This window comes from Balaenoptera borealis (assembly GCF_965194805.1).
Source record: "Balaenoptera borealis genome assembly, chromosome: 18".
In the NCBI taxonomy this organism is placed as follows: domain Eukaryota; kingdom Metazoa; phylum Chordata; class Mammalia; order Artiodactyla; family Balaenopteridae; genus Balaenoptera; species Balaenoptera borealis.
Window position 1 is genome coordinate 2,525,156 of NC_138877.1, and position 71,046 is coordinate 2,596,201.

Here is a 71,046-nt window from a genome sequence, read left to right on the forward strand (position 1 = left end):
GATGCCCTTACTTTCTTTGTTAATAATTTTCTCTTTACCCTTCTTTTCTTTTTCACTCATCCTTCACCACATTTGATACATGGCTTCTAGAAATTTAAGTCACACCTCTAATACTATTTTCTTCTTAATATAATCCATGCTTTTATAGTTTTTCTATTCTTCCTATGTCTTATATTTTTAGGTACTTGTTATAAAAATGGTAACTTGATAATTACCGGTTGAATCACGAAGAAGCACAGGACAGTGAGGCAGATAGATGTTCCATTAAGCCCAGCATCCTGTTAAAGAGCCAAGGTGGAAAAAATGGAGCAGAGAATATGGACAGATGACTCAGTGGGTTCCTGGTTACAAATTAAGCTTAAGGTGGGGACAAGTGGGAGTGGAGAAACCAGGGGGAAAATATAGTCTTGGGAAAGAATAAGGAGTTACAGGAAGTATTGGGAAAGATAAAGACTGATTATAATGAGAGTTCATAAAATTCCAGAGGACTTTGATTGTGTTTTTAAACACCACTCAGCATCTGTTATGTTTGAAAAGTGAAGTAACTGCACTGTGTTGTCCATTGTGTGGACCCTTTCGAGGGAATCATTATCAGTCACAATGGTTGTTCATCACACCTGGAATGACGCCCACCTCCTCAGCAAGGTTTCCCAGGTTCCATAGGATCTGGCCCATCTCTCCTTCTCCTGACACAACTCCAGCCTGCACTTACGCTGCTGCTGCCATTGACCTTCCGTCCCGCAGTCATTTCACTCTCATTCTTGCTGTGGACCCTGTACAGCTGGAATTCTCCTCACTCAGGTCTTAGCAAGGCCAGCGCCTTTTTGTCATTTTCTTAGAACGAAGAGCTTCCAGGCACCTCTGCAGGACTCTTATTTTCTGATAGCACACGATACTCTCTAGAATTACCTTCTTTACTTGTTTGTTGTCTGCTTCTCTGCATGGAATGTAAGCTTCACGACAGCAAGGGCCTTGTCTATTTTGTTGATTGTAAACATATTGGCCAGTAATAATTATTGTGACAAAAACTAATGATAGTGGGTGATAGAAGCGTTGTTTTAGGTAGAGTGACCAAGGAACTTCTCCCTAAGAGGATGGCAATTCCATGGAGACCTCCACAAAGCCACGGGGTGTTTGAGAAAGTGTTCCGAGCAGAGTGTCAGCCAGAAGATGGGAACGTAATCGGCATCTTAGGGAAACTCAAGGAGCCAGCTTTTGGGAAGCAGAGGGACCATGTGGGAAGCAGGAGATGAGGTCGGGAAAAAGTCGGGGCTCAGGCGCTCACAGGTGTTGCAGGTAATTAGGTGTAAGGGCGACGGGGGAGTGACAGGATCTGACGTGTTGATGTGGCCTGGATGACACGGTGAAGCAGAGGAACCAGAGGCGCAGGCGTTGTAGCACGTGGGGGAGATGCTGGTGTGAAGCCAAAGTGGCATCAGTGAAGACGGTGACAGGTGGCTGGGTTTGGGATGTGTCTTGAAAGTAGAACTGTTAGGGTTTGGATGAAGGGTGACTTGCATTTGGGGTCTGAGCAGCTGAGTGAATGCCGGTGCCTCGGACTGAGACAGGAGAGACCCGGGCGCCCGGATTTCCGGGGGAAGTGGTAGTGTTGGGTGTTGGAGGCCCCCTGGACAGTCAGGCGGAGGTGGCAGGGAGGGGGCTGGTTACACATTATTGTTTAGGGGAGAGGGGGGTCCAGAGAGGTAATTCGGGACGTCTCAGTTACTGGACTGTATTTAGAGATTTGGGAGGAGATGAAATCGTCTAGGAAGGGAGTATAGAGAACGGCTCGGGGACTGAGCCTCTGGACGCTCCAAGTGTATGCAAGCCGAGCGCGATTAGCTCTGTCAGGTCCCGCAGGGTCAGTGCCGAAGGCCGAGAGCCTCATTCATTTCAGGAGAATTTGGGTGGCACCAATGAGCCCAATGAGTAGTGATTGGCTACTTGTTTCTAACCATCCTTAGAGAATACTAGGAACGTTCCATCAACTATAAAGGAAGAAGCAAATATTGAAGAGGCCTTTAGAGAAAAAGGGAAGCTTTTTTTCACCTAATTGGTCAAATGGAAGAATCCCCAAGTTAGCTATTTAAAAGAACCCCCCCGCCCCAGTTTTAAGTTATTGTTAAATTTCACGAGATATTAAAGGAGAAGAAAACTCAAAATTTGGTGTTGTAAGGTCTATGTTAGAATCCTGCTCCCTCACTTAGCTGTGTGACTTCAGTCAGGTGTCTTAACCTCTCTGAGCCTCAGTTTCCTCCACCTTAACAGACAGATAATTATGTCTGAGTCACACTGTAATGAAGTTTAAATGAAATAATGTATGTGAAGTTCTTTCTGTAAATATATATCTCTATAAATATTAACTTTCTATAAATATATTTGATACATATTATTGTTTTGTTGTTGTTGTTACTGTTTGACCTCCATCTGTATTCTAAAAGTTAGGGAAATAGGCAAGAAAAGTTAAAATGGACTACACTGGAGTGACCAAAATGAAAGTGAAGAAAAATGGAGTTAAAGAGGCAAACAAGAAGGGGAGACCACATGAGGAAGCTGGCAGCTTGCTGGCCACAAGGATGCACTCGGAGTGGGAGGTGGGCAGCAAAGTGATGTCATGTTGGGACAACTGTAAGTGAAGAAAGTCCCGGGCTTTGTCAGCCACGTTTTGTGACAGGAGACATAGGGACAGGCAGGAAGGCAAGATGGGCAGGAAGAGAGCTGAGCATGGCTAAGGAAAGACAGGCACTGCAGTGGAGAGACAGCGAAGAGAAGCAACCCACAGAGCTGCCCTGGAGCCGGAGGAGTTAGACGTTGTCACGTTTTCAGAGATGTGTCAGTTCATGCTCCTGGGGTCGTGTGTGGGAACGTGGTCCCTAATCACAGCATCTTCTACGGTTTCTCCCAAGATCTTTGCATCAGGCACTGTGCTTCCACTCCTTTGAAGGAGGGAAATGTAATTATTAAAAAAATTAAACCAGGCTTATGCCTTTGTAAATAGATACTACATTCTTGTGGTTCAAAAAGGTAAGAAGTGTATATAGTGAGAATTCTCCCTCCTACCCCTTATCCCTCAGCTATACAATTTCTTTTCCTGGAGGCAACCAAAGAGATTGCATGTATTTATAGAGATATTAATTACATGTATAAATAGAAAAGCTTTCTTTTTAGGACACAAATGATGGCATAACATATATACTGTTCTGCACTGTAGTTTTTTCCTTAACAATATTCTTTGGAGATTAGTTCATATCAGTATACAAAAAGCTTCCCTTTTTTTTTTTTCCTTTAACAAACTGCTCAAGATTTTACTTTATGGATTTATTATAATTCATGTGACCAGTCATTCATGATGGACATTCTTGATGGGCTGTTTCCAATCTTTTGCTACCACGAATAGTGCTTCAGTGAGGAATCTTCTAGACACACGATTCTGCACATGTGCCCATAGATAGCTAAGATAAATTTCCAGAAGAGAGATTGTTGAGTCAAAGGACCTGGGTATTTGTAATTTTAGTCAATATTACTGAAGTGCCCTTCATAAACGCTGTCTCAATTTCATCTCCACAGTAATGTATGAAAGTGCCTGAATCCCCCAAACTCTAACACCAGTTCATATTATTTTTAATATTTGTCAAATTTATAGGTAAGAAATGGTATATCAGCACAGTTTTATTTTTTGTTCCTTTTTTGTTATGAATGGAGTTGAGCATATTTACTAATGTTTAAGAACCATTTGCATTTCTTTTTCTGTAAACTGACTATTTTATCCTGTTGTTAGTATTTTTTTTTCTTTCAACACTTTAAATATTTCATTCCACTCTTTCCTTGCTTGCATGGTTTCTGAAGACAAGTCCGATGTAATTCTTACCCTTGTTCCTCTATAGATAGGGTTTTTTACCCCTCTCTGGCCCTTTTCAAGATTTTCTCTTTGTCTTTGGTTGTCTACATTGTAGACATGGAATATGATATGTTGAATATGATATACAGCATAGATTTTTTGGTATTTTTCTTACTTAGTACCCCTGAGCTTCCTAGATCTGTGGCTTAGAGTCTGTCATCAATTTTGGAGATGTCTTAACTGTTATCAATTCAAATATTTCTTCTGTTTTTATTTTTTTTTCTTCTCTCTTTCTTCTCCTTCCAATCTTCCCATTATGTGTATGTTACACCTTTTGTAATTGTCCCCCAGTTATTGGCTATTCTGTTCCACTGTTCCTTTCTTTCTTTTAATCTTTGCATTTCAGATTGAGAAATTTCTATTAACATATGTTCACACTCACTGGTTCCTTACTTGGCTGTGTCCAGTCTACGGATGAGTCCATCAAAGGCATTCTTCATTCTGTTAGAGTGTTTTTGACGTCTAGTATTTCCTTTAGAGTCTTTCCTTCCTTTAGTCTTGATCTCTCTGCTTACATTACCCATCTATTCTTGCAGCTGTCCAGTTTTTCCAGTAGAGCCCTTAGCATATGGATCATGGTTATTTCAAATTCCTGGTGTGAAAATTCCAAAATCTCCGTCATATATGAGTCTGTCTAAGTCTGGTTCTGATGCTTGCTTGTCTCTTCATACTCTGGTTTATTTGTTTTTTTAAGCTTTTAGCATGCCTTGTAATTTTTTGTTGAAAGCTAGTTTGATGTATTGGATAAAAATTACTGAGGTAGATAGTCCTTTAGTGTGAGGTTTTATGTTTACCTGGCTAGGAGCTAGTCTGTTTTTACTGTTTGCAGTAGCTATGGTGTCAAGGGCTAAAATTTCTTCTGGTGTCCTTGTTTCTGTCTCCCCTGTTGTCTTTGGGTTTCCCTGGAGACTCCTTAAATAGGGTCTGCGTCTTGCAGTTCTTTTAGCTCTAATCCCTGTTATTACATGGAAGCCCTGTGGATGTGGTGGTGAGGTGGGGACACGGAAATGTTCTGTGGTCCTATGACTAGGTCTCCGTCTTTCAGTGAGCCTGGGTCTGGTGTTTTCCTTCCCCACATTGAAGGCTGGAGTGGGCTGGAGTTGGATATTCCCCTCCCCCCAGGTGGGTTGGGTCCTGGTAAAATAGCTCCCCTTGAAGGCAGGCTTTGTTAAAGAGAACAGAGAACTCCGGGCATGTTTCAATATGATTACTTCCTCCCTCTTCCTGAAGGAAGCAGGAGGGGATTTTTCTCAGAAATCCTCAGTGAGAACCTGATGGGGCTTCTGGAGGTAAATCTCAGGAGAGTGTGAGGACCGGTCTGAGACTGGGCCTCTTCTGGGCTTTTCAGCTTGTCCACACTGAGCTCCCAGCAATTCATCAGTTACACTTTAAAGTGTTCCTGCTGATACTGGTTCCAGCTGTGGGCTTCTGCTCCAGTAAGAATTCTCTGTATCTGTCTGTCTTATCTCTCCAGTTTCCAGACCAGCAGTTTATCCTGTGACCTCAATTCTTTGATGGATCTAAGAAGTGTTGTTGACTTTCAGTCTGTTCAACTTTTTTCTTTTTGTGAGGAGAGGGGACCTCCAAGTTCTGCATGTCAGACTGGAAACCAGAAGTCATATTTTTCTTACTGATTTGTAGGAGCTCTTAATATATTAGGGAAATTAGTCCTTTATCTTGATATGAGATGCCCATTTTTTTCTATTTTGTCATTTATCTCTTAAATTTGTGTTTTCCCCCACACAGTTAAACAAATGTTTTGTGTGTGGTTGAATTTATCATTACTCTCTTTTAGATGTTTTGATTATGTGATACAATTACTAAGGCCTTCACAACTCAGATTATAAAGGAATTCTTCCATTATTTCTTTTAGTACTTGTTATGGCTTTATTTTTTATATTTAAATATTTGTTCCATTTAGGTTTTACCCTCATGCAGAGTGTGAAGAATAGGTACTACTGCTTTTTTTCTAGTTGTCTATTCAGTTGTTTCAAAACCATTTACTCAATAGTTCATTTTCCCCCCCATTGATTATCATGTATTAAATTCCAATATGTGTTTGAGTCTATTTCTAAAATTCCTATTCTGTGTTATTGCTTTATCTCTTTATTCATATGCTAATATGAATAAGTCATAGGATAATACTACTCTGTTTTAATTAGTACAGCTTTAAAATACTTATAATATTGTATGGCTAGTTACCCTTTTATTTTTCTTGTCAATTTCAAACTTTTTTTCTCAATTTAAATTTAATTTTGTATATTAACTTTAGCAATCGGTTCTTCTAATAAAAAAACACTTATTGGTGTTTTTATTATGATGATGTTAAGTGTTTTTTAGATTAATTTAGGAATGGTTGCATATTTATGAAATTGAGTTTTTCTATCCAAGAATATTGTGTGGCTTTCCATTTGTTCATGTTTTCTTTTGTGTCCCTAGAGAGCTTTAAACACATTTATTCATATAAATCTTGCACATTTTTGTTAATTTTTTCCCTAGAAATCTTATCTTTCTTTTCCTACTGTGTGGTCTTTATTTCTTAATTATGCATTTTAACTGGTTGTTTATACATGTATATAAGCTGTTTATTCCTATATGTTTATTTTATGGAAACATGCTGTTTCTAAATGTTTAGAAGCATACGTGCAGTATAACAGAGGGCAGCTGGGGGTCTGCACCGTGGGGCGCTGAGGTCTATGGACTTGGCCCCGGGGCACTGTGCCTCCTACTCAACCTTTATAAGCCAGTTTCCTCATGTGTAAAATGGGACAATAGCAGTACCTACTTTGTAAGGTAGTTTTGAGGATTAAAAAGATGAAGCACGAAAGCACTTAGTTGAACCTCTGGAGCACAGTAAGCCATAGATTAATGTTGGCTACAGTGGTTCTGTCCTCTTAACCACTGAAGCTCAAACCCAGTCAGTCATGGGGGTCAGACATGGGGGTCAGACTGGGAACAGACTTGAACCTCCCAACCAGTGTTCCCACCCACCACTCCTCAGAGTTCCCACACCAAAGCCTGCCAGTAGATGAAAGGCTGTAGGGTGGGAGGATGGGGGGAGTGGACACAGAAGGACCCTCACCTGGTTGTTGCAGGAAAGGAAGGAAAGCATTCTGTGGTGGTCTGCATTTGGGGGGTCCAGGGAAGTCAAAGGAGGAGACACATGCTAATGACGTAGTGGAGGCGGACAGGACACTTTTCCCAAATGGTCACCTTGGATCTGTAGAGACTCGATAGCTTCCAGGCCGTTTTTACACAAATGCATCCTAGACCTGTCTTTGCGTCCGCTCAGCAGTTCCGTGAGGGGCGAACGGGAAATCACAGGGAGTGGGTGGGATGGGGAAAGCCGGGTCCAGACGTGCAGACCCCTAATCCAAGTGCGCATTCCCCTCCGGATCTCTCTTCACTTCCCTTGTTACTTCTCCTATTTGGGTCTCAGTCTCAAATTATCAGCAGGAAAGACAGGTGACAAACTGGAAAAAGGAGAAACAAGAGAGATTAATATGCTGGGAAGAGGTAGCCTAAGGGACCGTTGGGGTTCAAATCAATAATACCATTTGCTAAATACCCCATGGGCAGCAGAAATCCACGGAGCTATATTAGGAGTATTGTACTAATAGCTACCGTGTCTTAAGTGTCTATTGTGTGCTGCCTGTTTCATGGGCATTTTTTCTTTTATTCCTAACAACAGTCTTCCAAGGCGGTGTTATTAAGCCAATTACACCACCTGTCTCTAGGAAGCAAGGCCTCAGTCCTCTTGGAGCTTAGCGTCTGTGTACTAACTGAAGAGTATTTGTGAGCAGAGCTCTCGACCACGGCGGGGTTGGGCGAGATCTTGAGGGAGTCAGCCCTGGGCAGTGGGTGAGGTCCAGAGAAACGGGATGTGATCGGTGAAAGGAAGGATACCGTGCCTATTACTGGAAGAGGAAAGCTCGACCCAAGAGAAGCAGGGGGAGAAGCCTGATGGGCAAGTTCAAGGGGCGAGGGAGCAGCACAGGCTTCCTGCAGCTGGAGTTGGAGCCGCGAGGAAACGCGGGCTAGGCAACTGCAGTGGGCAAGAGGCGCCCGAGGAGGCGGCTTCCAGCCGGGAAAGTGCTCCATCAGCTCCCAGCCCGCTCGCCCACTGCTGCATCGCTTTTAAAGGGACAGTCACCGGGCTGCCGAGGCTTCGGAAGCGGAAATGGTCTCTGCTCACTGGCTGACGGTCTAAATTCAGACCGAAAGAATGTGCTTGGAGACAGCTGGTGGAAACTGTCCCAGGCCTGTCTTCAGTGGACATGTCCACGTGCTGCTCGTCTTGCCCTGTCAAGCGTCCCTCTCTCTCCATCGTTCCCTCTGTCCTCCTGCCTGTCTTTCTTCATTAGGTTTTACAAAAAAGTAGCCAACCCCGCGCCTTGTACCCAAGCGGTCCAGTAACGCCTGCGTGATGAATGCGAGCTACTCGGGTGCTTTATGAGAAGTGACACTTCCTCCCCAGCTTCTTGTATCTGCCACTGAGCAGTTAAGGTTAAAGCCCACCGCCGACGTGACTGCTGTAAATACCACGGGGCAGGGCTCTGGAGCTCACTAAACGCGTAAGCGAGACGCACGAGGCAGCCCCGGACGCCCCATGACCCGGGACTGCGGCAAAGGGTGTGGGAACGGAGAGGGAGGGCACTGCGCCCCCTCCTTCCTCCCGGCGGGCCAAGCACACCTTCCCGCCCGGGGGGCAGGGGCAGGTCGCTCCAGGTCGCCGGCACCTCCGGCGCCCGAGAAATCTGCAAATTCATTGCTCCCTTTCATCTTCCGGCGAAAGCCTTCCGTCCCGAGTAGGGCCAGCCCCGTCCTTCGCCGCCAGCCTCGAGCTGACCGCCGAGGCGGATCCGACTTCTCCCCATAAAAAGGCTCCGGTTCCCTTTCCCCGCGCAGGGGTCCTAGGCTGCTTTCGACTTTGCTTCTCACTCGCACGTCCCGCGGTCTGGAGCGGTGCTCAGTCTCGGCAACTTTCACCAGCTCGCCCCGAGAGTCGGGCCCTTTCTAAGACAATGTGAACAAAGAGGAGCAGGGGCGAGCGGGGCGCGCGGGCAGGCTGGGGGCGAGCGTCGGGGCGCCGCGCTCCAGCCGGCCCCGCGGGGATCGGGCGCAGAGAGCACCGGGCGGCTCCCGGGCGGCTCGGGCGGCGGGTTTCTTTGTCCCGGCCGCGGGCTGGGCGCGAAGGCCGCCGGCCGCGAGCAGAACCGCGACCCGGGCTCGGGGCTCAGGCTTCCACATGCGCCCCGCGGGGGCAGAGCAGGAAGCAGCGGCCGCGACCCCGGGCGCCCCCCGCGCCGGGCTCCCCCGGTTCGGCGGCGGCTTCGGGCCGTGGGGGACTCGGGTCCTCGCCTCTCGCGTCCCCGAGGGCGGGCCCTGCTGGCCCTCGGAGCGCGGTTCGGCGTAGGGAGCCCCCGGCGCGCGCTCCTGCACCCGGACTCTCCGCAGACGCGCGCCAGGCGAGCTCGGGGACAGAGGCGGTGCTCTGGCGCCCCCCAGCCGGCCGCACCGCGGGGCGGGACCTAAACGCAGCGCCGGCCCGAGATGCCCAGGAAGCCCCGAACCAGACCGGGAGCGCGGCCACAGCGGCCTGTGTGTGCGCGTGGGAGGGGGCTGGGCGCACACCCCCGTCTCACCTGCCGCACAGCTTGCGCCTGTGTGTCTGCAGGAGGAAGGAGAGAGGAAGTGCGGTGTCCGTTCAAGCTCATTAGACCAACCCCCTTCCCTCCAACTCTCAGCTAAGTTTTATTTCATAACGCAAAGCAGCATCTGAGCCCAAGTGAAAACTAGTCTCCCGATTTCAGTCTGCACCTCCGCCACCGCAGCGAGCGAGGGTTCGGTTCCCGGCTTCGACTCCGCAGGAGAGCGGCCGCCCTGAAGGCCCGGGGCTCCGGCCTTCCGCTCCCTTTGTCAGGCCCGGGCTCGGGGCGCCCCCGGTCCCGCGCTCGGGCACGCGGCGCGGGGCCTGCCGCAGCGCGGCGGGCGTGGCGGGCGCTAGGACCGCGGGGAGCGCGGGCGGCGCGGCGCTACCTTAAACCCAGCCCAATGCCGCTGCCTGCGCCACTCTGCGCGCCGCGGGGCTGCGCAGGAGGAGCGCTCGCCGGCCACCTCGCCCCGCGCCCGCGGCGACACCTGTTCGCGGCCGCCGGCGGCACGCGGGTCCCGCCGCGGCGCCCCTCGCTCCCGCCGCCGCCCGCCGCCCGCGCTAAGCCAATGGACGCCTGCCGAGCCCCTGGAGAATTCTGGATACCAGTTTTGGACGCCTAAAGTTTTTCCTTCTTTTTGTTTTATTACCATTATTCTCATTTTTGGAGGGAGGACGGGGGCAGATTTGTCGCCGCCACCAACGTGAGATTTTTTTTTTTTCCCCTTGAAGGATTCCTGCTGATATCTGCAGAGTCGGTTAGAGTGAAAACGGCGCATGCCTTCCTGGATCCGTAAATTCTGACGTAGCCCGTGCATCTTAAAAACCCCTATAATAACGCCTAGGCATTTAAGTTGCTATGGTCATTCTGATCTCAAACCAAATGGAGAAACTACGGATTTTTTTTCCTTATTACGGTCGGATGGGATGAAGACCTTCCTGCCTGCTGAGAGCCGGGGAATCTATCTGTAGAGATACATAGATACGTTTATCAATATGTCAGTGTGTGAGTATAAAGTGGTGGCTTCTTAGACTATCCGTGGTTTGACCTTGAACCTGTGCCAGTGAAACAGCAGATGACTTTTATTTATCCATTTAATGGATTGAAGAAAAGGACCTTTTTTCTCTCTCTGGAACTGCAGTAAGGGAGGGGAGTTGGATATACCTCGCCTAATAGCTCCTGGGTTGGCACCATCATTATTGTTTATCGCTGTGCTCCGAAAGCCGAGTCTTCTGATGGCTCCCCTAGGTGAAGTTGGGAACTATTTCGGTGTGCAGGATGCGGCACCGTTTGGGAATGTGCCCGTGTTGCCGGCGGACAGCCCGGTTTTGTTAAGTGACCACCTGGGTCAGTCCGAAGCAGGGGGGCTTCCCAGGGGACCTGCAGTCACGGACTTGGATCATTTAAAGGGGATTCTCAGGCGGAGGCAGCTCTACTGCAGGACTGGATTTCACTTAGAAATCTTCCCCAATGGTACTATCCAGGGAACCAGGAAAGACCACAGCCGATTTGGTAGGTACACCATTAACCCTTTACTGTCCATGCTGGCATGTTCGGATTGTAACTACCGAGAAGGTGGCTGGGCGGGGGATGCGAGAAGGGGTCTCTCCCTCTTTCTGTCTCGGTCTGTCTCTGTCTTGCTAGCTCAAGGGGCGGGGGTGGGGGGAGGGAAGCCTCCGGAATTGCAGATCTGCCGCTGGCACTGATGCGGGTCTACACTGAAAGGCTTTTTTTTTTTTTCTTTGTAAAGGAGGGCATGATTTATAAATACAACACAAGCCCCTAGTTCTTTTGCATCAGATACACGGGAAGATCGGGTTTAGGAAGTTTCTTTTGAATGGACTGATTGCACGAGTTTAAAGCTTTCATGATTAACTACTGAGAACTTAAAATGCATTTTCCTGAAGGCAGTGTTTATCATCTTGTGTCAAATGAAGTTTTTGCCCCTTCCCTTTTTTCCTCCAATAAGTATCCTGCTTGAATTTTAAATTAAGCGTATTGCTTATTCCCACCGTGAGGGTCTGGAACCCTTTAGGCGAAGGTTGCTGATTGTTCTGTTGGGAAGAGGACTAAAGTCGTATTTTAGACTCTGGGCTGCAGGGTCAGAGGCGCTGGGGGAAAATGACTCGGGAAGGGGCAGGGCGCTCACCAGGGGCGTTTGTCCTTCCAGCCACGAGTTAGTCCCTGTGCTCTGTCATTTCCATGGCGTGCAGCCCTGTGTGGCTCTGGTGTGAGTGTGTGCGCCCGTGCAAAAGCTGCGAGCTAATTTTAAAGGGCATTCCGAGGATTTCATTTCCCGAGGAGAGTATTTGTGACTCAGCATGGATGGCTGCAGACCCGAGGGCTGGTGACTGCCCCCTTTAATGAGTGCACACACGTGCCTGCTGGGCCACCCTGAGCCCGACAGCAGCGACTCGGCGAGCACAGTCCCGGGGTGGGGGGAACTGATGGTGCAGGGGCGGCTCGGGTTCTTTCCTTACTTACCAAAAACAAAAAAAAAAGGAGGGGGGGCGATTGGGCAACCAGACTGTTGGAAGGAGTTAACTTATTGAGTAAACCCACCTGACAACACTTAAACTAGGTCGTAAAAACAAAGTCCTGTGGTGATTTCTCTTCCTCAAGCTTTAACGCCAGATGTTGAACACGATCTAAACTATCTGTGTAGGTTCGTGGGCCGCAGACGATGCCGGAGGTGAGGACGGTTCGGGCCTGAGACGGGGCTGGTCCCGGATGCACGAGCCCCGGGATTTTCTGCCTCGGCTCACCCCGCACCGAACCTACCGGCGTGAACGGCGGGCTGCCTCCCTTCTCTGCTTTGCAGCTCTCAGTTACGGAAACGTAGCCCCGAGAAGCGGGCAGCTCTGGCCGCTGAGGAGCGGGGACGAAACTTTCCTAAAGTGCTCTCTGCAGCCGCTCCCTGCTGCTGCAGGAGCCGGGGCGGCCGGGGGCGGGGGCGCCGAGCCCAGACGGGTCCCCGGCGCGCCGGCCGGCAGGTGCCACTCGGCGGCCGCCGGCCAACTCCGCGCGGTCCTAGACGCGCTCGGGTTCGGCGGCTTGCCCCCGCCCCGCGCGCCCTCGGCTGCGGGGACCGCTGTGTCCCGGGCGCCCGGCCGGCTGGCGCGCTCCGGCCGCGCTTAGGGGTCGGGCTCCTTTTGCCCGAGCCGTGTCCCTTCGCGCTCGCCGCGTGTGAGCGCGGGTCCAGCGGATCCAGCCGCCGCCCGGGCAGCGCGGCCGCGCGCGGGGTGGGAGCTGCCGGAGGCGCGCGCGGCGGGGGACTCGGTGGCGGGGCCGAGGCCTCTGAGCCCCGTCCCGTCTCGGACCCTTCTCCCTCCTTCGACGCTCACAGCCGGGTCTCGGGAGCGGTGGGCTCGCGACGCCGGAGGTGGGTCGGGCCGGCCGGCAGGGCGGGAGCCGCGGGGAAGGGAGGGGGACAAAGGGCGGCGCAGGCGGCGGGGGCCGCGTGCCATTGTTACCGCTCCCGAGCGGGGCCCGGCGCCCCTCTCCGCGCCCTGCGTGGCCGGGCCCCGGCCCCGGGAGCCCGCGGTGGGCGCCCGAGAGCGGCCGGAGGCCTGGTGTGCAGCCGAGCCCGGGCCGGGAGCGCCCGGGACCCGCGCAGAGAGACGGGGAGGCTCCGGTTGGGGCTCCTCCACCCCGCCCCCACCGTGGGTTTTTTTTTTTTTTTTTTTTTTTAAACGCAGTCACCTTTCGTGTAGGACGTTTGCTACACGCAGCCGAGTCATTAGGAATCCGGTGACTCCGCCACGGGGACAGCGAGGGACCAGGGTGGATGGAGGGGACCGGGGACCGGAAAGCGGGGAGCCGAGAGGCGCGCTCTGGGGTCAGCCGGCAAGGACGCTGGCACGGTGGCTGAACAGAGACCGTAAAACAAAAACCCGGCCTCGGCACCCCACCTCCAACCCCGGAGGTGACACGTCCACTCCTTGTCCGCCCGGCGCTGCCGGCGGGCTGGTAGGCGCAGTGCTGGGTGGGAGGCCGGGCGGCGGAAGCCCCGGCCGGGGGTGGGGTGGCGTGGGGGCCCGGCCCGAGCTCGGGGGTCGGCTGGGAGCTGGCGGCGGGGGAGGGGCGCTCCCGGCGCTCGCCGCGCCCTCACCCGGGTTTGGATGCGGCTGAGTGGGTGGTGTGCGCAGTGGGGGCGGGGAAGGAGGGCGAGGCGGGAGGCTTATTTCAGCTTCCATCCGGTGGCAGGGAGGAGCGCCCCCGGGGTGACAGCAGTGCCGCGGTCTCCCGCTGCGGCAGGTCCCAATATTAGCAACCTCTGCAGCGCGGCGCGGCCGAGCCTCCCACCCTGGCTCCCGGCCCCGCCCGGGGTGCCGTAGGCGACGGGTGGGCGCTAGGACCCGGGGCGGGGCTGCGGCCGTCGCACCTGGCGCTCCCGCCCCCGCCCCCGCCCGCCTCACCTTGGGCCCTCCCCCTCCCCCGCGTGCGCCCCCCTCCTCGCCCGCTGCGCTCTGGGGACTTCGAAGGCACCCCCGGTTTTTTTTCCTAGTCCATAGGAAAGAGTAGCTGTGGGTAGGGGCGAGGGGGGCTTGCACCCTGATTAAAACAGAAGGTGCCTTTTCTACCTGAAACGGAAAGGCAGGAGGAAGCGTGCGGGGAAAATGACGTGCCACCCCCCGCAGCCGCAGGTGACCGCAGCTGCTGGCAAGCGTGGCGGTGGCACTGCGGCGGCGGTGCGGGTCGTGGGCGGGGGACCTTACTGCTGTCCCAGCAGGAGCTGCGCGGTGACAACTTAGGTAGGACCTAGAGGGAGCTCTTCGTTTTCCTTTCGGGGGTGCTGGCGTGGAGCTGAGGCCCAGCCCGGAGAAAGGGAAGCGGGACTCGTATCTCTGGGTGATAGGCCAGGGGAGCCAGACGGTTCGTTTCCTTTTTTTTTTTTTTTTTTCCTCTTTAGAGCACTTGCTAGACGGAAAAAGTGAGCAGAAAATCAATTGAGGAAATGTTAATGTGGAATAATAAAGAAGTGAGCGTCGGGCCTGATCCGTTATTTGACTTGGCACGAGGAGCCTGAGCGGGGTGACCCCGGCCGGCCTGGTGCGGAGATGCCTGCGTCCCTGCCGGGCGTCTTCCGGCCCGAGTGCAGCTCCGCCAGGCCGCCTGCATCAGGACCAGGGCTCCCGGCTGGGGCTGCCGGGTCCAGGGGTCAGGTGAAGTTGTACCAGAGCGGAGAAGCATGATAACAGTACGCTTTAAAAAGAAAGAGGGTCAAAAAAATCTTACTTCCAGGGTTTCGCACTTGAAGCAATGCCGTTCTGGGTGTCTGGCTCTTCAATATCTCAGTAAGGGAAAGGCTGCCTATTTAAGGAGCTGTTTTCAGGATAGGTTCAGATTCTCGAAAAATCGGTGGGGTTATGGCTCCCATTCAGCTAGTCATTTCCCACATGAACTCTGGGATTTGCTCAAGTTGCTGCAGACTCGGGCTTGCTGGGATTGGGGCTCTGAGCTGATTGATTAGGCAACCCTGGTGCGGGATTCTCCTGGCCAGCAGGGAGCTCTGGTGGGGGGGCGGGGGGCGGGCCGGTTAATCTATTTTCGAAAGCCTCGTGTCAGGCCTCTCTCCACAGTCTGCACACATTCTTGTCCTCTGAAGAATGCAGCTCTGTTAAGTGTTGGGGGCTTTTAGGCTGGAGGGTTGTTTAACACGGGCCAGAGTGGAGCTGCTCGGGCCGGCCCTCCCACTTCCCATGGCCAGCGTGGAGGTGAGGCCCATGCAGAGGGGCTCTTGGGAGCTGGGCCGGCTTTGGGGTCATGGTCCACGTGAACAGAGCTTGGGGGCTGAGCGCTACTACCTCGTGAGTTCGGAGCGAGGACGATGGTCTGCTGAGGTCATTTTCCTGAAGTGGTCCCAGGAACTGACCTGGCCTCTTGCGGACCACAGATGACCGTGGACCCCAGCAGACCCCGTCAGGCTTCCTGGGCCCAGTGAGTCCATCCTCGCTGGAACTGTTGCCTGCCGTGGAAGGGAATCGCCAGATGCCAGTCGTCACTGACCTCATGCTTCCCAGGCCACTTCATCACTGCCCATTGCTATGGCCCTTCTGAACTGCCTAAGAGAGATGGGCCCCCCCGGGACACATGTGAGGGCCACACTTTAATTTCAGGCACAGCCCCACCGTTCCCTCCCTCCCTTTCCTTTTTCTTTTCCTCGCTCTTTCCTTCCTTCCGTTCCTCTCCTGTCGATGGTGAAGCCTGTCGCCGTTTCTACACAGAAGTCTTCTCCTGGGCTTTTCCTGAGCCTCACGCCCACGTTAACAGACACTGGGGGAGCGGCCCCGCTCGAATCAGTGAGGCTGGGATCACTTGCTCGGCAGTGGCTCAGGCCCAGGGAGAGGTTCGCTGAGCTGGTTGTGGTTCTGGAGTTCACGGTGGACACGATGGTGGCAGGAATGATCGGAGCTGCAGTCTGTGGGGGGGCGGGAGCTGGTTGCCAGCTTGCCAGGTCTTTCCGGCCTCGCAGCTTCGGCCCTCTCTGCACGTGAGGGCACGGCTGTGACTGAGACCTTCTGAGTTCTGCTTGTCCTCGGATCATGAGGTGACCTCATAAAAAGCTGGGCTGCTCGTTCGAGGTCTCTGCTTCTCAAGGAGCTGCAGAGATAGGGGTGCTGGTTTGAGATGATGAAACCTTTTCCACCTGGGGTCCCTAGATGTAGTTCCTTCTCATGTGGAGCACCCCTCGGAGGCCTGTCTCGGCCCGAATCCTTTTAGGAAGCCCCTCTGACTCTCCTCGTCCAGCCTGAGTGAGCCGCCCACCCTTGGATACTGAGCGTACCCTGAACACCTGCCTCTCACCGCATTTCCCACATCGTTATTACATTTGTCTGGTTATTTGTCCTTCCTCCCACTAGACAGGAAGCTCTTTGAGGGTGTAGGCTAGACCTCGTTCATCTTCATACCCTCAGCAAAGGGCGTGGTGCTTGGCTTACAAAACAGTCACTCCTTAGTTTGCTGATTGAATGAGTGAGTGCATATCTTGCTGATGCCAGAAAGAGATAACAAGATAGATATCTTACTACCTTCATTTCCAAAATGTATAATAATCATTTCGGACCTTAAGTCCTTTAAAAAAAAAAAAACCTATGTGCACAAAAAACAATGTGTGAATAGTCTGCACACACAGGAGGTGCCCACCTTCCCAAGTTCTGTGTGATAAGAGCACGGTCCCAGGAACTCCTTTCCTCTGCTCTAGTCCTGTGCGCTGGGCCTGCAGAGTCTCACCTAGGTAACATCTTCCAGTCACTAGTGAGGGAATAACTATGTAAAAGTGGTACAGAAATCACGGACCCGTGAGAAAAGGTAAAAGTGATGGGAAGGTGTACCTAGTCAGTAAGGACCTAGGCTTTGGAGTCTGATTGCTTGGGGGCAAGTTATCCTTGAACCACGTGTCATCTGGAGATTAGCATATGGTAATGCCTAGGGCTGTTCTGAGGGCTAAATGACATCAGGCCTCTCACTGGTCACAGACTAGATGCTCAAGGAGTCCAGCTGTTACGATTGTCGCTGTTGATATCATTACTCCTGATGTTCTGGTGACCAGCCAGTTACATGGTTTTGTGAGATCACATGCACTTATTTTTTCTTAGGTCTGATGGGCAATGTCAGTTAATAGTCTCAGAGCTGCCTCCTGTTTAGGGAAAAGAGAAAGATCATCAGATACCCTCTTAGAAGGTGCAAGTATTGTTTAGTTTTATGACTTTCAGTTTTATTGACATGGTGTATTAAATCGGTCAGATGCAAAGGGGCCAAATGTTTTCATTTTACAATGAAAGTTGGACATTAATGAATTCCTTATACTATTCCAGGAAAACTATGACTTATATTGTGTTTTCAGGTAGCTAAGAAGAGATTCACATGTGTGTGACTCCTATAGTAATAAAATGCTACAATGTAAGTTATTTTTAATCATAAGAGTTAGATGTAGTATAATGAAATAAAATGATTCATCAATAAGGGCGTGCATCCCACAAGAAATGACTCTCATGGAACTACTGCCTTATTTGTCTTTCCATTTGGTTTGTGAGGTAGGGATGGCTGGTAATGAACTTATTTCAGATATATTTTTCACTAGAGGATCACAGGTTATCAGATCCAGAACACAATTTGTAACTTCTCTTTATATTTATCCATACACTATTTCACATTCTGTTAAAACATATAGTTTTGCAGGTCCAGATAGACATTCTGTAAACTGTAAGCTCAAAATATTTGTTGCATGTTGTGCTTATAACAGAATTAGGAATACCTCTTTATAAGAAATCTCTTTCCCTTTGTCCATCACCTTGGAACCTTTGCTTTATTAGATTTATGTAGTTCATATCTTCTTGTGATTGCAACACAGTCTATTTTGTGAGAGTTGCAAAATTAATTGTTTAAAAATACATGTAAGTGCTTTTCTATGAGTCACATCAGACTGACTCTAGCCCAGTGTTACCCTTAGTTTCTTTCTAAACTCTTAAATGTAAGTAAATTTTTTAATATTTGGAGATATTTTTAAAACAACTCAATATTTGGTATGTGTTGATACAAGGTTTACACAAAGTGTAGCACTTTTAGACAAAATGGAGAAAATGGCTGAGCATGAGTGATACTAGCATCGTCCCAAATGTACCATTGGGTAATCATGTTAAAACAACAATATGGTTATAGAACCTGGAGCTGCTGTTGTATGACCATAAAATTCTGGGTTTATGCCCAGCTTAGGTATTGTTATTCTTAGTGAGGTAAGCAAGGTGAAAGAAGGAAATAAAAGAAGATCGTTATGCTGATTTGATTTTGGGATATAGTATTCCATGCCTATTTTAAATCAAGAGCATTTTTGGAATCAGCATTTTTTCCCCCCAGAATATTGTGTTATCTTAATTGCTTAACTATCTCTTTGGGGCTTAGATAAGCACAGTGAAAAGCAATACTTTGTTTAAGCAGAAGTATTTGGGATATGTGTGGGCTTTTTAGTTTTCCAGATGGAGCTCAACACAGTTATACAATAGAGAGCTGGATAACTTTCGGTGTAAACCAAACAAGTCTTTGGTTGGCATCTCCTGTTCTTATTATGAGGGGCATAGACACTTCTCTGAATAGAACTTTTTTTTTTTCCAATCCATGGCCATACACAGATACTTAATTTCACATTGTTAAAGTGGAAGTAAGTTTTCTCTTACATTATACTCTTTCAAGTTAATTAGAACATGTGCATTGGTTTACTGACATGTCACTTCTTACCATATCTATGTAAATGCTAGCTTTTTTACTTAAAAAATATTTTGTTATGTGTTGTGTTGATAAGTATTTTTGTCTCATTACTGTAAGATAAAATTTAGTTGAAAAATCAATTCTTTGGGGCAGTGGTTTTTTTTTTTAATTTTTATTTATTTATTTATTGATTTTTTGGCTGTGTTGGGTCTTCGTTTCTGTGCGAGGGCTTTCTCTAGTTGCGGCAAGCGGGGGCCACTCTTCATCGCGGTGCGCAGGCCTCTCACTATCACGGCCTCTCTTGTTGCGGAGCACAGGCTCCAGACGCGCAGGCTCAGCAGTTGTGGCTCACGGGCCTAGTTGCTCCGCGGCATGTGGGATCCTCCCAGACCAGGGCTCGAACCCGTGTCCCCTGCATTGGCAGGCAGATTCTCAACCACTGCACCACCAGGGAAGCCCCCTGGGGCAGTGGTTTTAAGAGAAGACACTTCTCGGGTCAAGGTGCGGCCCTCCTCTTAGATGCTCCCAGGGATGTGGACGCTCCAGGGGAGATGCTCCCAGGGATGTGGACGCTCCAGGGGAGATGCTCCCAGGGATGTGGACACTCCAGGGGAGATGATCTGTGCTCTGACCTGTCTCCCTCTGCTGTTGGTCTCACAGGCATCCTGGAGTTTATCAGTATAGCGGTGGGCCTGGTCAGCATTCGAGGCGTGGACAGCGGACTCTACCTCGGCATGAATGAGAAGGGGGAGCTGTACGGATCAGTAAGTACCATGAGAGAGAGACCTTGCCAGCCTTCCTGACTCACGTTTGCTGGGAACTGCTCTTTCTCTAGCTTATAAATAGAAATGAAACAGTGGTGGGAAGGGGAGTGTAGGTTTTCACTTTTTGAAGAAAACCACTTCATTTTTATTAATAGATATCAGCCCTGCATCTTCACGAGACCAAAGTTTCTAAGCAAATGCTTTATTTATATGCCAAGCCATTTTCATTGTGAAGGAAATAAAAAACTCACAACTGTGAAAAATCCCATCTTCTTGTATTGAATGGGAGTTATTTTTGAAACAAATTGAAATGATCTTCTTCCAAGCTTTGCCAAGCATTGTAATTAAAACTAGAAATAGACCATGCAGTGAGTATAAACCCTTTCTCTGAGCTACATAAGATTTTCATTATGTAGAGAGAGAAGGGAGATGGAAATTATTGTCAGATATTCTTGTATGTGAATAAGAATATAAAAATATAATAATTATTTGCAAGTGTTATGAGTTTCTTTCTTCCCCTGTCTTACTTCCCATCTCCACTGGGTCGTAAGCTCCTTGGGTGAGGCAAAGAAGAGCGCTCACTGTAGCCCCCCAGGCAGGTTTCTAGGTGCCAGGGTTGGGGGGGCAGAAATGAACGAGAGTCCTCCACTTCTGCTTTGAGAGGAGGGGAAGACTTTGTATCTCTTTACTGCACAGTAGGAACTTGACACATTTTTGCTAAAGGTATGAGTGTGAATACTAGGTTATCAGTTACTGTATATAACTTGAGTTTTCAACAAAAGATTTGTAGTTAAGTCAGCCTTTAGTTTCTTGTTGCCATTATTGGTGGTCAAATGGGGATTTAATCCATATCATCTGCAATATGAGAACTTTGGCTAGAATCTACAAAAAGTTGAAAATTAAAAGAAGCTCAGAATGGGAGAAGTTCTGGAGTCCTCTGTTAGCAGAAATGAAGGGCATTTTTATGTAGAATCAGGAGAAATTTTTTCTAGATATCCTTTTTTTTATCCATATACTGGTAAATACACACACACACGCGCACGCACACACACACACACACACACACACATGAGGGTTGGGAGTGGTATCCAACTTTTACTCAGAAACTCCAGGAGACAATAAATGGTATAGTTTGAATATAACACCCACCATTTTTCATGACACAAAGATGGTTTTTCTGCTTTGGTAAAATTTGAATGTAGATTGATTGATTTTGTTAGACATTTGTCTTTTTAAAAAAGTGCTTCCTCGAGAGAATGGATTATTTTAAAATAGGTTTTTAAGCATAGGATTGAGTTTAGTTTTTTAAACACAGTTCTTGGTCTAGATGAAGTTATTTACTTTCTAAATTATCTTCGTCAACGCTTTTAAGTGCAAAGATTCAAGATGTAAGGAAGCTTTTAGATTTTTAAAACATGAAGTGATGTTCTCCTTTTGTCACCCCTCACTTTTTCCTTCACTTTTAGGTCCATAATGTGGATTTAATTAAGTCAGTCATAGTTGGGCTCAGTAGAAGGCTTTCTGTGTTGGGTCGCAGTCTGACCTTTTGTGGGTGGGGTGGAAGGGGACTGTAGTTTATCACCGTGGTCTCCAGATTTTTTGAGTGTGGATCTCAACACTGCATCTTAAATTATTTGAAAATTGCATATGTAACGCGTAGTTCATATATGTTACGTTATTTTATAAAACACGCCTTAAGGCAGAGTGTTCCAAAGGCAGCGACGAGTGAGTGGACCGAGGCCATGCTGCTTGACCTCAGCCCTCGGGCCACGCGGACAGCCGATGGCCTTGCGTCCCTGGCGCAGGGGCGCTTCCGGGGGCCGCCTGCCCCCTCCCTGCTGCCGCCCGCCTCCCTGTGGCCCCATCTGAGCCCCGCTGACAACGGGGCGGTAGCCAGGCCGGGAGGCCGTCTCCTGGGAGGCAGGGAAGCCCGACTGGAGGCGCTGCTGCCTGATTTAGGGCCTTTCAAGCTCCGCCTGCACCCAGCAGAGGTGGGACAGGCCCCTCTCCCTCTCGTCCCTTCTCACCTGAGGGCCCTGCTGGGAGGCCAGCGGGACCAGGACCGCTTCCCGCCGTGGGAAAGCGTCTCAGGCGGCTCGCGTCCACGCTCGTCCCCTTCCCCACCCTGATGGGAGGGTCCCTTCCCGCTCGGATCTCTCAAGCCTCTGCAGGCCGAGCCCCCTTCTTGCTGCGTCCTCTCCCTGAACCACGCTGCTGGCCCGCTTTGCAGTGTCGTCTCTGCCCCTGTCCCTGTGCGGGCCGCGCCCGCCTCGTTGCTCTTCTCCGGACACTTGCGGTCTGATGGGCCGCGCGGTCAGGCCCCCCTCCCCCCCGCCCTGCCGCCCCCTCCCCCCTGTGCCCGCGGAGGCAGCCTTCTTTCTTTCAGATTCCGTGAAGATGCTGCCTTTTCTGCAAAACCTTCCCTACACCCCTAACTCGGACCCTAGTTTCTGGTCAGGATTTCTTGTGTTGTCCTCTGGGCCCCGGGGATGTTTTGTGTTTCCGTCATCACGCGAGGAATGTACGCTTCCGGTGTGGCCGTGTGGCCGTGTCCCCAGCGTGTCGAGGGCCTGGGCTGCAGCTTCCTTTTGAATGTCGCCCCCCCCCCCCGCCCCGCCCCGTCCTGCCACAGCCCGGGCCCCGCGCATGTTAGGTTGAAGCCGATTGAACGTCGTGGTTCATTCGTGGCTTCACTGGCCCTGGAGGTGCAGCCCTTGAGGTCAGCGTGTCCCTAGGGCCCTGCTGGAGGGAGGGGTCCCTCCCTGCCACCCCCGTGCTGAGCTGGGCTGTCCCCAGGGGGAGTGGCCGAGGCTGGAGAAGGTGGTGTCTGGGGGAGCACGGGGACGGGCGTCAGGACGTCATTGGGTGCCTTGCCTGCTCCTCCCATCCGCGAAACCAAGGGCTGGACTTAGGTGGCCCGAATGGCTCCTGCTCTGGATCTCAGGACTCTCCAGGCTTCGCTCCCGAGTCTTGCCTGCCTGGCCCACAGGGTGCTCTACGCGCATGATGTTACGCGGCAGGACCGTCTGTTCCGAGCAGCCGGCCCGGTTTGCCCGTGGCCCGTACCTCATGCAGGTGTGCGGAGGCGTGGGGGAGACCATCTCCTCGGTGGCCAGGAGCCACTTTCCACTGCGTTTGTGGTTGTCATCCTGGCGTGGCAGTGAGAATGGGGGGGACACCCACATGTCCCCTTTTCATCCTGATGAGATGGAGAGAAGGAAAGAGAGAAACGGGCAACGATACTGTTATTAAATACGCTGGAAACTAGCCCAAGGAGTTTGCTTGTATGAAGTTGTGTGAAGCTCAGTAAAGTGCAAAAGGTGTGTTTCTAAACATTGGGGAAAACTTGAAAAGACTGATCTTATTGGGAAAGAAGGTAAATAGATTTGGGGAAATAGCCATCACTTTTATAAAGTAAGTGAATGTGTAAATGTAGCAAAAATTAATGTAAAATGTATTTTGGGATTATTTTTCTCTTTTCATCTATGTAGATCTTTTGTTTCCAAGTTTACATTAGGATTAGATCTAAAAGACCAGAGGTGAATGGTGTAATATTTCTTCAGAAAAATATGTGGGATTGTGACATCCTATTAGATTGTGGAAATAGGAAAAACTCTATTGCTGATGTGTATCATTATATGATTTAAGGGAAACCTGAGTCGTTCTACTTCTGGGATGGAGTTTGATTACTGTATTCATGTGTTCATTCATCCATGCCTCCATTCGTTTGCTCATTTGTTCACAAACATTTATACCTACTATGTGCCCAGCATTGTGCTAAGTGCATGACAGTGCAACAAATATCTCAAAATCTGGTAGGAGAAATACAAATAATTCAGTACAATGTGAAATGCACTGTATTAGAGGAATCACAAGTATCTTGGGAGTCCAGAAGAGTGTTTAAATAACTGCTTGGGGAAATTGGATGGTAGCGCTTAATTGGGTCTTGAGGGATGAATAGGAGTCTCAGAAAAGGGGGGGCAGACAAGGAAGGGCACATAATGCTTCAAATGTAAAGATCAGAATATCCTGCCTGGGTGAAATTTAGGGAGGGTATTAGATCTCTCACATACACACTCATTTGGGTGCACACTTGGGCAGAGGATTAAAGTATTAGAGTATTAGTTTACATTTGTCACTTTCATTCTTATCAAAGAGACTAGAAGTAAGGCTCAGTTACTTTTAGGGTCTTAATCTTAATTATCTGAGTATCATCAAGATACTTCAATGTGTCAAGAATAATTGACTGTAATAAATATCTCTTTAAAAAAGAATGCCTTGAAAAAAATTAACCGGTTTCAAGGAGCCTGCATTTAATGAGAGATATTGACCTTTTCATTAAAAAAAGGTAGCACAATCACTGAAGTTGTAATGATACAGGAAAGCAGAGCATGGGATCTGTAAACGTGGTGAAAAGGATGACATGGACTTCTGGTTTGTATCCCTTTTAGCACTTACGGTATTCTGTCCGGAGCTTTCATTCCCCGTTGGTCTTTCCCGCTGGATTCAGTTCTTAGGAGCCCGGCTCTGTCTTTGCTGTCTGTCTGTTTCCTGCAGGCCCGCTCTGCACGAGCAGTTGGCACACAGGGTTCGTCACCCCAGCTGCTCAGCCGGGCATGCCCTCGTGCACAGCGCTACCCAGGACGTCGCTGTCACCTGACCGTCCTGGGCTTCCACACGCGGGACCCTGCTTAACTGTCACGGCTGAAGGGGAGGGGGTGGGGTGACTCGCTCGGGGGCTGGAGCGCGGGGGCCGGTGGGCCGGAGCGAGGACTCAGGCCAGCTCTGTGGGGCTTGGCCACCGCTGACAGAGGTGCTGCTGTTGGTTGTTCCGTTTCCAGAGACACAGCTGGGCCCGACTGGGTTTATGTGCGTGCATGTAATCAGTAACCAAGGTGTGATGGATTTGGACTGTGTTTCCAGTGCACAGGAACTTAAAAAAGCCCAAAACACTGGGGCAGTTGTCTCTACTGGGTGGACATGTGTGAGCCAGAGCAGTCCCTTGTGCGGCGTTTCCACGTGTGTGGCGTTTCCACGTGTGCGGTGTTTCCACGTGTGGTGTTTCCACGTGTGCGGTGTTTCCACGTGTGCGGTGTTTCCACGTGCGGTGTTTCCACGTGTGCGGTGTTTCCACGTGTGCGGTGTTTCCACCGTGGGGACAGCAGCAGGAGGCCTGAAGGACCACCCGTCCCAGGATGAAGGAGTATGTCCACCTCTGTAAGAGAAAAACGGTGAAGTATCTCAGATCCTCAGAACCCCATTTGCCTTAGATTATTTTTATTATCTTATTTGAGTATGTACAAACACGAACCCCTTATGCCTCTTTGGCAACTGCAATTCAAAACATATTTATATTAAAATTCACACTGGACTATAAGACCAATAGACTGTGAAGCAGCAGGGTGGGTCTGATGTGATGGCTGAGACGCCGCTTCAGTGTCCGGGCTTTGAGCTCGGCACACCTGTCCCCCAGGGCTCCTGGGGGGGGAGGTCCTCTCCCCACGTCTTCCGGTGCGAATTACTGGGAAGCCAGGTGTCACCTGGCCTTCACCGACGTTCCAAGGATGTCGTTTCTCTTCCCAGTAGCCCTGATGGTGAGAGTAGTACTGCTTAGCGCTGAAGGTAACTTTAGACACACGCACATTCTTGGGCGGCAGTACGTGGTTATGCGCGGTCATCTGGAGGGTCTAGAGTGGCCTTAAAATGATCCCTTTACTTTTTCATGAAATGAAGGGTCAGAGAAAACACTCTTCCAGGAAGCTTGTTGCCCCCAGATTTGGTCCTTTATCCTCCTGGGATCCGTAGGTGCCAGTTGTGAAAACGCCTGGGGCTGGGAGGCCCTGGCAGGGAGGGTCCCTGTTGTTTGCATTAGGTGCTGCGGCGCCCTTGTGAGGGGCTTTGGAACAAGCAGAGTGAACGTGTGTGTTACGGAACAGGACACCGTACCCGATGGCCTGTCCACACTGGACTTAGCGGTTTGTCGTTGTGCTGTGTCAGTTCAGATGACTTTGACGGTGGACGGTCAGGCGTGTCCTGTACGTCGAGTCTCCAAGGAATGTCATTCCTGTAAAGGAAATGAAAAGGGTCATTTGTGCAGTAATCTCCTTGATGGCAGGCGTGCTCTGGAAGTGGGCGGTTTTAAATAGACACTTCGGGTGATAGAGCAAGGCCTTCAATTGCTAGTGGACGTTGCCAGCGTTCAGAGGATCAAGTGGTGACTTTGAAGACAGGAGGGCAGCGCCTCAGAAGAGCATCTTCTGCTGTGTGAGCTGATTTCGCTCATAGAGTGTCCTTGTTCTAGAGGTGATGGGAGTGAGAGTTTAGTGGCTTAGCGACTGAGTCAAGGTAACACAGAGAGTACGTAAGGACTCACTATTTGAACATAGGTGAATTAGTAAATCTTGCCTGATACAAATGCATGAGTGGCCATCCGTTTTTGTGAATAAAAGATATATATATATTTTTTTTTTTTTTTTTTTTTTTTGCCAGAAATAACCCCGTATTAGAGCAGGATTGTAGTCTCCCCTTCACAGATAGGACTTTGAAACAATTGTTTCTTTCTAGTAGCCAAGTTTCTATTTAGTGGTTCATTTGTTTCATTAGCATCTATACTCTGGGCCGTTAATTAGTGGGAAATGGTCTTTTAAAAAACGTATCTGCTTATTTATTTAAGTTTAGTTACGTTTCCGTTGTTAAGCAGCGGAGCTGCCTCCCCTGACGGTCTGAGGTGCGTGGAAAACCTCGCAAGTCAGTGGTGGCTCGAGTCACCCAGCACAGGTCTTCGCGGGCTTCGGGAAGGACCCGGTTTAATGGTCGAAGCTCACGGGCGGGGCCCAGTAGACCCGTGTGGGAGGAGAGGCTCCAGGACCCGGGGCTGCGCTCAGTGCGTAGGGAGGGTCTTTCTTTAGGGCCCGGGGTCTCCGGTCCGCCCCTCCCTGCACCCCGCGCACATCGCGCCTCTTTGCAGAGGGTCGTCTGTCGGGCACGCAGAGCCAGGCCGCTGCTTGGATGCTGGGGACGTGGGGCTTCCGCTTCTCCTTCTGGTCGCCACCTCCCCGCACGCTCCCCGCCACACTCGGCTCCCCTCGCTTGCACACTCGTTTGCTTTCGCAAAGCCAGGGGACGTGACCGTGTCACTGCTCACACGGCCCGGCCCTTCCGTAGGTGCCAGGAGTACAGTTGGCCCTCGTGACTGCAGGCTGCGTGCGCGCACGTTTGTCTGCTGGCTGCAGCTGGTGCGTGACCCCGCAGTCGTGTCGCTTGCACGCCTGCACAGAGAAGCAGGAGCCGCGTCTCGAGGGGGCAGCTCCTGGCTGAGGCCCCATCTCGAGGGGGCAGCTCCTGGCTGAGGCCCCGTGAGGGCAGCTCCCACTGAGCAAGCGCCCCTTCTGCCACGGGTCTCACGTTTCTGTGCTTTTGGTGGTGGTTTTGCTGGTTAGAATGCCCCCGGGGCCGAGTGCTGAGGTGCTGTTCGGTGTCCCAAGTGCAGGAGGCTGGGCGAGCCTCACGGAGGGTACGCGCACCTCAGAGGGGCCTCCGTCGGCCTGAGTCACTGCCTGCGTCCACGGCTAATAAACCAACGCTATTAACTTGAAACAGAAACAGACGTAAAACGAGGTCATGTATTGATTGGTTGACAAAAACGTCATGAGCAGAGGCTCACGGGACCCTCACCCTGTGTTTCCCCGGGAGCCGTGGTTCAGGGCCCCGATCCACACACGACACCCCGTGCAGGTAAGTGCTGTTTTCTCCTGGGGTGACCTTGCAGCTTTGGGGGGGGGCAGTCAGACGTACAAACCAAGGCTTATAATTTGGTGTGATTGGTGTTGTGACAGAATTGTATACAGAAAGGCCTTGGGGGGCATGGGGGCGGGGGCTTCCTCCCTGGCCTGGGAGGAGATGGAGAAGAGTAGGCAGGTGGCCCCGCGGAGGGAAAGGCTGGTGTGAAAGCAGCTTCAGGGCCGCAGGGAGGAGCTCGGCTCTGCCGTCCTTACTCCCCCTCCCCCCTAGCGGTCCTGCCTCTGCTTCTGTTTCTCTCAGCTGCTGCCAGAGGCCACCACACTGACATTTGGAGGGTCCTCCACTGTCGTCATCGTTGCCATCCGGGGGTGCTGCAGCCTTGCTGCTCCGTGTCCGGCCCGGGAGACGCCCCCTCCCAGAGAAAGCCCCACCCGCTCGCCCCGGGGCCGCGCCCCCCCTGCCCCCTGCCAGGACTGGCTCGTCCGCTGCGTGTCCGTCGACCTGGGCGCCCCGCAGCATCCTTGCAGGCGGCTGAGAAGAGTGTCTGCCTTCCCAGCACCCCGCCGCCGAGGCTCCCCAAGGACGGAGAGGTTCTGGCTTGGAGTGGAGCCCCGCAAAGGGCTCCACGAACGCTTACAATCCTGACATAAATGCATCCCCTCCTTCCTCAATCTTTTGTTGTTGTGATTTTTCAGAGAGCTCTCCGCTGCAGTCTGCTTTTCCTTTGTGGGGAACCGCCCACTGCTCAGTGCAGTGTTCTGAGCTCGGACTTGCCAAGGTCATGCCAAGGGCACCCTCCCCGGTGCGCGCTGGGCTGGCTCTGCCGTGGCCGGGAGTGGCTTTGTCCGTGTAGCTGCCACACTGCCCTGAACGTGGGCACACGCTTGCCCAGCCCGAGGCTCCTCCCTGCCCTGCCTCCCTCCCTCCCTCTCTTCCATTTTCCCTGTGAATCGCTGTGTGGCAGGTCGTTTTCTCTGGACCCTCTGGGGTGGCTTGTATTCCTTTTCTTTCTCTCCCTGTCTTTTGAGTAGATTTTCAGTTTGCTGTGTTTCGATGGAAGGTTCAAGCCTGTACTTGCATCCTGAAGAGTTTGAACTTGGAGGTGCGGCATGGAGTAGGGGCAACGCAGGGCCTGGGACGCTAGCTCCGTGGCTCGTGGGCTGTGCAGCCTTGGGCACCCTCCTCAGACTGGCTGGGCCGGGCCTCGGGACCAGGGTAATGAGGACAGTGGAGACGGGGCCCAGGATGCAGCCAGTGCTGTCCTGGCCCCCGGGGGCTGTGCAGCTGCTCCTTCGCCTCTGTCAGGGGTAAGTGTGGCCCCAGAAGGAGACGCCTGCGTGGAGGTGCACGGAAATGGTGCTTCTCGCAAGTCTGAATTCAGAAGTTAAGATTCAGGACACAGTCTGTGACAGTAAAGAAACATGTCCCTTCAGATCGAACTATGGCGCCCCTTGCATTATACTTGAAAACGTTAACCATAAAGCTTTATTTGTTGAGGTTAATTTTATACACCTTCTTCTCAAATGCAGCACATTACTATTTCACCCACTTAATTAAATGAAAAGGTTGGACTTCTTATTAAGGGCTTCGTTCCCATCGTGGTGATGGTGAGCATGATTTCTCATGCCCACGTGTTGGTGAAGTCACTAGGCTGCGGCAGCACCGCAGTGGCCACCCCCGGACTCGGTGTTTCAGGGTGAAGGTGCTGCTTTGGAAGCGGCCCCCATTGGTGTATGGCTCTGGTGCCTCGGGGGAGCAGGCAGACTGGCCAATGGCATTAGCTTGGATTCGTCCTGGAAGTGGGCCGTTCGCAGAGGGGCCCCGAGAGAATGGGACAGCCACCCGCGTGTGAGGAAGGGACAGCAGTACCGGTCACTTTCCACGAGCGTGGGGCCATTTCTCCAGCACGAGGCGGGGGCTGGGAGGAAGAGTTTGGTTCCAGAGAAATCTGGGCTGACGCGAGTCCAGCTGGAGCTGGTGGCGGGCAGGTGGGGGCCCCGGGGAGCCGAGAGGTGCCAGAGACACGCGTGTGCTCGTGAGCCCACTCGGGGTTTCTCTGTGCGCCTCGGAGAGGGTGTGGCTGGGTGTCTGAGAAATTCCGGAGCCCTGGTGTCGCTTCTCTTCAGCGTTGCCTTTTATCTGCCTTGTGCACACGTCCAACTTTGCCTCCAGCTCTGGGCGCTCTATGACTTTGATAACTTTTTGTTTTCCTACAGGATTTGGTTTTTCTTCCCAGTAAGTCCTCTTCGGGCAGCTGATGGCGTAGGGTTTGTTGGTCAGGCAGACGTTCATTTGTGAGCCGTGTTTTTTGAGGCCAACACCGGGGGACATCCTATCGGTCTCCCAGGGAGGGAAGGAGGGGCCCCTTGTGCCGAAGCCGTGTCTCCTTCCCCGTCCTTTCTTCCCCGAAACAGCAGCTTCCCCGCTTGGCTGCTTCTGGAAGCATTACTTAGCTCTCCGTCTCTGCAGAGGTAACGGAGGCGGCACATTTGGGCGTGTTTCTTCCCCTATTTTCCAGCAACACTGCAGCTTCTTTTCCATTTCCTGGTTAGTGCGTCCTTCCCGAGTCATTATTGGTGGCTAGGCCTCCATACTGGATGCTCCAAGGCCGGATCATTCGGCCTTAGACTCAGAGAGACCCTGGACATCCCTGAGTCCAATCCCCTCTCGTCACAGAGCAGGCGCTTGAGGCCCAGGGTGGCTAATCAACCCCATTGTGTGTGTGTCTGTAGGAGGTTGACATTCCTTTACCATAGAAATTCCGTGAATCTTTTAGTTCTTCAGAAATTGGCTTTGCGCTTACTTTGCCATTATCTTTGTTAATCTTTCAGTTTCTCTAATTTTATTTCTGCACTCAAGGCCTGAATTCAGCCTGCTTTGTCTACCATAGAAGATCTCTGGTACGTGTTTCTGTTTCGATTCTCCCTCCTGCGGTGCACCTGCTGATTATCCTGCAGACAAGGTGGTTGGGTTCCATTGTCTCTGCCTGGTGTCCTTAATAATAGGAATTATTTCCTTCATTCCACCTCCCAGCCTTGAAGCTGTTCACTTCTCCTCCATGGTCTGTCCTTCTACTTTCAGTTTTTACAAAGAGTAATAAATATTTAGCTTGAAGTTTTTTCAGCTTTTGCAAATCTCTGATGTGCATTTTAAGTGGTCACTGAATGACTTACTTCTCTTATCAGATGATCATTTATGATAAGAAATGTTACCTGTGCTCTGAGCCCCTAAGAGAAACTTCACGAACTTTTCCTGTAGGGCTCTCGGCAGAAGCACCAAATGTGCATAGTCTACCCACTGGCAGAAGCAAAAATATTTCATAAGGTGAATATTGAACTTCTCCGTTTGAATTCTGTTCAACCTTGGGCAGGATTTTCTTTCCCCTGTGGGGCTCCATCTCTGAACATGTATTGCAAGTTTATGAGCTCACTTGATTTGCTCAACAAATGTCTGTTTCTAGGGTGGCTGCTAAGGACAGCCTCTAAGTTGTCTGGTCTGCCTGCGGTACACGCGGCAGGCTCTGTCCTTGGCTGTGTGGTGGGTACCACATGGCTGGTGAGCCCACGCCATAGGAGATGTCGGTGTGTCCCTCCAGATTCAGACTGGGCCCTACCTTCGAGTCCACAGGTACATCTAAGTACGCAGCTTCTGGAGCGAAGCTGAATTCTGTTTTGCTTTGTCTGGTTTGGTGAGGGAGGAGTGGAGAGAAGGTAGGAATTCTTACTTTTTTGTGTATTTGATGAGACAAACGCTGCCCGCCCACTTGCTTCGTTTGTGTACGTTGACCAGACACAACTGATTCAACTGTTCCCACAATTCCAGTGGCAGTTTTGATGGCCAGGATCATGGGTGTAAAAGCAGGCCCGTTGGGAATGGTAGGGATTTTAAAGAGATTTTGAAAAATGGGCTTTGAGGGAGGCGTGTTGAGGGCTTAAGGGGGCTGGATCTGAATGGAGCGTCTAATAAAATGAGAAATAATGCCTTCCTGCCTGTTCTGTGTGTTTGTTGCTTTCTGTTTGGGGACTTCTCCCAGGAGAGAAGCGTTAAAATACCTAGCTTCTTATTAATGATCCTTTCGTCATTATATTTAATCCCGATCCTTGCAACAATTCCCATTAAGACTTTACTGCTAGATTATTAATGAGGAAGGTACATCTCTACGAGTAATTGTAGTTAAGGGAGGTTTAAATACCATGACTGGGGTAAACGGTAGGCAGAGAACGAGCGAGTACATCAAATCAGTAACTTATAAAAGGTTCGGGAACTCTATCAAGGCAGTTTCTGACCTTGGGATTTATGTGTTGTGAGTTTATGCAGGGAGTTCAAACAACCCATTGAGTTGAACACAAGCAACCATTTGGATGGTATGGTTAAAGCTACACCATATGTTTATATGTATAAAAATGGAAATCATGTTTTAAAATAGCAGCATAAGTCTATACATTTTCAATGAGGACTCTTGAATCTCAAATTTTGAAAACTTCTTATTTCAGTTTTTAAATGGGTACAGATAGGAATCAGGCATGGTAACGCCCATGTGGATTACACATTTTCCAATTGTCAAATAGTTAAGATTAGTGTCCATATGAGTTTATGTCGTATAACATTCCTAAACATTCTCTGGGGTATACTATAATTTTCACATTATTATCTCATACTTTGGTTTTAATAGGATTGGTAAAAGTTTTGAAGTTTTAATTTCAGTTTTTCCCACTGCTCAGAATTTGATGATATAAAATGAAAAGGGGTTTCCATAGTTGCTGACATTCACCAGATTTTGTTCCAAAGCATGGGCTTTAGGAGACTTTTGAATTAAATCCACATTCTCCACCCAAGCTGAGTGACATAATCCAGCAGTTCAAAGATAGGTATGCCATAAACAGCTATAGTTAAATAATCCCCCCAAAAATATTAAAACATGGAAATACAATAAAAGAAGAATTGATCACTTTATAGTGGAATACTCTATAAACTGTCTGCATTGGAAACATGTGGTGAGTTTTAAAACATCTGAGTTCTATAATTCTAACGTGTATAGTTTATTTGAAGGCAGGAACTGTTTTTTCTCCTCTGTGTATATATAAGAATACAGCTTAATATATTTTTTTGCTGTCCCAATTTGCATTCACTTTCTTATTTTTAATTTAGAGAAATCACTTTGGAGTACAAATATGTAACATAAATATATTCACCTCAACTAAATATTTTATTGCTAAGTACTAAAGTCTAATCATAAAGAGATTAATTCTGTAACTCTTGCTGCTTTGTCTACCTTTGTCTGAAACAAAAATCACACATTAACATAAACCCAAATAGCAAGAAGAAATTATTTGAAAGCATATACATGGTATAGAAAGGTATCAGGGTCTTTAATTTTTATGATCATTTAAATTAAAAAAATTTTTTAAGGCCTGCAGGTTTATCTGAGTGGCGTTATACCCCTCGTGTAATAATTACGGGAGCTGAACTGGATCAGGGGTTTTGCAATGTAATGTCTGCACGGCCTCATTTCACTAGTTAACTGAGGTTATCCAACCCTCCCGTGAAGGAGGGGACTGAACTCTTAACCATCACAAAAGCTGCTGTCTGTAGATGACACTATTCTACGTGGAACAGTTCACTTCGTTTTCCACGTTGCCTAGAGCGTTATATTGTGTGTGTAAACGATGTTACAGCAGCCTCATAAGGGGAACAGAGCCATGTTTGCTGAGCAGTGAAAAGGTTAGTTCAGTTTCTTACCTGGTTCAACTTTTTTAAAAGGGTTTTTTGTTTTTTGTTTTTTTTTTCGCAAACTGACAATACCCCCAAAACATGTGAATTGAGGCTTATCTTCAATACTGGACTCATTAGTGTTTCAGGCTTAACGTGCAGCGTCCTTCCCACTACAGAATTCTGTGCATCCGCTCTGTTTTCTCTCCACCTCCACCCGTTCCACCTGCAAAATGAATAGTGTTTTTAAAAAATTGCACTTTGAGGTAAAGAAGAAAGGCAGCACATGTGATTGTCAGAATCAGAGGGGCTGCACCGAGTTCCAGAGCATGGTCCATGGAGCCCCCCGCCCGGCCCTTTGGAAGGGGCCTCGGAAGTCCCTGGACGGACGGGGGGTCTGGAGGAACCCTCCGTTAGTGAGAAGTGGAAGGTGCGGGGTCTGGGGCAGGTGACCTCCCTTCCGGGCTCCCCTGTCCCGGGCATTTTCCGGGGAAAGTTGCAATACCTGTTGGCTGAGGTTGGCTCCAGTTCTGAGAGGTTCTGACGTCAGCAGTGTCCACAGCACCCATGGTGACTGGGGGCATGTCCTGGCCTCCGGGTGCCGATCCCCGGCCACGCACCTGTGATGGCCTCGCCTCAGGTGCTGACACTCACCTGCTCCAGGTGAGGCTGCCGGAGCAGGGGCTGTGGCTCCAAAGCCAGGCCCCTCATGGTGTGCAGACTCTGAGGTGACCATGTCTCCTTCTGATCCGTGAAAGGCCATCGCCCTGCAGGTGCGACTTGTATACAAAACAGATGGAAGCTGGGCCATACCTCGGGGTCCAGAAGGAGGAGGGAGAGCCTTAATTTTTAAACAAAGTATCTGTCAGGTAAAGTGATTTCCTGCTGAGAAAAAGAAAGCTTAGTTTGAATTCGTTTTTCATCTCCTTGGTAGAACTGAAGGCTCTACAATTCCATACTTTGGTCCACCTTTATTAAGTAGAAAATAAATGAACATCGCTTGTTTAGAAAATTTACTTAATCACTGCAAACTCAAACCAGATATTTTAAGCCAGGAATAATCTTGTCTGTGGGGAGAATATTTATTGTACAGATGGAAGTAAAGTTTGAAATAGCTGTTAAAGTCTTTTAACACACTATTTTTATTTTGTCCGCTTTAATGGAGATGAAACAGAAATCACGTTCAGCCTGGTCTCCCCAGCACAGGGGGTTTCCTCTAGGTTTGCTCGTGGAGGGAGGTGAGGGGCTTCTCTGCGAGCGCCCTGGGGAGGGGAGCTGCAGGTGCCACTCGCCCCCTGCAACGCACCTTGTCCCTATAAACCCAGCATCAGCTGTCCAGAGTTTCCCCATCATCTGTCCTGCTCGATGCTTTTGGTTGCTGTTGTTCCTTTCCCTTGTTTCAGCTCACTTAGCAGAGACTGGTCCAAGGAGATAAGAGTCTGTTACCAACCTGCTCAGTACATTTTGATCACCTAGAGCAGCGGTCCCCAACCTTTTTGGCACCAGGGACCAGTCTCGTGGAAGACAGTTTTTCCACGGATTGGGCGGGGGGATGGTTCAGGAGGTGATGCGAGCGATGGGGGGATGGGGGACGGCAGATGAAGCTTCGCTCGCCGCCCACCGCTCACCTCCTGCTGTGCTGCCCGGTTCCTAACAGGCCGCGGACCAGTACCGGTATCGGTCGGTGGCCGGGGGTTGGGGACCCCTGACCTAGAAGAGCAGCTCCCAGGAGGTGCAGGTCCCCTGTGTTTCTGGGTGGTTTAAGCCTTCCGTGAACGGAGGAGTGATGTGGGGAAGCCAGCTCACGCTGGCCGCTGGTTTTCAGCATCCTCAGCTTGACACGCCCCCCCCACCCCCACCCCCATCCCCACCCTCGCTCTCCCGACGCGACCACGGCAGCTGGAGATGATGCCTTCTGCCCGGCTGGCTGTGAATCAGTGCACTAAGTTGTGTCCTCAAGTGTGTAACTGTGCGTGGACATGTATTTGTAGGTTTTCTTATTTACGTAAGGGGCCAGGTGGGCAAGAGCAAGGGGAATGTTTTTAAAAGTCATTTTAGTGTTTATTTTTTAACACTGCCATCTGGGAAGGTGCTGATCTTAAAGTTTCAACGTGGTGAGAAGAACAAGAAGCTGGTCCACCCCACTGCCTCACTTCTCCAGGCGCAGCTAGAAGCACGTGTTTGTGCCTAGAATGAGTTCACGGTTTCGGGTGTGACGTGTGCATCGCTTCTGGTCCTTACTGCCCTCGAGACACGCGGCTGCAGGGGCCCTAGGTTATGGGGTTCCAGGGAACCCAGGCTCTCCTAAAGCTCTGGTGGAGGGCGAAGTGTAATACATTTATGAAAATGTGGAACCTTTCTGCTTTTAAACTGGGGGGGAGTGTGTGGTGGTTCTTCTAAGTTCAAGGAAGCAGGAGGGCTAGGATGTTTGTCTTTACGTCTTTGTACTCAGGAAGACCCAGTCCTGATAGAAAGCATCGTATCTCAAAATGTGGACCAGAGAGTGGCTGCATCAGAATTCCACAAGGCCTGTTCAAAATGCGTATTTCCAGACTTTCCGGATCAGAATTTTAAAAGGTTGGGGATTGGAAATTTACACTTAAAAAAAGCATCCCAAAGTGATTCTTCTGCACGCTGAAGTTTGAAAACCACTCTTCTAGTGTAATGAATAACCTCCACTGCTTCAAAGGGCAGAAAATCTCTGACGTCACTGGTGATGTTGGTCTGTGTGGCGAGGACTTTCTGAAAAATACGCTGAAGATGAAGCAGTGCTCTGAGACTCTTTCTTCGAAGAGACCCTCCCCCCAGGATGGTCACCATCCTAATTGCTGTGGTGAAAATGGGAACAGCTCATGGCGTTAGCTGCCTTTGCCTGCTGACTCATTCAGATAATTGGCATGTGGAAAAGTTTAACTAGAAAAAATTAGACTCTTTTGTGCTTTAATCATTATGAAAAAAAATTAGGAGGTAGTTAAATTTATAGAGGTAAGCAGTTTTTGCAAAGTGCACTTAAAGTGGGTTAAAATTGGTATTTTGTCACCAGTTATGTTATGTAGCAATTGCTTTCAGTACGGAAAGTAGCTAATTTTTGCAAAATATTTGCTTTTGTTTTTCAACAGGAAAAACTAACCCAAGAGTGTGTATTCAGAGAACAGTTTGAAGAAAACTGGTATAACACGTACTCCTCGAATCTGTACAAACACGTGGACACTGGAAGGCGGTTCTATGTCGCGTTAAATAAGGACGGGACCCCCAGAGAAGGAACGAGGACTAAACGGCACCAGAAATTCACACATTTTTTACCCAGACCAGTGGACCCCGACAAAGTACCCGAACTCTATAAGGGTATCCTAAGCCAAAGTTGACAAAGACCGTTTCTTCACTTGAGCCCTTAAAAAAGTAACCACTATAAAGGTTTCACGCGGTGGGTTCTTATTGATTTGCTGTGTCATCACATCAGCTCCACTGTTGCCAAACTTTGTCGCATGCATAGTCTGACGGAGGCGTGGAGGGGACATGCTGATTTTGTTCTCCAGGCTCGTCCTCTCTCGGGACCCCCTGCCCGCTGCTGCCGGGTGGGTGGAGAGCAGAGGGCAGGAGGCCGCAGGGTGAGGGGGTGAGTGGGGCTGCGGAGAGGAGGGAGCAGAGAGGACCAGCCGATGCATGTGGGGATAGATGCGCTTTCCCGTCCGGTCTCTTGTCCTTCATCCTCATCAGCAGAGCTGCCACACCTGGACGCATCGGGATCTGGCTGGCGGCCCGAGGCGGGCCCCGCTGCATTTTCACAGGCAGGAGGGTGCGGTCTGACCGACAGGACTTTCTCGGTTCATTGTCACGGGTGTCATCCCAGTGAATTTAAAGCAAAGACCTCTTAGTTAAAAAAAAAAAAGAAAAAAAAAAAAGAAAAAAAGTTAAATTTATTTATAGAAATTCCAAAGGCAACATTTTATTTATTTTATATATTTATTTATTCTATAGAGTTTATTTTTAATGAAATATGTACAGGCCAGATAGGCACTTTGGAAGCTTTAGGCTCTGTAGGCATTAAATGGCAACGTCGGCTACAAACCTGTGGCATATTCATGCAGCGAACGTGGCGTGCGTGGATGCGAGACACTCAGATGGCCCTAGTGTCCTAAAGGCGACAATCGCTTTTGTGCCCGTGTTATTGTAAACTGATGCATACCGTTCATGACACTGAGTGTCCACTCTTCAGACTGCTTGTTCCATAGCTTATCCCAGAGGATTAAAGATAAACTGGGTCTCAAACTTTTATTCTGTGTCTGTAATATTTCCTCTCTCATAAGTGACTTCCTCCCTCATTGTAACTTCACGGTTGGAAAATATAAAGGTTGGTATATATTCTACTTGTCTAAATGTATCGCAGAATATACCAAAGCTAAACAATAACAGTGCTTTTATTTTAGTCGATCTCCAGAACAACAGGACTCATATCAAACATTGTACTGGATTAGAATTCTCAAAAAGGAAAAAAAAAAAAAAAAGCTTACTTGGCACAGATTTTTCTTTTTTTTTTAGGGGGCAAGAATCAGAGTCAGACAACAGGGTAATTCTTATAAACTTTTTATTTGTGCACTTGGCTCTCAAATATGAAATTACACAAGTACCATAGGGGTTATTGTAACATCTTTTATAGAAAATTGCTTTCGGTGTGACCTGTCATAATACCTGGTAAAAGCACCCTTCAAGTAAAACTTGCAAAATGAAACTAATAAATCTCCATCAATCATGACAATGAGGGGGAAAGTATATATTTGTTGACTGTGTTTTGTTTTTTAAAATGGTCTTCACAAGCACTCAATTTTTTTAGAGGGGAGGTTACTCTATAGATTATCTTTTACAAGGCTTTTATAACATTTTATGCTGAAAAGCATAAGAATACATATTTCTTTAGTAGCAATAATTTTGAAACTTGCCCTTGGGCAAGGGAGACTATTTCTTACTATATACTAAGGAGAAAAGAGCCAAATTCTTAAAGCAATATTTAAGAAAAAGAAATTTATAACAAATTCTCATACCACATATAACACTTTCTAGCCATTTGTGTGGGAAATTGAAAGTGACAGTTAAAAAATGTGTTGGGATTTATGTAACTAATTTTAAAATTTAATATTCCAACTTTGTTTTGCTCTGATGCACATTCTCTATGAAAAATAAAAGTATGCCACTGGTGAGTCAAAGCTGTTTCGAAGGAGAAGCACATGGCTGATTGTCATGAGCGCAGGGGGCCCATCTCTGGTCCAAAGGGCAGAATGGACAGGGCCTCCTGTTGATGTGCATTAAAGAAAAACTAAGTCCAACATTTGGAATTAAGAAATATGCTGGGGGGGAGGGGACAGAAGCAATGTAAAATAGCTGATTTGTGGTAAAAGTCAATGTCCTCTTCATTTATTTTCTTGTTTTTTTTTTTTTTAAACTTTCTTAACAGAAACTGCATTTAATTCCAAGAGGTAGTATTCTTATTTATTATTTAACCCTTTGCTGCTGCTAAAATGTGCACATATTCAGGCTTTAGTTTTTCCAAAAGGCATTTGATATTGTTGGCTGAAAAACATTAAACATCTGATCACAGGGAAGAATCAAGTTTCTAGGATGTCATAGGTACAATATTTAGCACCGAAGAAATTGATTTTAGGAAATAGCCAAAAGTAATCTTAAAGTAGCATGAGATGCTAGATTAATCAGCCTAAAAGAAAGAAAACGATTTGTGAAAAAGACTAAACTCTCCATGCATTCCTAGAAAATGCTACTTTAATGTCGACTTTTGGAGTTATTTTGTTTTGGTTACTTTTTTTTTTGAAAAAAGAAAAACAAAATGTTATATGCTTTTGGCAATTGATATGATAAACTGTAATGGTCTGTAAATAAATAAATACTGACTTATGCAATTTCTGTACATAAGTGTTCTGGGAGAGTAGATGGCTCAGGGTTTTGGTGTGGGCGCTGTCCTGCTGGGCCGCAGAGCAAGTCGCCCCAGCTCCTGGCTTTGCAACCGCTTCTTGTCGTAAGGGACCCAAGGCCGTGGGTGGCTGCTCACACCTCTGTGGAATGATGGGTCCAGTTTTCACAAACACAAGCCTGGCCAGCCAAACCGCTGTGTCGTTTGTGCCAACACTGCACCTTGGTCACAGACTTAACAGGCACGGACTGACCCACCCCCCCCCATCTGTCATGCGAATGTCCCCAGGCGGTGCCGACGTGCCAGGTACCTTGGGGCACCTGTCCCTGCCAGGTCCTGTTCTGTGGATAAGTGGACGGCTTCCGTTTATGGTTTTCATTCGATTTCATCTCATTAACACAACATTGTGTTATTTACTTGATAATCTGTAATGGTATGTAAATACATACAGGATTATGTAATTTGTGTAAATACATAATTACAGACTTTGGAAAACTGGTATTTTTTACTTGATGTCCATGTTGGAGCTGCTTCCGATTCTGTGCCTACATGAACCGATGGAATTTTAAAAACACGATCTCCTTGCTCTCACAGCTGAGCTGTTGCGTGTGTGTTGAGGGACGAGGGGGTGTGGCGATGATGCGGGGCACAGACGCATCCGGATGTCCTGTCTTTTCTGTAAGCGTTAGATGAGGGAGCACGGAAGCTTCTGGGGTAAAGATTTATGAACTTGCATCAAGCAAAACGCAGTGTGTACGCACGTTGACGTGGATGGTGAGCGGACAGAGGCATATTGTCCGAGGTCAAGTTCTGTTTGCTGCATCGTTTGACCTCGAAATGTGCCGGATTTAGATCCACTGTTTGTGGTCACTTGCATGAAAGAGCAATGAAGCGGCGGGGGTCGGGGAATACGCCAGATGGATTCAAAAGATGCGTTCGCCAAGCCCCTGTGTCTGCGTGTGTGTGCGTGTGTATGTGTGTGAGACACGCGACGTAATACCCACGGGCATCCACAGACATTTCACATTTGAAAATTGACACTTTATTGTTACAGGTGGGGTGGGAGGAATTACGTGTCGCTCAGTCAGTAGCCCCGCGTCCCGGGCTTCGGGTGTGGCGGGCGGGCCTGACTGCGGGCCGGAGCCGCGCCCCACGTGGCTCCCCGCTCCGCCTGCCCCGCGCCTTGGCAGACGCCTCCCTTAGGTCTTCAGAAGAATTTTTCTTGTAACCTCTTCTTCACCGGGGGGAGCGTGCAGAAATGAGAAACGGCCTCTTCTATAATTTTCTCTGGAAAGAAATGGTAACGAGTGTTCTTCACGTGTGTGTGTTCTACGTCTCGGCGATGCACCAGCTCGTACTCGGCAGGTTGGTGGACGCCGGCTGTAAGGTCGGACGGTGTTGTGACGGCCACCAGCGAGGCAAGGAGAACACCAAGGAGAGGCCTCTTTGCTACTTTGGTTGATCGTCAGAGAGAAAATTCATACGTAGGTTTCTCATTTCTCTCCAACTGTATTCCGGCACATATCTTGGAAAACATTTTTAAAACAACTTTAATTAAAACAAGTGGTAGGCATCCCCGATATCTCAGTACCTCTTGGCCAGATGTGCTGGTAGCTGGCTCTGGTTTTTTCCCATCCCCTTCTGAAGAGCCTTCTGTTTGTGGTTTTGGTGATGATTCCTGTTGTTATTAGTGGACTTAGCTGGGAACATTTGATCCTGGGAACGGAAGAGTTAGAAGACAGTGTGTAAAGGGGACATTCAGAGCTGAGCAGCTGAGTCTGCCCTCCTCACACAGTGGAAGCGCAAGCGTTACTGACAACGTTTGTGGCCCGGCTTGGAGACACTTATCGTAAACACACTCACGCAGGCTTTTCCCTAAGCATTTTGTGGGATGTGCAAAGCATTCTGTAAACTCCACCTGGCTGTCGCCTCTCGCTTCTAGTGTCTGCGGGTGTACAGGGTTGGTCCATGACAGCTTTGGGAGATTTCTGTTTCCGATTCATAAAAAGAGGGCTTTTCCTAGTCCGTGAAGATGTTAGAATTATAGCTGCTCTTTCAGAAGGAAGTGGTACTCCAAACATCTCTTCACTCCATGGCTGACCAAATCCTGCCCCCTCCCTCCCTTCCTGTTTTTCTTTGCCTCACTCCTTCCCTCCTTCCTTTGTCGTATTGTGGAGCTGGCATCAGCAATAAAAGGGCAGGCATGGTCTCTGATGGTACACGGAACTTAAACCACAGGCATCCTGAGGTGTTGTGATGGACCCTGGGATGGGAGGGTACCGGGGGCCATGGGACATCCGTGTATCCCATATGGACTTTTGAGGGCCTGCGGTCGTCACGTCTGAGCTGAGATGCAAATGAGCAGGAGGTACGAGAGGGAGAGCTTATAGTCACTGGCTTTCTAACCGTGTCAAGATTAAGTGCTTTGTTCTTGGAGAATCGGGGCTCATTGGATCTTTTCCTGATGTTTCCCGGATGCCTGTGATGGACCCTGAGGATGTGAAAAGTGCCGGCTGATGGGCCAGCATCGGTCGTGGCTTTGGTTCCTGGAGATGAAGGGGACCAGTCTTTAGTCAGACCATCTCTGCTGCCCTGTGCCTACTGGGGCCACACTCAGAATGCTCTTTGGCTACTTTTGGTTGCTATTCAGAGGAATGTGACTCTACTAGTTTTTGTTAATATTACTCACTTTAATTTTCCCCCTCCACATTTACCTCGTGTCACAGGCAAAATTCACAACAGAATAGCAATGAAAATATAGGGTAACAAAAGAGGTGAAAAGATAATCTTTAAAATATCCACTTCATTCTTTCAATAAATATGTATTGAGCAGCTGCTATATGACATGGAACAGTGCTAAGGATATTGTAGAGGAAAAAAAGACAATATTTTGATCTTGCTACTTAATACCAGGCTGGGTTCTATGTCAATTGTTATATCAACATGCAGTTTAAGATACTGTAGGACTGGGATGCCCACGTTATAAGGCAATTAGGATAATGTTGGCAATTTTCCATGGACTTCACCTGTCTTCAGCCATGTATTCAATTTACATGAATATGTAAGAACCCAGTTAGATGCAGACCCGTTCAAGTCCTATTGTTTTAAGTAGGACAGCGTTTTCTTTTTTTAATTTTGTTTACTTTTTAAAATATTCTTCTCCATAACGGTTTATCACAGGATACTGAATATAGTTCCCTGTGCTCTACAGGAGGACCTTGTTGTTTATCCATCCTGAATATAATAGTTTGCATCTGCTAACCCCAACCTCCCACTCCATCCCTCCTCCACCCCCGGGACAGTGTTTTAAAAATGTGTCCTCAAATTTGATGATACAGATTCTTTCGGTAGATGATCTCCTCCTTGGCAGTAAATGAGTTTCTTTTGAAATAGAGGCCGTCCCATTTTTCCTTCCTTGGGAAAATCCAAAGGAAAAGGCACCGGAATTCCAAAAGTTTATCAATTACACATTTGGCTGTCTTTTAAGGATACCAGGACTCTGAAGCTACAGGAACCAATGAAGCTTTGGAAAATACCTCATCTCCCTTACAATCCACCTCACTGAAATATAAATGGGCGTGTAACAGTAGCTTTTATACCATAGAGATGAAATTATACATCTCGGATAGAGGGATAAAACTTTTCATTTTGTCTTCACCAGAATTAAAAATCTGTAGTTAATCAGCTTCTGGCTTCCCCTGTGGCTTTGGTTTCCTCTTCTAGTTGTAGGGGTGCCCTGGCTTCCCACTCTCTTGGGTCTTCCCCTCTTTGTCCTACATTTGACGAGTAGAGATGCTTCGGTGCCTGTTACAGAATAAGTAGAACAGGTGCGATGTGATGGGTGGTCTTTAGAATTTCTCCAGAAGAGTTTTATGATGTTGAGTTTGGTTTAGGGAATGAGGGCTAATTGAATTAGAGCAGCATTCAAAGCAGGACATATTGGCAAGAAAATAAATTCTCTGTCCTTCAGGAGATATGCCGTGACTGTCCCTGGATGGAGAAAACCTAAGGGCAGAACATTTCCCTGACACTGCCATTCACCCAATGTCGTGCCATCAAGAGATCAATTTGAGTTATGAATGCTACTTTGGTAGATGGATGCAAAGTTTGAAATCAGACTATTTCTTCTGATGATCTGCTTCAAAGAAGCAATTTAAAATTTTGTGGTGACTCTAATGTGCCTATACCCATGCTTCCTGTTTCTTCCTCTGGCATATTTCCTATCCAAGAAGGCTGGATTCTACTATTCTCATCTCAGAGCTTTCATTTGGTTCCAGATGCAAAGTGCTATTTCTTTTAAAATGTAGATTATTAACAATGCTTCCTGCTGAAGTACATGAATTAACCTGCCTGAAAATACAGTCTAGTCACATCGAGTCCTTTTCCGTGAGCCATTGCGCCATTCTGCATTCCACGTGGTCCTAAACGTGTTCCCAAATGCGTCAGTTCCTTGAGATGGCCAGACTGCTCTCAAACGAGCTGTTCTGTTTCCTAATTAGCTGGTTGCTATAGACACTTGGGTCATGTTTTTTTTCAAATAGTAGGAGCTCAAATTATAGGAAAACTAAAAATAAAATAGAAAGAATAAATATTATTATTGTAGTTGGGATAAATAAAAGTTATTTTTTTGTAGTCATGGGTCACATTTGATGCTTTAAATTTTTTAAACCGTTTAAAATTGGTCAACTATTGAGTTTTATTCTTAGGGAAACCCATGATTTTTCAACATGTCTATATAATACCCAGTGGATTATTTAGAACCTGACCAAAATTTAAGTGAAGGGAACTTTTCCCTGAAGCTCATTAATTTATTAAGCAAGCAAATATTGATATATACCATATTCTGGGGATTATAAAGTAAAACAGAATCGTTAAAATTTGTTTTCATATGCAATGTGAATATGTATTGACTCGCTTAGCTTGTGCCTACCTCTTGTGAAAGTGTCATGATTTTATTGTCATAATTTTCTTCTTGTCTCCTTTATATAAAATATCACTTCTCCTTGGAGAAGATGACTGGGATGTGGTTTAAAGCAGAGTGTCATCTCTTTAAAGCAGGTACTTTATACTATAATGGACTTGTGCCGTTTGGAGATTTTCTTTTGGTTCCCATTCAACTGGATGCTTATCATTGTTCTCAAAGGAATTCCCTCTTGGTTTGACTTCGAACTGAAAAATGTCTCTGAAAAATAAAACATGCATAAAGTCAATATGATGTAATTTAGCATACTTTTTGGTCATGTTTTATAATGATTAGTCTCTATTTGTAGTTCAGAACAGTAGTTAAGTTTCCAAATTCCTGTGTGACTGTTTTTAATCTCAGAAATATGTGATGGCTTGTCATGAAGCTATCTTATTGGGGAACCACACCCGATGGTTCTGAGCACACTCAAGGAACTATATTAAGGAGCATGTGACAAATGTATGCACAATTTATAAATACATTTGATTAGTAATTGCTCTCTAGAAAGGGGCTATGTAGTGATTAGTACATGAATATAAGAAGATTACCTGAGGACAGGAAAGAACCACCCTAAAGGATGAGAGGTAACAGTACCGGGCACTCCCAAAGGGTGAGGAGCAGTGCCTCTTCCTGCCAGACAGGCTAGAAAACCTCAAGATTCATAGAACATTAGGTGGAGAACACAGAAGGGTCTTACCTCAATTGTGGAGAATAATTCGCCTTAGACTAAACACTGTTCCAATTCTACCTAACATATTTTAAAAGAAACACCAAAAAGGATCAAACTATTTTCAAGTAAAATTAGCTTTATCACAGAACAAAACTCCATAATATTTATGGGAATAAAGAATACCAAGCAACCAGCAAGATAAAATACACAATGTTTGGCATCCAATCAAAAATCACCAGGCATGCAAAGAGGCAGGAAAATACAACCCAAAACGAGGATAAAAAAGCATTCAATTCAACCTGACCCAGAACTGACAAAGATGTTAGAATGAGCAGAAAAATACATTGAAACAGTTATTATAACTATATTCTGTATTTTAAAATAGTGTGAGACAAGAAAAGATACAAGAAAAAATTCAAATTTGACTTCTAGAGATGAAAAGTACAATGTGTGAGATGAAAAATACATTGGATAGGATTAATGGCAGTTTAGACATTGCAGAAGAAAAGATGCATATACTCAAAATTACAGTAATAGAAACTATCTAAAATGGAAGACAGAGAGAAAATGGAATTAAGAAAAATTGAACAGAGCGTTAGTGAGTTGTGGGAAAACTTCAGGAAGCTTAATATCCATGTAACTGGAGTCCCCAAAAAAGAAGAGAGAGGAGACAAAAAAATTTAAATAAATAATGACCAGAAAGTTTCTAAACTTGATAAAAACTATAAATACAAAGACCCAAGATGCTCACTGCACCTAAAATATAAGAAACATGAAAAAAATAACCTATACCAAGGCACATCATAATCAAATTGCTGACAAACAGTGGTAAGAGAAAATCTTAAAAGCAGCCAGTTAAAAAAGAAAAAACCATATATTACATACAGAGGAACAAAGATAAGAATGACAGAAGCTATCTTGTCAGAAATGATGTGAACAAGAAGACAATGAAGTAATACCTTTAAAGTACCGAAAAAACAAATCTGTCAAACTGGAATTATATACCCACCAATGATATATTTTCTTTATTTATTTTTAAAATTTATTTATTTATTCATTTATTTAATTTTTGGCTGCATTGAGTCTTCGCTGCTGCACGTGAGTTTTCTCTAGTTGCTGAGAGTGGAGGCTACTCTTTGTTGCGGTGTGTGGGCTTCTCATTGTGGTGGCTTCTCTTGTTGCGGAGCACAGGCTCTAGGCGCGTGGGCTTCAGTAGTTGTGGCACATGGGCTCAGTAGTTGTGGCTCGTGGGCTCTAGAGCACAGGCTCAGTAGCTGTGGCGCATGGGCTTAGTTGCTCTGAGGCATGTGGGATCTTCCCGGACCAGGGCTCGAACCTGTGTCCCCTGCATTGGCAGGCGGATTCTTAACCACTGTGCCACCAGGGAAGCCCCAGTGATATATTTTAAAAACAAGGGTGAAGTGAAGACTTTTTCTGGCATACACAGGCTGTAAGAATTCATCATCAGATGGCTCATACTATAAGAAATGTTAAAATTATAAGTATTAATTGTTAATGTTAAAACCTTAAAATCCTTCAGGCAGAAGGAAAAAGATACCACATGGAAATAGGAATCCATACAAAAGAATGAAGAGCACCAGAAATGATAACTACATGAGTAAATGTAAGATTTTTTCTTACTTAAATCTCTTTAAAAGATGATGGACTGTTTAAGCAAAAACAATAAGAATGCACTGTGAGATTTATCACATTTGTAATAGTAAAACATATGACAATAATAACACAAACTTGGAAGTGGAGAAATGGAAGTACATTATTGTAAGGTTCTTATACTATAGGTGGAGTGGTATAACACCACAATAAGTTGAAGATGTGTGGTATAAACTCTAAACCAATCACTAAGATAATAAAATGAAGAGTTATAACGAGATGATAGATTTAAACCTGTCTATACTAAAAGTAACATTAAAAGTAAATGGTCTAGGGAATTCCCTGGTGGTCCAGTGGTTAGGGCTCAGTGCTTTCATTGTTGGGGCCCAGGTTCAATCCCTGGTCGGGGAACTAAGATCTCACAAGCTGTGCAGTGTGGCCAAAAGAAAAAAAATTAAATGGCCTAAACACCACAAGATAGAGAGAGATTGGATTAAAAAAGCACGATCCAACTGTATACTCTCTACAAGAAACACACTTTAAATATAAAAACACAAATAGGTTAAAAGTAAAAAGATGAGAAAATATATACTTTGATAATGTTCTACAAAAAAAAGCTGGAGTGGCTATATTAATATCAGGCAAACGTAATTGCACAGCAAAAAATGTTACCAGGGATAAAGAAGCTAATTTCTTAATGATAAAGGGGTCAGTTCATTAAAAGAACAGAAAAATCCAAACTGTGTGCTTAATAAACAGAGCTTCAATATACATGAAGTGAAATGTGATAAAACTGCAAGGAGAAATAGTCAAATTCACAATTATAATTTAAGATTTCAAGAACCTTCTTTCAATAATTGATAGAACAAGTAGACAGAAAATCATTAAGAATATAGAATGTTTAAACAATACTTCCAACCAGTTTGACTTAATTGACATTTTAATTTTATTATTATATTTTAATTTAAGTTTTTTTAAGATTTTTTTTTGATGTGGACCATTTTCAAAATCTCCATTGAATTTGTTACAATATTGCTTCCATTTCATGCCTTGGTTTCTCGGCTGCGAGGCATGTGGGATCCTAGCTCCCCAACCAGGGATCGAACCCACATGCCCCACTTTGGAATGTGAAGTCCCACCACTGGACCCCCTGGGAAGTCCCCCTAATTGACATTTTTAGAACACTCCACCTAATGATAGCAGAATATATATTCTTTTCAAGTGTACAAGGAACATTCACCAAGATATTGTAAGTCATATAATTAATCTCAATAGATTTAAAAGGATTCAAGTCATACAAAGTATGTTTTCTAACCAAAATAGAATCCAACTAGCAGAAAGTTCTCTGGATAATCCACAAATACTGAAAACTAAACAACATACTTCTAAATGTTCTAACTTTGAACCCATGGTTCAAAGAAGAAGTCAAGTGAAATTATAAAGTATTTTGAACTAAATAAAAATTAAAATACAACAGATCAAAAACTGTGGAACACTGCTAAGTTAATACTTAGGGAGAAATTGATATTTACTAAATTCCTTTATTAGAAAAGAAGAAAGTTCTCAAATCAATGATCTGAACTTCTATTTTAAGAAACTAGAAAAAGAAGAGAAAATTTAGCGTAAAGTGAGAAGAACAAAATACATATAAAGATCAGAGTAGAAATTAATGAAATAGAAAATATAAAAACAATAGGAAAAAATTAATGAAACAACAACAAAAAAACCTGTTTTTTTGACAAGATCAATGAAATTGATAAACCTTTAGGCAAACTGATCAGGAAAAAAGTAAGACACAAGTTATAGATATAAAAATGGAGAGGTTACAGTACTACAGATTCTACAGATGTTAAAATAAAATAAGGGGATACTAGGAACAATTGATGCCATGGTTTAATATTGAATAAATTAAAATGTTTATATTAAATGGACAAATTACTTGAAAAACATAAACTGCCAAACACCAAAGCTTACTCAAAAAGAAGTAGATAATAACATGAATAGCCCTATTTCTGCTAATAGGGTTAATATTATTGCTATTAATATTTAAATGTTAAATATTAACATTAATATAATGAGATATAGATATTAATATTAATTACAAAACTAATAAATGAATTTGCAGTTAAAAACCTTCCCACAAATAAAAACTCTAGACTCAGAAGCATCACTGGTAAATTCTATCAAATGTTTAAAGAAAAAGAAATATCATTTTAAGATAAACTCAGAAAATTGAAGAGAAGCAAATATTTTAAAATTCATCTTATAAATTAAGCCAGAGAAAGACTTCACAAGAAGAGAAAATGACCAATCAATATCCATCATGAACATGGATTTAAAAATTCTAAATATAATTTTAGCAAACTGAATCCAACTATATGTAAAAAAAGGATAGTATGCCATGTCCAAGAGGGATTTATTCCAAGAATGCAAGGTTGACTTGCCAATTGAAAATCAATTAATGTACCCTTTGACCAACATTTCCTCAGTTCCCCCACCCCCCCTTTTCTGGTAACTACGATTCTACTCTCTGTTTTTATGAAGTCAGCTCTTTTGGATTCTACATATAAGTGATATCATACAGTATTTGTCTTTCTTTGTCTGCCTTATCACATTTAACATAATGCCCTCAAGCTTCATCCGTGTTGTCGAAAATGGCAAGATGTCCTTCTTTTTCATGGCTGAATAATATTCCAGTGTGTGTGTGTGTGTGTGTGTGTGTGTGTGTGTGTGTGTGTGTGTGTGTGTATGTATCACATCTTCTTTATCCATTCATCCATTGATGGACACTTGGGTTGTTGTTATATCCTGGCTTTTGTGAATAATGCTGCAATAAACATGGGAGTGCAAATACCTTTTTGATATCCTGTTTTCATTTCCTTTGGACATATACTAGAAGTGGGGTTGCTGGATCATATGGTAGTTATATTTTTATTTTTTTGAGGAACCTCCATACTGTTTTCCATAGTGGCTGAACCAATTTACATTCCCACCAATACTGCACAAGTGTTCCCTTTTCTCCACATTTTTGGGCAACACTTGTTCTCTCTCATCTTTTTGATAACAGCCATTCTAACAGGTGTGAGGTGATATCTCATTATGGCTTAGATTTGCATTTCCCTGATGATTAGTGATGTTGAGCATCTTGCCATCTGTTGGCCATTTGTATGTCTTCTTTGGAAAAATGTCTATTCAATTCCTCTGCCCATTTTTTAACCAGATTGTTTGTCTTTTTGTTATTGAGTGGTATGAGTTCTTTGTATATTTTGGAAATTAACCTCTTATCAGAAATGTTGGTCAAGGGGTACAAACTTGAAGTTAGAAGATGAGTAAGTTCTGGATAGTTAATTCACGGCTTTGTGATTATAGTTAATACGACTGTATCTCATATTTTGAAGTTGCTAAGAGACTTGATCTTAAATATTCTCACCACGAAAAAAAAGAAATGATAATTATGAGATGGATGGAGGTGTCAGCTAACACTACGGAGGTAATCATATTGCAAAATATAAATGTATCTGATCAACACATTGTACACCTTAAATTTACAATGTTATATGTCAATTATATCTCAATTTAAAAAACATCTTTACAGTTTGGGCAATGAGCCAAGTAAAACAAGATGAAATTTAAAAAGGGTAAATATAACAATATGAACTTAGATCTAAAAAACTGTGAAAGACTAGAATGGGAGAAACATGGCTTACTAGGAGCGTATCTATGTAATTTACTGGACAATAAATTCAGTATTAATCAACAGTATGATGTAAACAAAATAGTTAGAATGCATTAATAAAAACATGTTTTCTAAAACAAAAAAAATCGTTTAATGTAATTCATCTATTACCAAGCAAAAAAGAAAAGCAAATTATCATCTCAATAAACTCAGAAAAAGCATTTGATAAAATTAAAATAATTCCTGGCAAAACCCTCAGCAAATTAGTAATAGAAAGATACTTCCTCAATCTGATAAAAGGTGTCGACAAAATAACTACGTGAACATCTTACTTATGAAAGACTGAGTGCTTTAGTCCAAACTCAGGAACAAGGCAGGCTGTCCACACTTACCACTTCTGTTCAACGTTGTCCTGGAGATCCTAGGCAGAAAGAAGTGAAAGGCACCCAGATTGGAAAGAAAGAAGAACTGTCTTTTTTTTTTTTTTTTGCAGATGACATGATCATTTATACAGAAAATTTGATGATATATACAGAAAAGCCACTAGAATTAAAAAATGAGTTTAAGTTGCAGGATGGAAGAGCAATTTACAAAAATCTGTTGTATTTCTACATATTCTTAATGAACAATCAGATATTGAAATAAAAATAACATTTAATAGGATACAAATGTTTAGGGATAAATATGACAAAGTATATTCAAGGTCAATTCACTGCAAACTACAAAACATGGCTGAGATAAATAAAGGAAGTCCTAAATAAATGGAGAAATACACCATGTTTATGTATTGTTAAGATGTAAATTTCCTGTGTATTGCTCTATTGATCAAAGTTAATCCCAATCAGAATTTCTCAGTTTTTGTTTTAGAAATTAACAAACTGATTCTAAAACTCACCTGGAAATGGAGAGGAGCTAGAATATCCAGAACCACTCTGACAAGGAACACGGTTGGAGGACTAACGCCATTTGAACTCAAGGTGTATAAAGCTACAGTGATTAAGACTGTGCAGTTGGCATAAAGATAGACAAATCCATCACTGGAGCAGAATACAGAGTCCGTAAATAGACCCATACCTCAGTAGACACCCAATTAAAAATGATATTTATTACTCTCTATTTTATCTTAAAAAGCAAATACTCATAAAGGAAATGTAATATAGCAGCAGCAGCACCGAAAAAGAGATCTGACGCGCTGCATTCATTATTTTAATCTTTATACTTCTAAAAAATTGACTTTATTTTTTTAGAGCAGTTTTAGGTTCAGAGCTTTCCCATATACACCCGTCCACATAACGTCAAAATACCCAAAGTCTGTAATTCCCATTACAGCTCACTCTTGGTGTTTTCCATTTTATGGGTTTGGACAAATGTATAATGACATGCATTCATCATTACGGTGTAACATAGAGTATTTTCATTGCCGTAAAAATCTTCTGTCCTCCACCCCTCAAACCTTTAGCAACCACTGATCTTTTTACTGTCTCCATGGTTTCGTTTTCCTGGAAGTTGAAATCATACAATATGTAGCCCTTTCAGATTGACTTCTTTCACTCAGTAATATACATTCAAGATTCTTCCAAGTCTTTTCATGGCTTGATAGCTCATTTCTTTTTAGTGCTAAAATTCCATTGCCTGGATGGACGACAGCTTATGTATCCATTGACCCACTGAAGGACATCTTGGTTGCTTCCAAGTTTTGGCAGTTATGAATAAAACTGCTATAAACATCCCCGTGCAGGTTTTTGGGTGGACATCAGTTTTCATCTCTTTTGGGTAAATATCGAGGAGTAAGATTGCTAGAGCACATGGTAAGAGTATGTTTAGTTTTGTAAGAAACTGTCAGACTGCACCATCCTGCATTCCCACCAGCCATGAATGAGGGTTACAGTTGCTCCACACCCTCACCAACATGGACAACTAATTTCTGACAACAATACAAAGGGAATTCAGTGGAGAAAGGACAGCATTTCAACAAATGGTATGAACAACTGGATATATCCATATGCAAAAAATTCAAATCCATACCTTGTACCATATATGGAAATTAACTCAAAATGGATTATAGACCTAAAAATCAAACCAAAAACTATAAAACTGGGACTTCCCTGGTGGCGCAGTGGTTAGGAATCGCCTGCCAATGCAGGGGACATGGGTTCGAGCCCTGGTCCAGGAGGATCCCACATGCCGCGGAGCAACTAAGCCCGTGCGCCACAACTACTGAGTCTGCGCTCTAGAGCCCACGAGCCACAACTACTGAGCCAGCGAGCCACAAGTACTGAAGTGCGCATGCCTAGAGCCCGTGCTCCGCAACAAGAGAAGCCACCACAGTGAGAAGCCTGTGCACCGCAACGAAGAGTAGCCCCTACTTGCCGCAACTAGAGAAGGCCTGTGTGCAGCACCCAAGACCCAACACAGCCAAAAAAAAAAAATAATTAATTAATTTTTTAAAAACTGTAAAACTTCTAGAATCAAACAGAGGAGAAAATATTTGTGAACTTGGGTAAAGATTTCTCAGTTACAACACAGAAAGAACACAATCTCTTTCAAAGACACCATTAAGAGAATGAAAAGAAAAGCCACAGACTGACAGAACATATTTGCAAATTATGTCCAGACTTTACTGTCCAAGGACCTAGATCCAGAATGTATACAGAACTCTCAAAACTCAAGAAAATGGGCAAAATATTTGAACAGACAATTCACCAAGGAATATGCAAATGGCAAATAAGTTAAAATATACTAAAAAGATAAAAGATACTAAAAAGTAAAAAGATACTAAAGAGATACTCAACATCATTGCCCATCAGGGAGATGGGAAATAAAACCACAATGAGATACCATTACATACCTCTTAAAATGGCTAAAATAAAAAAAATTGACCCTTCTAAATGTTGGTGAGGATTTGGAGGAATTGGAATGCTCACACATAGGTGGTAGGGTGTAAAGTTGTAAACCTTCTTTGGAAAACATTTTGTCAGTTTCTTAAAAAGTTACACATGTGTCAACTTTAGGGTCCAGCCATTCCACTCCTATGTATGTGCCCAATAGAGATACCAAGGCATATGCAGCTTTTAAAACAATAGCCAAATACTGGGAAAAACCCAAATGTACCCTCCAGGTGAATGAATAATCTCTGATACGCCCAGACAATGGAATACTGCTCGACTCTAAAGGTGAGTGAATTACTGAAACACTCTGCAGCATGGATGAATCTCAGAATAATTGTGCTGAATGAAAGAAGCTAGACAAAAGAGTACGTACTGTATGTTTCCATCTGAATAAAATGCTAGAAGATTAGATCCAACACACAGCTATAGAAAGTAGATCAGAGGTTTCCCGGAAATGAGTAGGACAGGCAGGGGTGGGAGGAGGGACGACCAAGGGCCATGAGGAGACCTTTGGGTGATGGATTTGTTAATGATCTTGATTTACTGAGTGTGCAGATACATCAAACTTATCACATTCTACGTTTCTGTGCAGTTTATGGCATGGCAATTATACCACAGTGAAAAAATTTGGAAGCATTATATAAAATATTTAGTCTATTTATATAAAGAGCTATCCTGTAGCTGAAATGAGATGACGGGGGTAGTGTGATCCTGGCACGTCAGTCTGCTCCCCTTTCTTACAGCCACAGCCTGACGCCTTTCCGTCAGGGAAGAGGTCCTCACGTCTGCTAAACAGCAGGGAAAGGAACATCCAGAGGCAGGGAAACAGTATGAGGATATTTGTCCCTGATCACCATTTTCTAAAACTCAGTTTCTGGACTGGGGTGATCTTCCAGAGAGAGGCAGATGAATCTGGGGGCAGGGGAGAGCAGCTCTTGATGGGTGATGGCCCAGAGAGCCCTCTCCCCCAATTCCAAACTAAACCTCCGTGTGGGGACAGCACACCGTCGGCAGGAGAGAGTGGCTTGACTTACAACATACAATGAAGGAGGCGTGCAAGCAAAACAAAAAAACAACAGCAAGACAATCGAGACATATATGTAGTGTCAGACAGAATACCTTTTTGTGCTTGCTTTGTAATGATTAGTTCTGTATTTTTAGTTCAGAACTAAAGGAGTTAAGTTTCAAAATTCCTGTTTAGCTCTTTTTATCTGGTGACAACTTGTCACGAGGCTAAATTGGGAACCACACCTGATGGCTCTGAGCACACTCGGGGAACTCTGTTAAGGGCCGTGTGACAAATGTATGTACAAACCCCTTCGATTAGCTACTGCTCTCTAGAAAGGGCTGAGCATTTGAAGCAAATGCCAGAATGCCTACTATGCCGTGAAGTTCACGGGAGATTAGAGGGAGGAATTAATACAACGTGTAATCCAGTGACTGAATCACCCATTCTTGGGACCGTAGGACTTTATACTGAAGATAGATACAAAGGTCAAGACCATAGGATTTCAGATTAATGGTCTGAAAACAAGTTACATATAAAGGAGAGGAGGTCCAATCAAAGCTTTGTTTCTACAACTAGAATGAGAACTTCGCTTTTGGAGGGCAGCAAAGAAGCCAGCTATGGTTTGTCTCAACAGAAATTAGGCCAGTTTGTGCCTACATTGAAGGGGAATCTACTGGACTTAAAAATTACACATTCCCACTGTGCTGCTTAACTGTTTAAAGAGGGATTGAACCCATGGAAATAGTAATTGTTTATACTGCTGTTAATTCGCATTTGGGAGATGCCAGCTTATAAAGAATATTTATTTGCATCTTCACATGGGATGGAAGATCAATGAGGCTGATTGACATTTTCAAAAGAGTGGAAGTTACATGAATGTCATTTGTCTGCATTTATTAAATACCCATTCTCCACCAAGCCGTTTAGCACAGGTTTACAAGCATATGCTTTGCAGTCTGGTGGCCTGAATTTGAATCCTGGGACACGACCATGTTTCTCGTTGTGCTTTTGCTTGGTCCTCTAGCCCTGCCTCTGTAAGGGTTGTTGTCAGGATGAAATAAGTGAAGTTTGTAAAGCGTTTTGAATAGTGCCTGGCACACAGTAAGCATGCAGCGGGATTTGGCTGTCCTTCCACACCTTACATTTGAATCCTTAAAATTCAAATGTAGAGGAACTAATTATCTCTGTTTCACAGAAAACAAACTAGCTAGTTCACGCTAGTCCTGTGAGTGAACCTAGGCTCTCTGACCTTGGCCTCAGCTTTCCTCCTCATACTGTATTACAGCACGGGAGCGGTGCTGCCCACCAGGAGTTCTACTTTTTGGAAACTCCCACCTAGCATTTTCCTTCATTCGCGGTGGGTTTCCGTGTGCACCTCCTGACTCTGCTTGGGCAGCCCGAACACGAAATCTATGGTCCTTTCACGCTGCAGGACATCTCGGGCAGCAAAGCAGAGGGCGAGTGTGAGCTCACCTACCTTTGCCACATTCCAGGGAGGTGAAGCCATGGCCCAGAACTAGCTGCTGCTGCTTCTGCTTCGACATCTCCTCCTCCTCCTCCTTCTTGTTTGGAACTGGAAACAAATGGGAGCTAGAGAAATGAAGTGACTTGATTTGGTTCAGTTTCCACTGGGAGTGAGGAGCAGTCTGCCTTAGAAGACCAGTGATCTAATTTTCACTTTATTTACCCCAAAACATGGCTTCTCTTTCGGTTTATTTTATCTTCATGCAGAGGAGACCTGGCAGGTACTGGTCCAGGAGCCCCGAGACGTACCTGCCTGGGCTGCCCCTGTCACTGGGCTCGATGGGGGAAGACCGTGGGCTGTGATTCCTGGTCAACACGTTCAGCGGCAGGTTTCCCTCCTACCAGCTACCTCAACATCCCTTGTAGCTGGGCTGGACCACCCAATTGATTTCTAGCCATGGAACAAGAGCAGAAGAGATTTATGGCATTTTTAGACCTGGCCTCAAACACCACACATCACTCCCCCATCCCTCTCCTTCCCACATGACCTTGAGACTCAGCTTTGACCATGTAGACAAGCCCAGTGTCTGAGGGGCTGGTGGGAAAGCGTCTTAAACGTCCTCCTCTGGGCTGTTCAGTAGAAGCAAGCGCATCAGTGACCCTCTGTCGTTGGGCCTCTTTGCCTCACCTCTGCGTCCCCTATCGGGGCAGGGCCTTAGTTGCCCACCTTCAGCAGCTTCCTGCTGGGTATTTTAAGCGAGTAACAAATCCTAAAGACAAAACCAGAAAATAGCCCGTAAGTTGTGCTACCATCTACGTTCATGGAGTGAGATGAATTTGTCTCGTGGAAAATGGCTTTGCAATCTTTCGTAATTCCACCGTGCATTTTCCACTCCCGAACTACCCGTTTGAGCAAAGCCACCTTGTCAGTGACTGTTGGCTAGGTACACTGCTGGGCTTTCTCCCTGGTTGGGAATTTGGTGGTTTATCGCTAGAGGCCACACCTGCATTTTAGGAATGACTTTTGAAACCATTTCAGAGATTACCCAGAGAAGACGAAAAATACGTATAAGGAATCTAGCACTAGGAAAAGTGTGGTGGTGGAGGTATATGGGATTGTCTTAGTATTACATCCGCCAGACAAAATAACAACTCAGCTCAGAGGGCTCTGTAGCTCCTTATGACACCAGTTTCAGAAGATGCACAAACCACATTCTCCCACCTCTATAACTCAACAGCGGGCTTCTGTTTTATTGCTGTATGGTGGTGCTTGAACTGCGACCGCAAGGTTCCCCTGATAACTGGTCTGTCTGGAGTTAGCGAAAGAGGACATGGAAGGAGACACCACTGGGCAGTAGGGGAGACTGTATAAGGAGACCGGGCCCAAGGGGAGCTGCAGCTTCGGGGACCAAGTCAGCTCAGGGAGGCAGGAGGAACGGGCACCAGGGAAACTCAGGAGCCTTTTCTGTGCTTTCCTGCACCTGCCTCAACTGTGCGACCGACCTTATTTAGGGGGTTTCTGGAGAGCATGGCCAGATGTTCCCTGCCCTTCCCTCCTTGCTGGGCGGAAGATAATCTGAATGGCCTCTGCTCCGGATCACTCTCTGAAATTTTAATTTACCACCATGCGATACCAAACGTCTCCCTGGGGCTGGCAGCTCGTGTTTCCAACTCCCTGTTGGATGCCTCTGTCTGATGGCTCATTGTGACTTTAAACTCAGCACATAGGTTCACAGGGAACCTATTATTTTAGCCCGAATCCTGCTCTGCTCCCTGTGAGCACCGTCTCAAAGGTGACACCACCACCCATGCTGGCGGGCTCCTGAGTGGTGCTGGGCTCTATCCACAGTGCCCCCCTCGTGCCCCCCATGTGCCCGGAACCCCGGGGGCAGCAGCAGCTCTCTGGAGTCAATTGAGAAATGGGTTCCCTCTGCTTGCTTTCTCCCTGAAATGTATTTACTGTTTTATTTTGGGTGTTAATGGGGGAATTGGGATGCCACAGATGGACTTTGGGCTTTGAAGTTGACTTTTCCAGAAACAAGTTTATGCATCAAGGGCTGTCTGGACTTTGCCTCCAAATTTCATAACCATGGCTCATCAACATTGGCTAAATGGACAGAGAAAATCCTGCCCTCACCACAAATCTTGGCAGACCGGTGCCCGTAGCTTTGTCGGATGAACTGCTGCAGGGAAATCTGGGGCGTGGCTGGGTACCCCCAGGAGGCGGCCCCGAGGGGTGGGGTGCTCGGCAGGTGGCCTGTGTGGCTTCGATCTTGAGTTACTTAAGTTAAAGCCTCAGTCTCTGCCTTTGTAAATAGCAAAACGGCCCCTGGAAAGCTCAGTAAAACCCTGAGCAGTTTTGGCTGAACCATGAACTGGGTGACCCGGGGCAGGTCACTCTACCTAATCAGCAAACGAGGTGCTGAGTTACGCACAGGTTACAACCAGGTGTGAGCAGTGGAGCAGATACCTTTTAATTCAAAATTTTAAAACTCAGAAAGTGTTCGTGTGCATGTGGGACTGTGCTGGGCCCCGTGTGGATCTCAGGAAGGGCCTCTCAGGACGGTCGAGGATTATTCACTTTTTTGTTATAGTGGATCAGAGTGGCTTCGAGGTTTTCCGTGTGAGAATGTCCTTCTCATGTAGCTGCTCTCTGACAGGCATTTTCACGGTGGAGAGACAGGGATGGACATACACTAGCGTGCTGGAAATTGTGCAAAAACATAGGCGTACACGGGAGCTGGTTTGGAGAAAAAATTGAGAATCGTTGAAATGTAAGATATTTTAAAGAAAATTTTAGTGAAGTATAGTTGGTTTACAATATTGTGTTAATTTCTGCCATACAGCAAAGTGACTCAGTTATTCATATATATATTCTTTTTCATATTTTTTCCGTTATGGTTTATCACAGGATATGAATATCGTTCCCTGTGCTATACAGTAGGACCTTGTTGTTTATCCATCCTATAGGAAATATAAGATTTTTAATGGCCCTTTTAATCTTAAAATTCTATATCTTACAATCCATAGCAATGATCCTGCTAGGCCTTTGGTGCCTTAACATTATTGTTACTACATATCATTTTTGGTAATAAATGCTTTCTTTCATTTATTTCTTTGCAAACTGGTCATTCACCCCGCTTTCATTCGGCTGATATTTATGGGACGATGGCTATGAGGTGGGCATTGCCTCAGGTGCTGGGAGTCACCGGTGAGCGAACCTGGTGTGTTTCCACTCTGCTAAGCTTGCCGTCTGTTGGGATAGAGGGTGACAGCCTAGGGCTATAGCAGTTGGGGTAGGAGTCACACAGGGTGAGCTGGAAACCAGTAGGACTTAGAGAAGTAGGACTTCCTCCTGCCGGATTGGAACATTACTTCATGGTATCTTTAATTTCTCTGTCTCCGTCTCTCTGCCTTTTAAAAAAAAAATGCCCACACAGCTTTCTGTACGTTCTTCATAAACTGTCCTTTCCTCCGTGCTACCCTCCTTTCTGGCTGTGCCTCCTGGTACCAGCTAAAGAGGGTTTCTGCGGCTGTTTGCATGCCTCCATTATTTATAGGCTGCTATGTTTTCCCTGGGCTCCTCACCAGTCACCACCCAGACGTGCTGTACATAGTTAGTTATTTTAATCTTTCCCAGTAAATCAATTCTCCCTACCTCCCCATCATTTTTATTACTCGGCTCTGAACTCCCTTCAGCTTTTCTGCATCTTTATGGTATTGAAGTGCCCGGAATTTAATGTAATTTTCCAGGTGGGTTTGGGAAAGGCTATTAAAGAGGGACTCTCACCTCTGTTCTCTGCTGATGAAACCATTGGGAACAAAGCCCAAAACTGCATTAGCCGTTTAGCTGCTGCATCAGCTTTACTAACTCATATCTCATTTTCTTTTCACCATCACCCTGCCTCGGCAGCTGCTGACTGGACAGAATGGGCTTTGGTGTTCCTATGATGCTTTTAGTCAGGCATCAGCACCAAAAATCGGAGGAAGAAAGAGAGAGAACAGAGCCCCAGAGAGCAGGTGTCATAGTGTGATGAATGACAGTGACAGGACCTGCCACGGGCAGGGGGACAGTGTGCGTGCTGGGGCTGCAGGACTTGTGTGTGTGTGTCTCGCATTTGAGACACATTCTGCTCACGTCACACATTCTTGCTCACGTCATTCTGGCAAGTAGGCTGAGGAACAGGCCCAGAAACGCTGGGTAAGTAGCGGGAAGTCACCCAGCACAGCTGGGTTTGAGTCGGGGCAGCTGGACCACAAAGCCTTTGCTCTGGGGAATTGGCGCCTCTCATGAGGGGACGCGGGGCAGGTGGGGTGACGGTGCCGCCTGGAGCCTGAGGCACCGGGGCCGGGTGCCGGACCCAAGTCCCGTCTCCGCGTTACTCACCGAGGAGTCCCTGCCCGGGCCTCTTCCACATCCTCATCAAGCGTGGAGGAGAGAGGACCACAGATCTTTCAGCAAGTGAGTGGAGGTTAAGTTCCTGGCCGTAGTGGACACTCAGAAAGCATCACCTCCCCCTACTCTGCTCCATCACCTGGAAAGCAGCTTCTGGACCAGAGTCAGGACACAAAGCGCAGCCAGGTGGGCCCCGCAAAGCAGACCTTTCAGAACCGTCATCTGAAGGCGAGAACCAGCCAACTGCTGGGGATGTTTCTAGGAGGAACTGGACCTGCAGCATCTTAATGGCCCATCGCCGACCTCAGCAGCGGTACTGCTTCTTGACGCCTCACTTTTGTTTCCTCCTCCTTTCTAGGTCAAAGTTGAAATGGAGTAATTCGACTTTATTTCTCCGGATGCTTATGTAAACCTTGATCAGGGGTCAATGAAACATGGGGTTTGATGGGGGAAATGCGGGTGCAAACGGCGTATTTAGTGTGCAGAAGTATGGCGTTTTTTGAGAAAAGACAGAGTCTGTGTTCTGAAACCATGGCTGCGTTGGAAGAGTGTCGCTGGCCTGCCCCTCCCTCCACCTGTTAGTCCTCGAAGGCTTATTTGCAGGGCAGCCTGGTGTTGTGGAAAAGGCCTGGCAGTTGGGCTTAGGCAGATCTGGGTCCCAGGCATTGTCATTACTTAGTTTTATAAAATCGGGCAAGTCATTTAATTTATTTGAGCCTAATTTGTCTCATCTTTAAGTTAGGATTTCTAGCAGTGAGTTGTTGCAAGGTATGAATGAGATAATAGTCGTGCTTGGTGGGCTTGGTGTCCCGGAGCTGCTCCACAGGTGTTAGCTTTCACTTCTTCTCGTCTCTACCTCTTATTCCCCTTGAGAGCCCCTGAGCATGTGGTTTGCCAGGTGACCCACATGACAGTGAATACTTCTAAGTTATCTACTGTATGTTCAGAACGGTATGATGTATACTATCCTCCCCACCACCAGCACCATCACCACCAGCACCACTAACACTACCACCACCACCATCACCATCACCATCACCACCATCACCATCACCATCGTCACCATCAACCCACTATCATCATGCCACTGTCACCATCACTGCCACCATCACCATCACCACCATCATCACAGCACCATCGCCACCACCACCATCACCATCAACACCACCACCACCATCACCACCATCACTACCATCACCACCATCACCATCACCACCAGCAACAACAGCACCAGCAAAATCACTACCATCAACAATACTATCACCATCACCTCCATCACCATCACCATCACCACTATCATCACCACAATCATCATCACTATCACCACCACCACCATCACCAGCACCACTATCACCACCAGCATCACCATCACCATCACTATGATCACCATCACAACCATCAGCATCACCATCAGCATCACTACCACCACCATCACCACCATTACTATTATCACCGTCACCACCAGAATCACCTCCGCCACCATCATCACTATCAGCATCGCTACTAACACCACCACCACCACCATCACCACCAGCGTCACCAGCCCTGCCATCAGCACCCCCAGCAGGGCTCACCGGGCACTCACAGTGCGCCAGGTACTATGCTAAGCACGTTGCAGACGTGTTCTCATTTATTCTTCAAAACCACCCTTAAAGTAGGTACTGCGGTTATTCCAGATTTAAAAACAAGAATACTGATGCTTAGAGAGGTTAAGTAACTTATTCAAGGTCGTACAGGACGTGAGAGATAAAAGAGACACATGAGGCATGAGCCCCGCCCCGAGGAAGTGTATGATCAGTGGGAAGCAAAATTAAAGCATATGCAAAACTAGTGACCTTCAGAGACATTCTGCATTAAGTGCCAGATTGCATGGTTCAGGCCGGAAATGCTGCAGATGTTCAGGGAACAGCGGCTGGTGAAGCTCGCTGTGTGTGTATGGTTCTTCTGTTTTATGGGATTAACACTTATTCAGATTCCCTTCGGTACTGTACGGATACACGCGGGAAACAGGAATCTCTGTCATTCAGACTTCATAAGAATCCAGGAAACGCTCTGCACGCTGGTTCTTAGGGAAAGCAGAAATTGAGTTAGACTGGGCCCCGTAGAAACCGGGCTCGGGAAGCTGCCCTGGACCCAAGTCTGCTCTGGTAACAGGGCTGCCTCGTGGGCTGGCCGCTGCAGGACTTCCGGCTCCTTCTGTAAGGCTCTGCTGTTAACGAAACTTGCCCACTTGCTGATGTCTGCACCCCTGCTCCTATAAGTACTCTCTCTCTCTCCTGTCCAGACTTCGAAGAGCGGGGCTCTCATGGCTCTGCCTTCTCCTCCTCATCCTTCTCTAAGCAGAGCTTCTGCACCTGCCCCTGTCGAGCTCAGCAGCCACCGGCCAGCCTATGACTGTCGGCCTAGGTTAGGAGCCCATTCTCATCCAATCAGCTTTGGCCAGAGAGTCTTAGTCATACAGAACCTGGTCACCTAGGGGGCAGCAGGAGCCCCCCGGGAGGGCTGTGTCGCCAGGACTGGGTCACACAGGTGTCTGTCACAGGAGCTCTGGCATGGCCATCCCCTTCCCTGGCCTGTTGACTGCAGCCGAGGAAACCTCCATGGAGGGGTGGGACCTGGTGGGCTGGACCTTTAGGAGAGGCACAGAGGGTGGACTGAAGTGAGCTTCTGGCAGCAGAGGACACAGGAGAGGACCAGCCACGTCCTCCCGCTCGGGGGCCTTGTGAGCGGAGCAGAAACATTTGGACAAGTTTGGAGGCCCTAGGGCGCCATCTGGGGTGTGGGAAACGGTGCTGAAGAAGGACCAGAGTCGGGGATTCCCGTCAGGAGGTGGTTACCCTCTTCCGGAAGTGTGGCCAGAGACAGGAAAACCGAAACTCCTCTCCGGGGAGATTCTATTTTTTTATGCTTAGGCACCTTTTAGGATTTCTAGCCCTTTCGCAGACTCAGGCAATTAACATGTTCACATGACACTCTGTTTATAAGATAACTCACACAGTCCGGTTTGAACAACAACAAAAGACCTAAATGAACTCAAATCATAGAGTAGGTTGGTAATGAGTCACAGGTTGTTTTAAAAACAGCTATTTTGTTTACTGAATCCACCTGCTTGCTAGATTCCTGAGCCAAACTTCCATACCTCTTGCTCTCATATTTTCTCTCCTATATTTTCTGTTTTCAGACTTTTTAAGAACTCTACTCTCAGTTTCTACAGAGGCCACCTCGATTTTTATTCTTTAATTTTTATGTCTTCTTATGAGCTGCTGCCAGAACACTCCCAGCTCTCGACCTGCTCCCCTGTGGTCCCTCCAGGAAACACACTGCACCCAATGCATAAGAGAGCTTGATTAGCTTTTATTCAAGAAAATCCTTCTGAGTCTAAAAGCTTCCTTAGTAGACAAGATTTAGAAACGAGACTAACAGACGACACACCACGATGCTTGTGCTTCCTCTCAAGTAACATGAACCATTTGATTTTCCATTGTGTTTTGAACACATTCAGCATATTACAAAAAAATGCGAGAACCTTCGTAAGATACTTCCTAGATTTAGAGAGGTGAAAAATAAATGTGTGAAAAATAGATGTGTAAAATGTGAAAAGAATGCGTCTGAGACTCGGTGAGTTACGATGGGTCACGAGAACCTCTTGAGTCATGTGTTCACATGGGAAGCAAACCAGTGGGAGCCTTAATTCTGGGCCAAACCCTGACCTTGATCCTAAGCTGAATGCTACCTAACCCCACAGCTAACCTGATCTTAACCCAAGCTTATCCTCTTTCTCTTGTCCACGCAGCTGATTACTCAAGTCTTTTAATATCATAGTAGAAACGATTCATGTTTGAGATGACTTCCTAGTTGCCTTATTTTAGGCTGCCATTAACAAAATACCACAGACTGGATGGTCTAAACAACAAGCATTTAGTTCTCACAGTTTTGAAGGCTGAGAGTCCAAGATCAAGGTGCCGGCAGATTGGCGTCTGGGAAGCAGATGGCTGACCTCTGATTCTCACTGTGTCCTCACGTGGCAGAGAGAGCAGAGGGGAAGCAAGCTCTCTGCCGTCTCTTCTTCTAAGGGCACCAATCCCACCATGAGGGCCCCACTCTCATGACCTCATCACCTCCTGACCCCGTCACACTGGGGGTTGAGATTTCAGCATATGAGTTGGGGGAGGACACAGAAACACAGTCTATGATGCCAGCTGCTGCCCTGCCTTCCCAGGGACCTCATTCCGGTCTGCCAGGCCTCTTAGGCCAGCCTTGTGTCTCTGCCTCTGGTCCCACCCTCTTCCGTCCTTCCCTGTTGAAGCTGTTTGTCTTTCTAAGATGAAAATCTCATGCCAGTTTTCTGTTTAGCAGTTTCTCTCCTCTACCTGGAACGTGCTTTTTTTCCTTCTTTGCCTGGCAAAGACCTAGTTCATATGTCATCTTTGTGACTTCTTTGGTGACACCACCAAAAATTTTTGTTGCTGTGTCCTCGTAGACTCCTGTTAGCACTTTGTCCAGGAATAAGACTGTGGTCTGGCGTTGGGAGGAGATAAAACTAGGGCATGTGAGGGTCAGTGCTGGTAACAGGCGAGAAGGAAATGTCCCATCCATGGTCTCCCAGTAGGGCTCTGGGAGATTATTGAAGACCAAGAGCTATGGTTCCTGAGAGATTCAGGTGAGAGCCAGGAGGTCCCACGGGTGTTGGGGGGCTGGGACAAGGAACGTGTGCCCGGCTGAAGGGCTGATAAGATTGGTTCTCTCCCTGGGCTCTTTTCTTGGGTTCTCTGTCTGGATCAGCTCTGGATCTGAGGCCACAGGTCAAATCTGCTTGCTGACTGTTTTTGGAAATAAAGTTTTATTGGGGGACAGACATGCTCATTTGTTTGTGTGTTGTCCACTGCCGCTTTCACACTCTAACAACGGCAGCAAGTCGCTGTGACAGACACCACGTGGCCTGCAAAGACCAAGCACATTTACTCTCTGGCCCTTGGCAGAGAAAGTCTGCTGACCCCAGGCCTGAGACATCTCAGAGGCACAGTCCTGTGGTGCAGGCTCTTTAAGCAGTCACTTCTTGTTCCCAGTAAACAAAAGAGGAAGTAAAAGATGAAACAAATGTTAATAAAAATAAAGACGAAGTTAAAAGTAACACATAAAAAGAAAGAAAAAAAAAAGCAGTAAAAACAAAGGACTGGTTAAAAAACAACAGACCCAAGGTCCACGCCAAGGTCTTTGTCTGCAAGTGCCTGGAAAATGCTCTGTGTCTGTAGTGAGAGCGCAGTCACCAGGACCGGAGGCCTCGAGGGGTGAGAGCGCCACGGGCAGGCTGGCCTTCGGGCCGTGCGGGCAACTTGTTTCGTAACTTAGGGAGACCGAGCCCCCTCCATCCCCCAGTCCCTTGCCCTTCCTCCCTGCTCAGCCCTGTCCTCAGCGGGCAGGAATCTCTGGCACCCGGCCTGTGACACGGACGCTCTCCTGCTTTCCTGTCTGTGGTCCCCTGGGTGCTAACCTGTGTGCTTAGGAAATCCAGGATGTACAGTGGGGAGGACGGAGGCCGGGCCAAGAAGCCTCTCTTTTCAGAGGTGGTGCAGATCAGCCGAAGGGCCGCGCACTTCCTCACGGAACGTATGTCGCCCAGGAGAGAGGCGAACGTGGGCTCATTGGAAGGGAGCCTCTGGTCCCTGCGGGCGCAGTCTCAGAAGCCGGGGGTCGGGGGAGAGAGGGCATTTCTATCTCCTTTCCCAGCTCCCTTCTTTCCTGTTTGTGGTCAAACGTCCTCCTTTGTCAAAGGTCTCTGGTGACAAGGGGTAAAGGCGGGGGGGGTCTCAGGTGAGCAGCTCACAGGCACACAGCCCGGCCCCCGGATAAGCTGGTGTGTGGCTTGCATCCAACAGGGCCGTATGTCACCTAACCCTAACCTGGACCTCTGCCAAGCCAAGCGATCCCTGCTGTCATTCAGAGGCGGGTTCCAGAGGACAAATCCAGGGCTTGTGGACCTTAGGTGCAGCGGAGGCTACACCCAAGTCAGAAGGCGCAAAACGCGCTCCTGGTCCAGTAGAAAGACAACGGCCCGTTGATCGGTGGTGACTTCAGGACCGTCCTCGGGAAGGAGCCAGGCAGAGGGAGAGCCAGCGGCAAAGTGCAGTGACTCGATGCGAGTCCTCGGTCCCTAGACTTGGGGGTGATGTGGCTCTGAGGGGTGACGTGGAGATGGCTCTGTCTGCTGGTGCCTCAAGCAGCACGTCCAGCTCACACGCAGGGAGCCTCCCCACGACCCCGCCGCTGTCCCCAGCATCCCAAGGCCTGTGAGGGGACTCCCTCTGCCCACACCTTTAGCCCATTTGTTGTTCTCTCGCTGGTGACTTTCCTCCTCAAGTCAATGAAACGCACTGTGTCACAGACCCACTGTTCCACAGGTATGGGGCAGCAACCTTTGGGCACACAGCTGGCTGTGTGTGTGCGTGCGTGTGTGTACTGTATTAGGATAAGTGTGATGCAAGAGGAAGTGAGAGAGGAATAAGTAAGAAGCTGATGGGATTTAGAGAGAGGAATCATGTGCTATTTGGGGGATGAAGAATGATTTGATGGAAGTGAAATATGAGATTTGAGAGGGTCTTGGGAGAGGGATAGAATTTCATCAAGAGAAAAGCCATCCAGATGAAGCAGGAGAAAGGGCAGAGGTAGGAAAGCAGATGCTTTTCGGGGAACAGCACGTAGCTTAGTTGGGATGATGGCTGGGATATGGTTTGGGGAGTGGGAAGAGGTATGTTAGGTGGGATCGGTGTCAGCAAGGATGAGGTTTGGCTGAGGGTGACAGAAAACCAAGGGGAGCGATGGCTTAAACAAGATGAACACACGTGGAGCCCAGTGGTCCCCAGGGCTGGCACAGTGCCACATTGTGTCCCAGACCCATACTCCTCATGTTAGTGCACAGCGTAGGCCCTCAGCTGATGGTCCCAGATGGCAGCATCATGTTCTAGAGTCAGGATGCAGGAAGGGACAAAGAGGAAGGGGTGAGGGGCATGTGTTCATCTCTTAGAGGAGGTTCCCAGAGACGACTACCAGGACTTCACACTCATTCCGTTGTTGAGAACTTGTCATGTGCCCACACCTAGCTGCAAGGGATGCTGGGAAATATACTCTGGTTTAGGGGCCCATGTTCCTGGCAAACTACAGGGGGTCCTGCTGCCACAGGAGGAGGAGAGAACAGCTGTTAAAGGACAACTGGTTGTACCCGCCCCAGGTTACTCGGGACCTCAAATGCCGGGCTGAGAAGCGCATATGGAACTTCAGAGACTATTGGAGGCTGTGAAGCTTGGAGGAGGGGAGTTACCTGAAAAGGAGCGTTTTTAGGAAGATTAACCAGCCCGTAGCGCGTAGATGGATTGAGGTGGAGATGAAGTGAAGTTGGGAGGCCAGTGAGTCTACAGCAATGTCGCAGCAGAGAATTCATGGTGACAAGGGGATAAAAGGAGGATTTAGATTCAAGACCCGCTGCAAAGGTAACAGCAGAGCTGGCCAGCTGAGAGAAAAGGGAAGAAAATGTCGACGAGGATGCGGAGGCTTCACACCCGGGTGCTCGGGCGAGTGGGGTTGGTGATGTCTGCATTACAGACCACTGAGAGGAGCTGGTTTGGGGGAGGCTATGGTGGGTCCGAATATGTTACTTCTGAGGGTCCAGAGAGGCTTTCAAATGAGGCTTAAAACGAGCCGGTAGACTTGTGGGTCTGGAATTATGCGTAAATAGTTGCTCACAGGTCACGTCTGGCTTCCAGGTGTGGCTTGTTTGCCCTGTATGGGTTTCACCCGCACCATTAAAAAATGAATTAGTTGTTCATTAATTGCTTATAAAAATCTGCACTTCTGAATTCTTTTGAAAAATCTTAAGATTTGGAGCACCAAGCGCTCATTCTCCCAAGACAACAGTCAGCTGCGGTTGGGAGTGAGTGTGTGCTCCCACTTTGCTGCAGTCCCCACGGCTCCCTACTGCCCCCCTGGCCAGCCTGTCAGAGTTATTTACACCACCCACCTGGCCCCTGTAGGTACTGGGGTGTTCAGCCCTTATTCTGGGGTTTGGAGAAGATGTCAGGGCCACAGATGCAGATTTGGGAGCTATGATTTGAGGGACATGAGTTGAGGCGTGGACATGAGTGAGACTTACGAGGGGGAGAGAGTCAAAGGTGAAGCAGTGGGGGGTTGGGGGGAGCCCACGTGTGTGAATCAGGAGGACAAGGGCCCGTGACAGAGGCTGGGGATTCGAAGGTCTGCAGAGTTTCAGTGCAGCGGGAGGGCCCAAGTCACATGCAAGTGCTGCTTGATGTTTGTAATAATTTGAGTTCATCTGCACAAAGACATTGGGGTGCGGAGGATGGTGGGGCACACCTGGGACTGGCCTTGCTCTAAATTTCTCCCTCGCCTGGTGAGAGCCCAGGTCGGGGCTAGGCAGGAGGTGAGCAGGCTGTCCTCCAGGGAGGAGGGGGTGTCTTGAGTTCCACACCTACTCAGGGCCAGGTGCCCATTTAATCCTCACGACAACCTTGGCGGTGGGCCTTGTTATTTGCATTTTTACAGATGAAGAAACTAAAGCTTACAGAGGTTTGAGCTGTGCTCAAGTGACGGAAAGAGTGACAGAGCTTAGAGTGAGGATTTGAACGTGGTCTCTCTCTTCCCCGTTCTTCTCACACACCAGCCACTTACCCCACCTGGGGTGGTTCTCGGGCACTTCATCCCCGCCTGGGTCACCCCTCCAGTGGGTGGGAGGCCTTTCTCGCTGCTTCTCAGCACTGTTCTGGCCAGCAGTCGCGTCTTGCTCTGAAATGGTTAAAGGACATTAAGTTTTAGAGAGAAAATAACTTGTTTTGAATCTTTTCATATTGCTCAATACGTGAAAGGCCTTTGCTTTGTCCCAATTACACTAACCTCTCCTAGGGCTCAGTTTATTTCTGAAAATTGTGTGTCGTGAATAACATCCACATTATCACCATGAAAAACGAAAATGATCTGTGTTCCGTGATCAGTCAATCAGCGGTCTGGACTTAGTTCATTATCATCTTCCAGTACAGGTCAGAGCACTGACCAAAACGCATTTCATGAGAGGGGGACAGAGTCACAATACCTCCTCATAAGACATGAGGCCCTCCAAACACATTTGAATGAATGAAGGTGCTCTCGTGGAAAATCACAGCTCTGCACTTGTCCATCTACCCTGCATCCTCTGGCTTCGGGGAGATGAAGACGGAGTTCAGAGTCAACATTCTCAAAATCCCCCCATTTCCCTTACCTTTTTTCCCTTTGGGGAATCATCAACATCTAGCGTAATAAGACCTAATATTTCTTGAGCACTTACTACATGCCAGATACCACAGTAAGTGCCTTGACTGACATTTCCTTGTTTTATTTTCACAACAACTCCTCCTGGTAGGCATGCTTATTATTTACACTTTACCGATGAAGAAACAGAGAGGCTGAGAGGCCTGGAGGATTCTGCCCAAGGCCACACCGTCAGCCGCGGAGCTGGAATTAGATGGACTCTTCCCTGTGTCACCGTGTGCCCACACAGGATCAGCTGGCCCACAAGGGACCATGGGGCAGAATCGACTAGTGTGATTATCAACCAGTCTTCCCTCCAAGGCAGGACGGCACCCTGGAGAGATCCGCTTCTCACCTGCGCTGGCTCGTTCTCCGCGGGAAGATGTCCCTTCACCTGCATTTGCAAAATGGGGGACTTCAAACCGACGATGGATCCTAATTTCTGACCCCAGAACCAGGCTGCCTGGTCTGACAGATGATTGTTCTCTGACTTGTGCCATTACTTATATGGAAAATTTTGCCAAGAGTGAACATGAAAATCTACTTGCTTCCATGTTTAATGACTTGGCGATTAAAAAGAACAAAATGAAAAAAAAATTGAGATTGTCCTGGAAAACCTGGGGAGCCTGCCTGCTCAGAGAGCTCTTCCATCTCTGTAATTCTAGGAAGGGTTTTGTCAGGCTGGACCGGGCCCAGATTGCTGCACAATCCTAAATGCAGATGGCTTCTCCCTGGGGAAGTGGCAACCTCAGTAATGGACCCCTTGTGTTAACAAGAAACATAAGGTGGGGATGGGCAGGGGGCTTAACAAGGTATTTATCACAGCGATTGTGCCCAGGGGTTTCTCACAGTGATTGCTTCATAAATTTTAGTAATCTTTCCTCCTCTGATTTATATGGCTTTTCTAAAGGGCATTGTTCGCCAGCACATTAACGCGATGCTAAATTTAGCTGGAAAGCACCCAATCTCTGATGCTCCGGTGCCCAGTGGAAGGCAGGCATCTGCCAGTCAATAACCTACTTTTGTTCCAGTCTTCCTTGCTCGAATAGATCATGTCGTAGAGCCTATTTATATCTGGAAAACGTGCTGAAAGTTGTCAGAAACCCTTCCTGCTGCGGCGAGCCGGCCCTCCCCGGAGCCGCCGAGGGTAAGTGTGCGGCCAGACGTTCTTCCCAGCAGCCGGCACCGAGTGACCTTGATGCGCGCCATCCTTCCTTTGAAAACAAAAACACCAACTTGGAATTTTAATTAAAAGGCATCGAGTGGGCTATCAGGCTGGCAGCGTTGGCTGAACCGCTGTTGATCGCAGTGTGGATTGGAGGTCACCGTTGTGAGGACCTTAGGAAGGTTAATTTATCAGGGGAAACGCGGCCGCTGAATGCATCTCCTGGTTCACCAGGAAGCGGAGGCTCAGAAGGAGAACTTTTTTTGGTTCATAATAGAGATGCGGTGAAGAGTGAAGGGAAATGTAGGAGGGCAGCGCCAGCCGAAGGGAGGGAGTAAGGGACCTGACAGACTGCATCCCTCGGTGGGTACCACGTGGAGCTCGTGCATCTAACCCGCAGTGCTGGGCACCGACTGGTGGCGGCTGAAACTGCTCCGATTCGGGGCTCAGCGCGGCTCTTGGAGCGCCGATGGTTCAGCTGGCCCATAAAATGACTTAAGTCTGCTTGAGTGGGTTGTTTTGCATTGAGAAAGTTATTTAAAGCCTTTTAAAAAATGGCATTATTGGAGCCTGTTATTGGTTTACATTACTTTGTGAGGAAGCACACGTTGTTTATTGCAATAAAGCTCTCCCGATTCTAAGATTAAAAAACCCTCTCAATGATGGGATCAGCCCCATCCGGATCTCCAGACGCCAAACACCTGAGTGGGGGGGGGCACGCACCTGGGGGCCCACAGCTGGGCGGGGCTCCCCAGCCTGGGTGGCGGAGGGCTTCCAGAGCATCTGATACAGGCTCGACCTGTGCTTGCCAGGGCACTCTTCTTCAGTGAGTCTGACTCTGTGCTGGAAGGGGTTTCCCAGAAGATTCCCATGACCGAGATAGTCGGGGAGCTCTTGGTTAGGAACTTCTGGAAATGCAGTCCAGTCGTGGGAACACATGCCTGGGATTTTCAGAGGAGAGGAAGCAGGCCTCTGATGAGTCCACGTTACCACTCTCCTGCTTCTCCTGTGAACATATCGGGAA

The 71,046-nt window shown here is 47.2% G+C and overlaps 1 protein-coding gene and 1 long non-coding RNA gene across 7 annotated transcripts; one reads left to right on the top strand and one right to left on the bottom strand.

The window, feature by feature from the left end:
- Nucleotides 1–2,944: 2,944 nt before the first annotated feature.
- On the bottom strand, nt 2,945–9,871 carry LOC309615414. The gene is made up of 3 exons (XR_014236805.1): nt 9,544–9,871; nt 6,981–7,371; nt 2,945–3,452 (listed from the first exon to the last, which is right to left on the bottom strand). It is a non-coding gene; the product is annotated as an uncharacterized lncRNA (long non-coding RNA).
- A 173-nt stretch (nt 9,872–10,044) lies between these two features.
- On the top strand, nt 10,045–37,244 carry FGF9 (fibroblast growth factor 9). 6 transcript variants are annotated; one of them, XM_082364984.1, is made up of 3 exons: nt 10,045–11,064; nt 19,417–19,520; nt 27,561–30,585. In XM_082364984.1, exons 1-3 carry the CDS (start codon nt 10,788–10,790, stop codon nt 27,903–27,905), a joined length of 726 nt encoding a protein of 241 aa, XP_082221110.1. In that variant the 5' UTR covers nt 10,045–10,787; the 3' UTR covers nt 27,906–30,585. The 6 variants fall into 6 exon arrangements, with proteins under 6 accessions (XP_082221110.1, XP_082221111.1, XP_082221113.1 ...); XM_082364985.1 differs by lacking the exon at nt 27,561–30,585 and adding an exon at nt 36,089–37,244 and having other exon boundaries at nt 10,131–11,064; XM_082364987.1 differs by lacking the exons at nt 10,045–11,064; nt 27,561–30,585 and adding exons at nt 12,658–12,934; nt 36,089–37,244.
- Nucleotides 37,245–71,046: the final 33,802 nt, after the last annotated feature.

Bases quoted from the DNA above. Each gene is read 5' to 3' on its own strand.
- FGF9 (XM_082364984.1), top strand. From the start codon at position 10,788: ATGGCTCCCCTAGGTGAAGTTGGGAACTATTTCGGTGTGCAGGATGCG. The intron at 11,065-19,416 runs GTAGGTACACCA...TTGGTCTCACAG, and splicing joins GAAAGACCACAGCCGATTTG to GCATCCTGGAGTTTATCAGT. The intron at 19,521-27,560 runs GTAAGTACCATG...TGTTTCTCTCAG, and splicing joins AGGGGGAGCTGTACGGATCA to CTGCTGCCAGAGGCCACCAC.